This window comes from Euphorbia lathyris, chromosome 1 (genome assembly GCF_963576675.1).
Source record: "Euphorbia lathyris chromosome 1, ddEupLath1.1, whole genome shotgun sequence".
Taxonomy (NCBI): domain Eukaryota; kingdom Viridiplantae; phylum Streptophyta; class Magnoliopsida; order Malpighiales; family Euphorbiaceae; genus Euphorbia; species Euphorbia lathyris.
Window position 1 is genome coordinate 17,808,154 of NC_088910.1, and position 71,457 is coordinate 17,879,610.

General features: G+C 34.5%; 6 protein-coding genes across 15 annotated transcripts; 2 read left to right on the forward strand and 4 right to left on the reverse strand.

Moving 5' to 3' along the window:
- The first annotated feature begins 5,151 nt into the window (after positions 1-5,151).
- LOC136223374 (uncharacterized) lies at positions 5,152-16,981 on the forward strand. 3 transcript variants are annotated; one of them, XR_010685934.1, is made up of 12 exons: positions 5,156-7,737; positions 8,470-8,709; positions 9,545-9,674; positions 9,908-10,060; positions 10,179-10,417; positions 10,495-10,576; positions 11,277-11,480; positions 11,974-12,209; positions 13,260-13,338; positions 13,414-13,551; positions 16,310-16,592; positions 16,684-16,981. XR_010685934.1 is itself a non-coding variant. In XM_066011332.1 (11 exons), exons 1-11 carry the CDS (start codon positions 5,471-5,473, stop codon positions 16,472-16,474), a joined length of 3,933 nt encoding a protein of 1,310 aa, XP_065867404.1. In that variant the 5' UTR covers positions 5,156-5,470; the 3' UTR covers positions 16,475-16,980. The 3 variants fall into 3 exon arrangements, 2 of the variants coding, with proteins under 2 accessions (XP_065867411.1, XP_065867404.1); XM_066011332.1 differs by having other exon boundaries at positions 16,310-16,980; XM_066011339.1 differs by lacking the exons at positions 13,260-13,338; positions 13,414-13,551; positions 16,310-16,592; positions 16,684-16,981 and having other exon boundaries at positions 5,152-7,737; positions 11,918-12,054.
- Positions 16,982-22,632: 5,651 nt separating this feature from the next.
- LOC136218918 (uncharacterized) lies at positions 22,633-26,694 on the reverse strand. Its single transcript, XM_066006129.1, has 14 exons — positions 26,474-26,694; positions 26,297-26,394; positions 25,525-25,607; positions 25,281-25,407; positions 24,717-24,780; positions 24,434-24,531; positions 24,245-24,329; positions 23,876-23,999; positions 23,637-23,738; positions 23,480-23,544; positions 23,242-23,323; positions 23,082-23,161; positions 22,928-23,003; positions 22,633-22,848 (listed from the first exon to the last, which is right to left on the reverse strand). The coding sequence occupies exons 1-13, from the start codon at positions 26,665-26,667 to the stop codon at positions 22,946-22,948; spliced, it is 1,260 nt and encodes a 419-aa protein (XP_065862201.1). The 5' UTR covers positions 26,668-26,694; the 3' UTR covers positions 22,633-22,848; positions 22,928-22,945.
- Positions 26,695-27,077: 383 nt separating this feature from the next.
- Positions 27,078-28,022, forward strand: LOC136218997 (uncharacterized). Its single transcript, XM_066006212.1, has one exon. The coding sequence runs from the start codon at positions 27,126-27,128 to the stop codon at positions 27,915-27,917; it is 792 nt and encodes a 263-aa protein (XP_065862284.1). The 5' UTR covers positions 27,078-27,125; the 3' UTR covers positions 27,918-28,022.
- An 8,814-nt stretch (positions 28,023-36,836) lies between these two features.
- LOC136223387 (F-box protein At5g03100-like) lies at positions 36,837-50,147 on the reverse strand. Of its 7 annotated transcripts, XM_066011391.1 has the most exons (7): positions 49,730-50,147; positions 49,551-49,628; positions 46,377-46,499; positions 43,660-43,768; positions 37,732-43,579; positions 37,454-37,621; positions 36,837-37,274 (listed from the first exon to the last, which is right to left on the reverse strand). In XM_066011391.1, the coding sequence occupies exons 5-7, from the start codon at positions 38,827-38,829 to the stop codon at positions 37,014-37,016; spliced, it is 1,527 nt and encodes a 508-aa protein (XP_065867463.1). In that variant the 5' UTR covers positions 38,830-43,579; positions 43,660-43,768; positions 46,377-46,499; positions 49,551-49,628; positions 49,730-50,147; the 3' UTR covers positions 36,837-37,013. The 7 variants fall into 7 exon arrangements, with proteins under 7 accessions (XP_065867463.1, XP_065867436.1, XP_065867456.1 ...); XM_066011364.1 differs by having other exon boundaries at positions 37,732-43,768; XM_066011384.1 differs by having other exon boundaries at positions 43,660-46,499.
- Positions 39,187-47,642, reverse strand: LOC136223427 (uncharacterized). The gene has a single exon (XM_066011404.1). It carries the CDS (start codon positions 47,550-47,552, stop codon positions 46,728-46,730), a length of 825 nt encoding a protein of 274 aa, XP_065867476.1. The 5' UTR covers positions 47,553-47,642; the 3' UTR covers positions 39,187-46,727.
- A 334-nt stretch (positions 50,148-50,481) lies between the features above and the next one.
- On the reverse strand, positions 50,482-55,285 carry LOC136223429 (disease resistance-like protein DSC1). Of its 2 annotated transcripts, XM_066011427.1 has the most exons (6): positions 54,747-55,285; positions 53,534-54,623; positions 53,118-53,444; positions 51,501-53,030; positions 51,284-51,399; positions 50,482-51,163 (listed from the first exon to the last, which is right to left on the reverse strand). In XM_066011427.1, exons 1-6 carry the CDS (start codon positions 55,181-55,183, stop codon positions 50,707-50,709), a joined length of 3,957 nt encoding a protein of 1,318 aa, XP_065867499.1. In that variant the 5' UTR covers positions 55,184-55,285; the 3' UTR covers positions 50,482-50,706. The 2 variants fall into 2 exon arrangements, with proteins under 2 accessions (XP_065867499.1, XP_065867490.1); XM_066011418.1 differs by having other exon boundaries at positions 50,484-51,399.
- Between the last annotated feature and the right edge of the window lie 16,172 nt (positions 55,286-71,457).

Here is a 71,457-nt window from a genome sequence, read left to right on the forward strand (position 1 = left end):
AAACTAACAGATTTTATCATAATGATTATCAACCAAAATTATTAGGAACATGTGCATAATTTATTTTAATTAATAATTAATTAAAACTTATTTATCTTTTAGAATTAATTAATCAAAACAGTTTTGTTAATTAACCTAACTATAAATATTTATTCAACCTGATTGAAAAACTTCTAAATTTTCATATATGAAATAACGGATTTAACGCAGGCTCTGATACCACTGAAGGAAAATAGGCTAACGTATAGCAGCGGAAATATAAAAATTTTAACCTATTTCCATTAACCCTAAGATCCGTTAATCGTTATTTCATATAAAGAGGGATAAAAAAAATACCTTTCAGAAGTTCTATCTACCGTTGCAAACGAAGTGCCCACAACTCTTACTTCGAGTTCCCGAGCACAAAACAAAACAATGGAAGATCAAGTTAGAATCAACCGTTTAAAACAACCAAAGTAGATTGTCTCTAATTAATCAACACAAGATCAAGGATAAAGAGAAAGAGATGAAAATCAATTGAACGGAAGGAAGCGGTGGAAAATCTCGTCCTCGAGCTAGGGGTCGAAATTCTCTCTCTATTTTCTTAGGGTTGGATTTTGAAAATCCTATAGGGGGTATTTATAATCTTTCTTGTATCTAATCCTTAGTTAGATAGAATAAGGTTATTAAATAAGAATTCAATTCGGAATAGAATTCTTAATTATTATCTATTAATATATCTAAATATAAAAGATAATGATAATAATCTTATTGGATAATAATAGGAGTAATATAATCTAATTAAAACTCCTAATTTATTTATCCTTTAATTAATTTAATTCATAATCCTAATCTAATTAGGATTAATAAAATCAAACTAATTATTTATGCATCACCATGCATAAAATCGCCCCCCCTTGAGTAATTGGGCCTTATTGGGCTCAATTGGGCTTCCGTTAATTAATTAACATATGTCTCTCTTTTGGGTTCCAAGTCTTATGTGTGACCCATTAGGTTCTTATTGCTTCTAGCCGTATGCAACTATTAAATTAATTTTCAAAGAATTATATTTAATCTTTTGCATAACGGAATGATGTACAAAGTATGTGATTAGCAAGTCCGTAATCATTCCCCCAGAGCTATAAGAAGACAGGTTGATTCTATCGTTGACCTTTCCGTATTAGTTACGGTATAATTCGATCCTTTATCAACTACGTCCTTGAACTGAATCTTATGACTATGGGTAATGTCAAGTCACATATAGCGAGACGTTCGTTTTACTTGTTCTGGCCGAGTCAACTCCAATTAGATAGGTTAAGAGAAATCCGTATTTCAATCTTAAGCTATCACCTTGCAAGGATTTAGAGTCAAGTCTTCCACAAGCGATCCATGGACATATCTCCCATTTATCGGGAGTGATAAATGCTCAATCCAATGTATAACGATCCCGTAATCACTTCCTGTGATACTCAACGTCTGCTGTTCACACCCCAGAGTCATCTCTGTTAAGGATCGTGTTACAACAGGATCAAAGCGTCACATTCAGTAATCCAGAATGACCAATTAACATTCCTTTGAGTCTGATGATTATTTATACCTATTAATACCAATGAGATGAACATGTGACAAGGATGAATCTACCCATCCTGTTATCTTAAGTCGGGTCCCCAATCCTAATGAACTACTTTTCATCGGATCCATGTAACTGTCCAGATATCTATATATATGAAGCTTATGAGATCAGCTCTCTGTCGGACAGAAGACATTGTTACATGCAAGTCTCAAAAGTGATATGTCAATCCTGAACATATTACTTGACTTGGGGTGATTTTAAGTTTATTAGTTTATTACAAAGTTTCGTCTCACTTCATGCTTGTATGAACACTTTACAATCACTTTAAACAAACTTACGAATTTCCTTTTATTAGACTTTATTTAGTTCTTAAAAGGGAATTGCCTTTATATAGTTATAAAACATATATCTCATTAAAACAAATGATATAAAGAACACTTCATTTACATTAAGTTTGTATCCTAGAACAATTGTCTTATAGGACACTAAACCCCAACACTTTCATCATGATCACACACATATTAAGTACGATGTGATCATCTAAGTATGCGATATTTAATGAGAAGGAGCAAAATAATGCAGAAATCGAAAAGCTTTCTAGAAAAGCCTAAAAGGTGTTTTCTCCTCATTAACCAAAAAAGGGGCTTCTAATAACAACCTCATTTGATAAAGTTGTTCTCGGATTTGGACTTAAGGCCCATAAGGTGGCTACCAATAGAGCTTTCCAAATACAGTTCTAGAAAGGAAAAAACCCATCCCTCGATAAAATATGGGGAGCGTCTTCCTCGTTCAAAATATCAAAAGGCCTTCATGCATAAAGGTTTGTTTTGGAAATCACAAATGTTCCAATAACAGCTTGACAAGTGTAAATATACTAATAGATAACAATTACAAAAAGGCTATGCTGTCTATACATACGGAGAGCATAGAGATCACAAAGGTATGCCTCCAATCCTAGCATCTGCCTTTTACTTTACTCTCTATATTTGAGTATTGTCCTGACTTGAGCGTCAAAGTGCTTACACCGGTGATCCAATAACTCCTCTTTTTTTACAGATTACTTAGAGTTCAAATGAAGGGTTGAGGCTATTTCATTCAAACCCATTCTTAAAATTCTATTATACTTCAACTGATTCAGCCTAGAAGGAACAGACCAGATAAACGAGTGAGATTACGATGGAAGGAATATAGCAAGAGGGAAATATTTTCATGTGTTCACATATTCAAGTTTCTATGATTTATCACCCAGGTAACTATGCACATGTGCGTAATTGTGAAAATAGAAAAATGTAGAGGTCAAAGGGAATATAATGGATGCGAAATGAAATCTAGGATAAAATATACAACCTTTTACGATACATGTTTAATCAAAATCTTTGACGAGTGTATAGTACTAGATTCGATATCGAGAAGCTATATGTCTCCATCGCATGTATTTGAAGCTCTCGACAGTATGCCTACTGCACAAACTATTTGCAAGTATGAATGAGACGAGATAAGAAATATGTTCTGTTTCATGCGAGTGAAAGATGTTGTAAATAAATATTTGTGTCAAATATTATCCGTCCATAACTTGGATGGATCAGATTAGCGTTATATGGGTAATTAAAGTTTGACGTAATTACATGGTATATATAGTCACGCACACCCAATGTAACCCTAAATCTAACATAATTGAAAAAGGAGAAGCTAATTGTAGCCTCTCTTCCACCTCTTTGGACGTTGTTCCCCTCTATCTCTCTTAATAGAATTGCACTTAGTTCGCGATTATCATTTCTCATCCCAAATAAGTTCGGCGTAGCAGACTGGCAATTGTGTAAGTGGTAATACAAATCATGGTTCGATTTTTTTCCGCCGTAACAACTCAACGGTAATGTATATAGTTTTAATATAATTTTTTCAATATAATTTTATTCAAGGATCATTTTATAGTTATACTTTTCTGCGTACATTAATACTTATACTCCATAACTTTAGTTTAAACAACGAGTTAACCTTCAACCAACCTTAATTAGTAATTTTTTATTATAGTTTATTTTGAAGAATAAAGGGAAAATTATAAAATTGGATCAAATGGGAGATCCATTTATATATTTAACCCATTTACTCAACCTACTACATATGTAGATATTTTTTTGTGTGACTTTTCCAAAATACCCCAACATTTCATCTTCCCCCTTCCCCTTTCTCTTCCTTGGCGCACGACGGTTTCTCTTCCCTAAGAGATCCCCAGACCTTTGATCTTCATCTCTTCCTTTATATTGCGAAATCTGCACAATTTTCTTCATCATCTTGTCTTTCTCTTCTTCCTCTCTCCATCTCTTGATTCTTCATCTTCCTATTGCTAGAAGATTAAGCCATGGTTCTTTATCTTCGTGTTTCTGCTCGTCTCTTGGTTTCTTTCTTCTTATGCGGATCGAAGAAATCGTTATTCTATGTCATTATCATCGTTTTTTTTGCGTTTATCATATGGTTATTGACGATTTTAATGCTAAAATGCGGAAAAAATATAAGTAATATACTGTTTTCTCTTTATTTTTTCCAAAAAATCATTTCGCGTAATCTGGTTTCTCGAAGGTCTGCGAGGAGAAAGAGCTTGAAATGGACGATTTTACTTTGCGAAAACGGATTACACGAAGTTTGCGAAGAGAAAAGTTCATGATTTTTCCCTTCGCAGACTTCGCGTAATCTGTTTTCGCAAAGTAAAATCGTCACATTTCTCCTTGCAGACTTCCCGAAATCCTCTTTTCGCGAAGCCAAATCGTCATTTTTCTTTCTAACACGATTAAATTTTTCTAAAGGTGGTTGAATACATAACATCCATTTCAAGAAGGCGGTGTACTGAGATGCAAAGGAGAAATTTTTCTTGAATTCTCTTCTGATACATGGAGAAATTTCCATCAAGATTGGTCATATTGACTTTGAAATGATTTGAATGTTGTTATTGTGGCAATCTTGTTGTAAATTTTGATAATCATAACATGTTGTTATTGTGGCAATCTTGTTGTAAATTTTGATAATGTTATGATTTTAGTGTTGTTATTGTGACAATCTTATTGTAAATTTTGATAATGTTATGATTTTAATGTTAGAATCCCTTATTGTTATGCATTTTTTTGTTATATATCACTTCGCAGATTTCACAATATGCGAAGTCTATGAAGATAAAAATGCTTAAAAACACGTCTTTTATCTTTGCAGACTTCACATATTACGAAATCTGCTTATTAAAATCATCTACTGAACCAAACATTATCTTCGCAGACTTCACATATTGCGAATCTGCAAAGTCAGACGCGAGGGAGAAAGACGAAAAACTAAAAAATTTCTAAGTGTTATATATATGTTAAGGGTACTTTGAAAAAGTCACAAAAAAATCTAGATATTTAGTAGGTTAAATAAATGAGTTAAATATAAATGGGTCTTCCATTTTACCCAATTTTTGTAATTTTCTCAAAAATAAAAAATAACTATTTACAAAAATAAAAAATAACTATGATTAACAATAATGTAAATAATTTGCCATTTTTTTTTGTATGATATTTTTTTTTTAAAGAAAACAAAAATGAAAAGAGAGAAGAAGAAAACTTTATTGAAAAATGACTGTTAGAGGATGAAAGCAGAGAAACATGAAAATGGTGAAAAGGGAAGCCCGTGAAACAGAAACAGTGATCTCTCCCTTTCTCTACCTTCCTTTAAATCAAAGGAACACATACATCCATAGATTTACATATATTTACACTCCCTTATTTGTATAAATCTCTCTTTCTCTCTCTCTCTCTCTCCCAATAATTTGAACAAAACCTCACTCCTTTATTTATTGCACCCCCTTTGAATTCATTGATACGTTTACCACCGTTTTTTTTTCGCCTATCACAACTCCTTCAGGCCGTCTGATTTCATGACTCCCACATTGAAATGTCGCCGCCGGCGTTCCTAGGCACCGGAGCTTCGGTTCAGAGCCCTAATCTCAACGGTCAGATTTCTCATCCTATTTTGTCATCTTTTGTTGCGTCTTGTTCTAGTTCAGTTTCCCAATCGGGATCAAACGGGATGAACCCATCGACTTTTGGTGATCTAAGTTCTGGATTTTCAAATTCGAGTGGAAATGCTCAGAATTTGAACTTTAACGCGCCTTCTAATCAGCGATCATCAGGAAAGCCTCTCTCGAGGCCGAGAATGGTCAAAGTGAGAAGGCAATCGAACTCTCAGATTTCGAAACCTGCAGCTGAAGCCTGGGAAGGTCCCGGGTTTAATCCCTTCCGCACAGTTTCAGGGGCGGGTGAAGAGGATTTTTCGAGGTCCACTGAAATTGGGCTGGGTAGGGGTAGAAATGAGGCATCTCTTTTTGGAGAGAGTAGAAATCCTTTGTATGGGAATGTGGAGAATGAAGTCATTGATAGAATGAGGAATGTGAATATTGGGAGCCAAAATTTGTTCCTGAACGATAACTTGAAGCCAAACAAAAGAAATGATTTCGTGTTTGGGGATGATCACAGTAGAAGTTCTACCATTGATGATAAAATGAAGAAGTTGGGCATTGATGGTGATGGGATTGCCAAGGTTGGTGATGAAAGGCCTAATGTTTCTAAATGTGGTCTGAAGGTTGAAGACAATATTGACACTATTACTAGGGAAAGTGTGAAATCAAGGCTACCTGATGAGTTGAAGTTGAAATTGAATATAAAAGAGACTGGAGTCTTTGATAGGGATCGTGAAATTTCCCGTGCTCATGATGTGAAAAAGTCTGGGTTTAAAACCGGTACAAAAGCTACAGATGCATTTGCTGAAAGCTTGGAAAATGCATTGCCTGATCATATTAGGAATTTGAACATCAAAGATTTTGTGGATGCTAACGACACCAATAATAAGAAGCACACAAAGAATAGTTCTGCTGGTGAAAGCAGGGAACACACTAGGCGTAATGTGGGTGAACAAAGAGAAAGTAGACTGTTGAGTGAGATGGAGCAGAAGTTGAAGATTGGAAGCTCAAGTGGCAGTCAAGGTCCTATAGATCAATCAAAAGTCAATACACGAGCACATGGAGCAGCTGGATCATCGTCTGCCTTCTCATTTAGTGGCTTGTCTGGTGGGCGTTCTTCCGAATTACCGCCAATGGGTGGTGTGGAAAAAAGAGAGGGGTTTGTTTTTACAAGCAAGAAAGATGATGCTGGGTTACCATTTGTTGAATTTAAAACACCAACCTCTAAGGGAAACTTGTTCTCTGGCTTAAACCAGAAAGTAGAAATAAGTACTAAGTTGAAAGACTCAAAAGTAAAGAAGAAAAAGGGAAAGGTTAATCAACCAACCAAAGTCCATCTATGGCCTGGAAAAGATTTTTTTTCAAAGGAAAGTGGTTCTCAAGAAATTCCTGAGGCTTTTGATTCTTACTCTCCAATGGATATTTCACCGTATCAGGAAACATTATCTGATACTCAATATTCCCGGGAAACTTCTGTGGCATCAGAGGAGTCTTTCAGTCTTGATAACCGATATCCCTCTACAGATTCCCAGCCAACTGTATTAAATGATGCCATTGATGAAGATTTGATTGTGGCAACAGAACAAATGGACATAAATAAGGATGTTCCGAAATTTGGAGAAATAAAACAGGAAGGTTCTGGTATTTGTTCTGACAAATGCATCAGTGCTGAAAACCCCCTAGAGGAGTCTGTATCTGGGGCTGAGACAGAAAGTTTTAAATCTGCAAATGAGGAAATAGATTATATCAATGATGGTGTAGTTAATTCAGCAGAAACTGAAGCCAGCTCAAGTACAAGCATCAAGAGGCAAAATAATGATATCACGAGGACACAATCTGGTTCCCCTGCAAGTGCAAGTTCAGAGGATATGGGTTTCACATTTGGTGCTGCTTCTTCATCTCAATCGTCACCCAGACGCTATTATAGAAAGAAAAGCTTAGCAAAAGTTGGTAATGATTCCTGTAGTTCCAGCCCAACTGCAAATCAGAAGTCTGCATCAGCTTCTTCACAGTTTACTCCATTCTCTGGTGCTTCATTGCATGTATCCCCTCTGGACTGCAAGAAAGTAGGTTCACCTACTCCAACACATATGGCTCAAGATAATTCTGGGGGACATACAGGACAGGATATCAAACAAAAGTCTGAAATGATTTCTGCTAAATCAATTGCAGCTCAAGAAGCATGTGAAAAGTGGCGATTAAGGTATTGATTTTGCAATTTAATTTCTCCTTATATATTGTAGACACTGTCCTTAGAATCTTACGATACGATTCGATTCAGCTCTATTTCGAGCGAGCCGAATCTATAGGGTGAATCTAAATTGTAACAGAATCTTACGATTCGCGATTTGAATCGTATCGATTCAGCTCTATTTCGAGTCAGGATCTTCATCATTGTTCATCAAAAACTTCTACAACACTGACTACTAAATCCAGTATCCTCTAGTCCGAACTAGTTTCGTTCCATCATTATCATGTTGACAACAAGGCAAAAAAAGAGTCGGAAGCTCAAACTCTCCATCTCCACTAAGTTATTAAACAGAGTCCAATTTGTGAATTAGTTTTATTAGGATTGCATTTGCATTAGATTTGAATTGTTAGTACTTGGTTGATATGATTTCCTTTTTGACATTAAAATTGAATTTCTAGACTAATATTTGAAAATATTTTGAGTTCAACATAGTAAATATTTATTTTTTATAATATTATGAATCTGAACTGAACCTTAGGATTCGATTCACGAGTCACGATTCACAAATATGGATTTCGATTCACGAGTCGAATCTCAAATTGACAACTATGATTTTAGAATGTAAGATTCATAATATTTTTCTCATTATCTTGCCAATTTACATGTGGTCTTAGCGCTTCATATGATTATGTAGCTATTGTTTGTGTTCAGTATTCTGCGAGTTCATTATATTTTCTTTTTTAGGGGAAACCAATTATATACACAGGGGGATTTATCAAAAGCAGAAGATTGTTACACGCAAGGAATAAATTGTATTTCCAAAAATGAAACATCTAGAAGCACGCTCAGGGCTTTGATGTTGTGCTATAGCAATCGAGCGGCAACGCTTATGTCTCTTGGCAGAATGAGAGATGCACTAGTAGATTGTGAGATGGCTGCTGAAATTGATCCCTGTTTCCTCAGGGTCCAAGTTAGAGCTGCAAAGTAAGTTTCTGATTGTTCTTTCTTGTTCATTTCTGGATTGATCTAGGTCTACTTGTATATACTTTTGCGGCTTAATACATCTTTAGCCCCCTGTACTTGTCTAAAAAAGTCAACTGCCCCTGTAGTTTGAAAAATTTCTATTAATTAACCCCCTGAACTTGCTTAAAGTGACCAATTGCTTCTTGGAAAGTTACCTATGAGCCCCATGAACTTTCTTAAAGTGATCTATTGGCCCTCTGAACTTGCTTAAAGTGTACGCATTTCAACTTTTCCAAAATTTCTCCTTACTCCGCCATGTGGATTTTAAGGGGTTAGTAGGTCATTTTAAACAAGTTCAGGGGGAAATTGAACATTGTAAAAGTATAGGGGGCAATTGACTTTTTTGGACAAGTACATGGGGCTAGGGATGTATTAAGCCTACTTTTGCTCCACATAGGCATTAATTGTTCAAGTTATCCTTGGAAGGATTGGTCTAAGTTCTACTGCAAATTATCCCTGTGCATTGCTCCACATAAGCATTAATTGTGCTTCAGACAGCATCTGTTTTGCAATTTTAATGAGACTTGATTATCACAACATTTTCTTTCGTAAATGCCTTTTGTTGTCTTGTCTTGTTTAATTTGCTCAATTGAGTTACCTTAACTGCCTGTGATGTTAACTATTAAGTTAATGTACTGTTTATAAATGATTTAGGTTTTAAATCTATTGTTATCTCATTCTTATGCCTTAGCCAGTTATCTTTCTCAGGCTTTTTCATTGTGTAGGTTCAGTCTTGTTTATGTTTGATATTGACTAAGTATCTTTTGTCTTGTTCTTTTTTTTTTTTTTTGTTAAGTTGTTACCTGGCCCTAGGGGAAGTTGAAGAAGCATCACGTTTTTTTAAGAAGTGCTTGCAGTTAGGAAATGACATCTGTGTAGACCGAAAAATTGCAGTGGAAGCCTCGGAGGGACTGCAAAAGGCACTGGTATTTTTTCTTCCTTTCTTTCCTTCTTTGTTTTCTATCCATTTTCAGAAGTAACCTCAGTATTTTTTTTATGGTGAAGATGTATGGTCTATATTAATCTATGATCACATGAAGAAGGGAAAGCCTTTGGATCGACAGAACTACACACATTTCATGTTTAAACTTCATATGAATAAAATTTTCATGATATTCATCTGATTTTGTTGCTGATCAATGTTTTTCCCGACTGGCAGAAAGTGACTGAATGCTTGCAACACTATGATGAACTTCTGCACACAAAAACATTCAAGGACGCAGAGAGTGTTTTGGAAATAGTTTCAGTGGCTTTAATTATAAGTCCGTATGCAGACAAATTAATTGAAATGAAAGCGATGGCCCTTTTTCTGGTTTGTGTTTGTTCTACTAATGCTTGGAATTTTTGTATAATGAATTAAAGGATGACTATGGTCTGTCAGAGGCTAATAAAGTATAATAAAATAGTCTGAAAATTTGTGTTTTTTGCAGTTGCAGAAGTTTGAAGAGGTCATTCAACTTTGTGAGCAGACTTTCGATTCTGCCATTAAGAACTCCCTTCCACTCAATTCTGATTATGAGTCAGCAGATATGGATAGTGCTGAACTTACAGTAAACTGCTCATTTTGTCTTTGGCGATGCTGCCTGACTCTGAAATCATACTTCTACTTGGGAAGGTTGGAGGAGGCTATTGGTTCACTAGAAAAGAAAAGGAAACTGATTGCCAAGAGGTAACTTATACTCCTTTTCCACAGAGATCTGCCTTTTTGTTCTTACTTTCTGATATGTTAAGGTATTGTTCCTTCAGTTTTTTGTCAAGGAATGATAACAAGATGATGGATTCATTAGCATCCTTGGCTTCCAGTATACAAGAACTCTTACGCCACAAGGTAGGAGACTCTTATATCTTTCTGAATGGATCATATTGTCTTTAGGGTGCCTTTAATCTGTTGCCTCATGGCTTCAAGCATGGTCGTAATTGTTCAACCAGTGTTAAATGGATATTGGATGAGCATTTTATGTGAAGGAAGAGTAGAGCATAATCTTGTTTTGCCCTAGGTTTGTCCTTTGAACTGTTTATTAGTTCCTAAAAATGATGTAACTAGAGTGAATGCTGCATCATACAGACTCCTCATTTTTACCAGAGATGCCAACTGTGTCATGAAGATGTTTTGACTTATTAATATGATGTATAAACTAAGAAACGGAGACAACACATTTAACAATATATTAACCTTTTGATAGAGATTATCTGAACCTCATTGTATATCATGATGACTCACTCAAATTCCTGTCTGTTCTTATCCTTGCCTTCATCGTCACAATTGATCTATAAGTATTTTGCTTAACTTTAAACTATCGTGTGCCAAAGAATATGAATTTTGATCCTATTAACTCGATAGTTTTAGAGAATTAAAATCATTCTGTCATCTGAAAGATCTTTTTGTATATTCCAAGTTACCCATACTTGCTATATGCTGAATTTGTTTGTTGCTGTTGTGCATGTATCTGTGTGCGTATACATGGGGTATTTTAATGGTTTTTTGGTTGTTTTGTTGTGATCACATATGCAATTCTCTTCACTTTCAGGTTGCTGGAAATGAAGCATTTCAAGCTGGGAAGCATTCAGAAGCTATCGAACATTATACTGCTGCCTTGTCAAATGTAGAGTCACGGCCTTTTGCAGCTATTTGTTTTTGCAATCGAGCTGCAGCTTACAAAGCATTGAACCAAGTTACTGACGCTATTGCTGACTGCAGCCTGGCCATAGCTCTTGATGAAAGTTATCTGAAGGTTTTTCTCCTACTGATGCTTTCTTCTTTGGCTTTGAGTCTGCCATTCAATGTTTTTGTTGCTTAATGACATCCTTTATCAAGTTTAAACCTGATGTTTATGATGGAATCAACAACTATGGTTTGTTCTCTTGCTTTCCGAACCAGTCAATATTTTTATAATTAAGAAATTATAATTTCGAAAAGAAATTTAACACGAGAATAGTCAGGCCTGTTCACAATTAGAAGAACATATTTAGATTATGCGTGATATAGGTATTTTTAATCATTTTTTTTTTTTTGTGAAAGCACCTGCAGTTACCACTTGTTGATTGCTTTTAATAATTAATTCTCTTGGGCAAAACATTAAAACTGTTCCAATGGAATCTAATAATAATTCTATTAGGTGAAGTGTCTAAATGCTGGTATTAAAAGATCTGAACACATAAATTTTTATAGGCTGCCAACTACAAGATATACATTGAAGCTTATGTATATAGTTATTGATTCAATAGGCGACTTCTAGACGAGCCACATTGTATGAGATGATTAGGGATTATGGACAAGCAGCTAGTGATCTTCGGAGACTTGTAGGCATTCTCACTGAGCAAGTTGATGAGAAGATCAATCAAACTGGATCATCCGATAGATCAGGAAACTTGGCAAATGATCTAAGACAAGCTCGCATGCGTCTTTCCACAATCGAAGAAGAAGCTAGAAAGGACATTCCTCTGGATATGTACCTCATTTTGTAAGTAATTCTACTTTTCACCACCGTTTGGCAGTTTTGATGAAAAACTAATAGTTTCACATTTATTATCCTATAAAACATTGGCTTTGTGGGCTATCCATTTCTTTTGATATGGTTTTGTCAATTGCTGTCACTTGGAGAGAACATAGAAATCGTAGTGCCATTTTTTGTTTTGGGAATTGAAGAATATGGCTTTTTGTCATTTGTTTCATCTACCTCTTTTTTAGATATTATGGTTGAAAAGCATATACTCTATTCAATTAAAAGTTTAATGCATTGAAAAAGGAAATGTTTTGTTGGCTGCTTGCTCGTGTTAAGGAGAAATGTAATTGTTTTCTCGTTTCTCTTTTCTAGTTTGGAAGCTGGCATAGAAAAAAGCTTAACGAATTGCCTCCATCCAAGTCATATTCTAGAAAACCTTTTCACATCTCAAGTAATTCTATGGAAGAGTCTCATAACATTGTTGAAGAGAAATGGCCATATGGATAAATACAAAATTTACACAAAACGAATTCGGTTGCCAATTACTTTTTCTATTCAAGTTTTGGCAACAACATGATCTCCCTTTCTGTAAAAAGTTATGGTGGAAAAGTATATTGAGAAGTCACAGAGATACTTTCTTATGCTAGACTTATCTTCCATTGTTTTTTCGAACATTTTCTGGTCTTCTACTCTGAATTTGAAGTTAATTCATTTACTTTTGAAGTACTATTTGAAGGCCTTTGATGCTTTACCTTATTTCTAGGGGTGTCAAAACGAGCTGTCATGTCATAATCATGTTATTTTATATATATATATATATATATATATATATATATTCCACATGATTATATATAAATAAATAACACAGAAATGATAATTGTTTCAAAAGGGTTATCTTTGTAAATCGTGTTGTCGTGTCGGAAATTGACAATCTGACTTATTTCCAATGTTCCAGGAATATGAATCAACATTTTGGATGTGATTAAATATGTTTGCTTGAACCTGTTTTGATGGTAAAAATTGCTATTACCTGTTAAAATCAACTAATGCATTAAATGATGACCGCAGGGGAGTCGAACCTTCTGCTTCAGCATCAGAAATTAAGAAGGCATATCGGAAAGCTGCACTGAGGCACCATCCTGACAAGGTTTTTTTCATAATCTTCTTTTGCAATGTCTTACTATGGTTTCACCCCACATTAATGAATTTATTGCTGATTTAGGCTGGTCAGTCCTTGGCAAGAAGCGAGAATGGAGATGATAGGCTCTCAAAGGAGATAGGAGAAGAAATCCACAAGCATGCTGACAGACTTTTCAAAATGATTGGAGAGGCATATGCAGTTCTGTCAGACCCTACTAAGGTTTGTTGCATGTTACTATAACCTGTTACGCTTTCGTATTCTTTAACAGGTCAACTTTTCTTATGTTTATTTCTTAGACTTGTGCCGAGGCTATTACCTGCAAATATTTGGGCTTAGGCAAGGGGTCCGCTAGGGTTCAGCCCTGCATAAAGCTTGTCATTCTCTGACACGACAACATGATTTACAGAGACAACCCATCTGACACGATTGTCATTTTTTTATTGCATTTATTATATAGGATTAAAGCCCTATTTGGCCTCGTGTCCGAAATTGTGTCATTTGCCCCATGTGATATCATTTGACCCTGAAAGTACTCTCATAGGTGACATTTAAACCATTTTGAATGAAAAATTATTTGATTTGTTAATTTTTCCACATGGCACAATTTTTAACACACGAGATGTACATGGAGGGCGAGTCTTGGCGCAACGGTAAACGTTGTTGTCGTGTGACCAAGAGGTCACGGGTTCGAGTCTTAGGAGCGGCCTCTTGCCAAATAAATTGGCAGGGGAAGGCTTGCTCCCAGTACACCCTTGTGGTGGGGCCCCTCCCCGGACCCTCGCTCAGCGAGGACGCGTAGTGCGACCGGGCCGCCCTATAGACTTAATATGTGGATAAGTAAGAAAGAAAAATAATTCTTATGTATCCAAATATTAAGTCTATATGAAAAAAAGAAATTAAAACAATTGTCATGTGTATATGTCACCTCAAAAATTGTATCATGCGGTAAGAATTAACAAATCAGTTAACTTTCCATAAAATGGGTTAAATGGGGAAAATGTTACCAAATGATACCTAAGGGGTCAAATGACAATTTTGGATACCACAGTGGGACAAATAAACCTTTATGCCTATTATATATAATCACGTGGAATATATAGATCATATAACACGATTACACGATAACTCATTTTGACACCCCTTGCCCTGCACGATGCTGGTCTCAGCAAGTTGTTTTCCTTGAGGGTTTTTTCCATCCTAGGCCTGGCTCAACACTGAGTAGAACTCTGCCTTGTTCGCCTTTTAATCGTGTCAAGTTTTTTTCTCATCGAGTGAAGCACTAGCATGGGTTAGCCAGTTAACTAGTGCTTTCAAGCACAGATTGTTTTAATTTGTGTTAGCTTCAAATGGGATAACAATAAGGGAAATTTCTTATGAAATAGGAAAACAAAGGGCAGCATAGGCACAATTGTGAAGAAGGATTTATTTAGGATGAGTTTCTTTGGAAATTTAATACTGATCTCTCAGACTGAGAATGTTGATGAGGTGCTTTGTATGGTATCAATCACGATTGGCTTTTCACTTTTAGGAGTTTAGACGGTAGAACCTAGAGATAAACAAAACATGCTTTTTTTGATGAAGTTGTCGCTGTTGTTATATTCTGTGTAAACATATCATGCAGGGCTGTCAATTTCTTATATGACAACACAATCTACAGAGACAACCATAGTTATTAAAGGCGCATGGCGCACTAAGGCGCAAAGGGTCCTGGAGCCTTGGCGCATGGCGCACGGCGATGGCGCGCGCCATAGCGAGACAAGGCGCACCGACAAAAATAAAAATTATAAAACTATTAAACTAACATAAAAATGCAATGAATACTAAATCATGAAAATATCTTAAGCATAAATAAATTTAAAATGCAAAATAAACCCCATATTAGCAAACTTTAAAGTTGAATACTAATTCCTAAGTTCTACTCCTAATCAAAACTCTCCAAATCCATCACTCCTCATCATCACTATCACACTCCTCATCTAAAGCGTCATCATCAAACTGATCCTCTTCATCCTCATCAACAAACTCAGTTTCTTCTTCCTCCTCATCTCGAACAACTACATGGGCTTTTCCTCGATCCTTGGAAGATGATACTTTAGCCTTTTTTCCTACTCTTCTAGTGTTATATGCAATCTCTTCAACTCCAGCAGCCTTACCAACTAAACCCCATGTTAGAGTTTCATCTTCAACTCTTCATGACTCTGTCTCTTCGTCTTCTAATTAGTTTAAAACGTATAATCTCTCTCCTCTTTAATACTTTTTGTTAATAGAACATGTGCTTCATCCCAGATATATAAAAAAACTGCCCATAACTGCCTCTAACTGCCAAGGCGCGCCTTGGTGCGCCTTTGGCAATTGCATTTGGCGCAAAATGGCGCACCAGGCGCGCGCCATGGCGATTGCGCCTCGCCATGGGGCTGCCATGGCGCTAAGGCCTGCGCCTGGTGCGCCATGCGCCATAGGCGCGCCTTTAATAACTATGGAGACAACCCACCTTATATTGACCCGTTTGACACGATTATTTTTTCCTAGTATCTATATCATATATAATCATGTGGAACTGGAATTTATAGATCTCATAACCCAATTATGACATGAGAACTCATTTTGCCACTCCTTATCATGTTACGCTTGCCTATGTTTCTTCATAGCTTTAGAAACTTTTGCTACCTTAAAGCAGCTTCTCACTTCGGTATATTTAAATCAGCATGCTTGTTTCTCCTTCTGTGTTGGTTTCAGTTCATTTTTAGATAGAGAAAAGCCAAATCTTTTTCTTATCGTCTTACTTATCTGTAAGTAGTTTAAACTTGCTCATCTGCTTTCTTATAATCAGGATTTTACTTGCATTTTTCTTCCTTTCAACACTGTGCCTTTATTTTGTAGCATAACTTGTTGCATAGCTGTACAACCAAGCGAACCAGTTATTTCGTTGTGTTTGTGAGAAAGGTATTGATTTTGTCGAATGCCATCTTTTTTGCAGCGCAAACAGTACGATCTCGATGAAGAGATAATGAGGAACGTCCAAAAGAAACACACTGGAAACACATATAGATCTTACGCAGATGCTCAGAACTATCAATATGATCGGACTAGCCCAAGGGCAAGGAGACAATGGAGAGATGTATGGAGAGCATACGGCCGATAACTCCGCTGCTTGAACAGCCTGCCACTTGTACAGATCGTTGGCTGGCTGGCTGGCTGGCAATCAGGCATGCTTGTGATATAGGAATGTCCGAATTTCAGAATCATAATCAACACGTGTGGTAAGAACCCGAAGATTCTGATAAAAGTCAATCATGTTTGATGATTAACATCAAGTTTTGGTGAAAATTGTTTCAATGCCTATCCATACAGGATTTTGTTTGCCAAAAAGTGGGAGAAAAGTTGGTCCATGTTGATAATTTCACAGATTTGAAGTTTTTTTTGGATTTGAAGTTTTTTTTTTTTTTTTACTTGGATGGAAAAGAAAGGAATAGGGTTTGATTTTTTAATTTTTTTTTCAAAGTACAAATGAGAAAGAGAGTTTATTGCTAACTGTTTGAGTTGTGTATATGTTCCGGAAATTTGTACAGATGAAAAGAAGGAAGAACAATATTAATAAATGGCTGCCCTGCCCTAGTACTGAATAATTTTTTATTATTATTATTTGTTTAATTCTTATAATACCATTGAAATTTGAAAATTGAAATGATCCAACTTAACTATATACTCTAATCATAGTGATAATCCTATTAAATGAGCTATGTCAAGCAGATTTTTTTATATATATAAATTTTGTTGTTATAACCTGAGTTATTAAATGAGTTATTTCAAACGAATTTATATTGTTAAAGCGGTAGTGTTGTTGACCTATGTTTACTAGATTGATATGTGGTATTTTTCATTTTTGTCGTTAACATTTTTCTTCTGCATTTTAATTACATTTGCCTTTGCAAGTTGTAATTCTGCTAGCCATGTGTTTGGCTGAGCTCTGTTAGCCCACTCTTCACCAGGGCAAACTGCTATTTGTACCAGAGTTGGTTATGATTTCATTTTACTATCCCTCTAGATTCTTCTTTCCTTGTTCTTGTATAATTTCTTCTGGTATCATTTGGTATTGGAGCATCTTCTTGGTCACGTGATTTTACCTGCCATATCCAAAATTAGCCATGATGGAAATGCGAGCTCAAGAGCTGGAAAAATGGAGAACTTTAAATCATTGGTGAAGGGAATGTTATCTAAGATAACAAAAAGCAAGAGCAGCTCGTTATAAAACTTTTGGCTAGGCAATGAATCAAAACAGAGCTTAAGGCTTGTATTTCGACTTTCCACCCAAACAGAGACACCACCATATCCAAAACACCTTTCACTGTAAATATGAACTCTCACAACGCATATCAACCTACATACCAGCTATCTATTCGTTTTACCAAAGTGGAATTTCCACGGTTTGACGACACTGATTTAGATGGTTATTTCGCTGTGATCGATTTTTTTTCAGATTGATCTAACTCCGGTAGGATCTCGAGTCAAACTAGCTTCGCTGCATCGGGAAGGACGAGCATTGGGATGTCATTAATCATATTTGAAGGGGAGAAACCAGTTAGAAGATCCACCCTAGGCAGAGTATGTCAAGGCGGTGACGGGGAGATTTAGGGAATGAGTCGATTAACACAAACTGGTACTCTGCTCGAATACATGGAGGCTTTTGATATTTACTCTCATAAGGCTTCTTTATCTAAAAAGAAACTTGTTTAGCTGCTTCCTTATCTAAAAACAAACTGGTACTATCCATTGCAGATGCTTGGGCAAAAAAAATTGCAGTAGGCTTATGCCTTAGCTCACATACATGATGCTTACCTCAATGTCACTAAGAGTGGACGAACTCCACACATCATTCTCTGCACCTACAAATTCATACAACCCCAGAACATCACCACCCTTATTCCCCACTCCTCCACATACAACTAAATTACTGATTACAAACCCCCAATCTAGTACCAAAAACTTCATCTCAATCCTTCCAAAAGATAAGAATGCCTCCACAAACAAGAAGGCTCGTTGATGTAGAGCTGGCAAATAAGAGAGTTGAAAACTTATGCTTCTGGTGTGATGAAAAATTCATCCATGGCCACCAGTATAAAATGAAATATCTCCACATGATCATGGTGTAGAGTGTCTAGAGGGGGATGAAACTGAACTAGACTTAGTCTACTTGGATATTTCAGCATAGTCACCAACAATATCCTTATGTGCAATGGGAGGGGCGCTGGACTCAATACCTCATTAACTGGCATTCACAAGCGGAAATCTTGATAGATTCAGGTAGTACCTATAATTTTATTGATTTAACTTTGGCTAAAGGGCTAGGATGTCAGTTGAGGTCCATTAAGCCTATTAAGATTATAGTCGCTAATGGCCAGGAATTAGTATGCCAGTATTTGTGTGATTCATTTGAATGGAAAATGCGGGAGTAGAGTTTTGTTGCAACCTTTCTAATTATGAGTTTAGGGGGTTGTGAAGTAGTTTTGGGAGCTTAATGGCTTATGACCCTTGGAAATATTATTTGGAATTTTAACATCCTTACCATTACATTCTAATTGATCCACAGCAATACCAGTTACAGGGTACCAACAACTCCTCAATTAAAATGATTAGTGAAAACAACATGTTGAGAATGCTTCACCATGGAAACACTGCTTTTCTGGCCCAAATACAACCTATCTCAAACACTCAACTACAACTGCACACTTATCCTTTTAAGCTTGCCCCGTTACTTGATGAATTCAAGTTCCTATTCAATAAAATCACCACCCAACCACCACAAAGAACCCATGACCACCAAATACCTCTTAAGGAAGGAACATCCCTTGTCAATATTAGGCCCTATAAGCACTCCTTTTTCCAAAAAGATGTCACTGAGCAGATGGTGAGGGAATTGATGCAAAATGGTACTATACAACATAGTGTTAGTCAACATTCTTCTCTAGTGGTGTTAGTGAAGAAGAAGGACAACATATGGATGATGTGCATTGACTACAGAGAGTTAAATATCAAAACCATTAAGGATCGGTTTCCTATACCAGTAATAGAGGAACCATTTGATGAACTCCATAATGCATCTGTTTTTTCTAAGATTGATTTAACTTCTGGATATTACCAAAATCGAATGCATCCAACTGATATTTATAAGACTGTTTTTTGGACACATGAAGGCCACCATGAATTTATAGTCATGCCATTTGGGCTTACTAATGCTCCATCAACCTTCCAAAGCTTAATGGATGATGTTTGCAAACCATACGTGAGAAAGTTTGTTTTAGTCTTCTTTGATGACATTTTGGTTTACAGTAAAGATATGGACTCACATTTGTAACATCTCATGCTAGTCTTTATCAAACTACATGAACATCATTTACTGGAAAACAAGAGCAAATGCAGCTTTGGTACCACCTCTGTTGAGTACCTTGGTCATGTAATTCAGGCTAGTGGAGTTTCAACAGATCCAAAGAAAATTGAAGCTGTAACTCTATGGCCAACCCCTGGTACCCTTAAGCAGTTGAGAGTATTTTTGGGGCTTGCAAGATACTATAAGAGATTTATTAAACAATATGGCATTATAAGCAAACGCTTAACCGATTTGTTGAAAAAGGATAGTTTCAAATGGACTAATTAAGCAGATGAAGCTTTTAATGGTCTAAAAGCTGCTTTAACAACTGCACCAGTTCTTGCCTTGCCTTCTCCTGATAAACAATTCATCATTGAGACTAATGCTGATGCGGGAATCACATCCTATTGCTTATATAAGCAATGCTTTGGGTCCTCAACACCAATCGTTATCTATATATGAGAAGGAGCTTTTTGTTGTGGTCCATGCAATGAAGAAGTGGGATCACTATATAGCTCATCAGCCTTTCCTCATTCGAATAGACCACAAAATTTTAAAGTTCATACCGGAACAAAGGATTACAACTGCTCATCAGCAGAAATATATCGCCAAATTATTTGGCTATGACTTCAAAATTGCATATAAGAAGGCAAGGATAACAGTGCTGCTGATGCACTTTCCAGGGTACCAGTTGCTGAGCTTGCGACACTCAATGTTTCTACTCCAGTTTGTACTTTGTTACCTAAAATTGAAGCCAATTGGGCTCACGATCCTCACTTGCAGAATGTCATTCCGAAATTAGATTAGTTGAACACTCCTAACTTGGGACCATATTCAGTACAAGGGTCACTTTTAAGGAGGAAAGGAAGATTGGTGGTGGGCAATGATGGTAAATTGAAGGACAAACTCTTACAATTGATGCATAATGCAGCTCTTGGGGGCCATTCAGGGATGCAAACTACTTATAAAAGACTACAACTGCTTTTCTATTAGAAGGGGATGAAGAAGGACGTAAGGAATTATGTCAGGAACTGTATGGTTTGCCAAACTTGTAAACATCCTTACGCAGCTGCTAGTATGGCTCAAGAATTCTTTGATTCAGTTTTTAAACTCTATAGGATTTCATCTTCGAAACTAAGTAATAGGGATACTATATTTGTTAGTCATCTTTGGGAGGAGCTTTTCAAATTATAGGGAGTGAAATTGATGAAATCAATTGCTTACCATCCCCAAACTGATGGGCAGAGTGAGGTGGTAAACAGATGTCTGGAAACTTATCTGAGATGTATGGCTAATGGGAATCCAACTATTTGGGTTAAATGGGTTCCTCGAGCAGAGTGGTGGTATAACACCAACTACCATACCTCAACATAGTTGACACATTTTGAAGTTGTTTATGGTGTACATTCCTAATTCAACTTCCTTATTTTTTTTTGGGATTCAACAATTGAGTTAGTGGATCAATTCTTGCAAGACAGGGAAATGGTGCTTAGGGTGATGAATGAGCAACTTAAAAGAGCACAACACCGCATGCAGCAACAAGTAGATTTGCATAGAATTGATAGGGAATTTTCATTTGGAGATGAAGTTTTTGTTAAATTACAGCCTTATAGGCAGCATAGCACAATATCAAGGGTGAATCAGAAACTATCTCCCATGTATTATGGACCATATATGATTGAAGATAAAATAAGGCAGGTGGCTTATAAGCTCACATTAACCCAGGGTCTGCTATACATTTGGTCTTTCACGTCTCACAACTCAAGAGGAGGGTGTCGACTCAATCTTGTGTTTCTACCCAACTTCCCCATATTCAAGGAGTTAAGATTGTCCATGTAGCGTGCTGGATTGAAAAATGGTGAAGAGTGGGCATCAAGCTGCAACCAAAATTTTGGTGCAATGGTCAAACAAAGCCCCAGAAGATGCAACTTGGGAGTTTGCCTTCAACATCTAAAAGAGGTTTCTAGCTTTTTAGATTGACGAACCTTGAGGGCAAGGTTCTTAGGGGGAAAATTGATATGTGGTATTTTTCATTTTTATCGTTTAACGCTATTCTTCTGCATTTTAGTTATATTTACCTTTGCAAGCTGTAATTCTGTTAGCCACGTGTTTGGCTGAGATTAGCTATGCTAGCCCACTCTTCACTCTCTTCTACCCCTCTAGATTCTTCTTTCCTTGTTCTCGTATAACTTCTTATGGTATCATAGATTCATCAATAGAAATCCATCTGTTTTAGTTATGAATTTCATTTATGGAGGCGAATCTTTCGATTTTGTTTTTAATACTTGGTTACTCTGTCCATGATAGGATTTTATTATATTAGAATTTTAATTACATATCATTTTACATGATGAAGCAAAGTTTCAATGTCTTTTTGCATACCAAAATCGTGTATCTATATATAAACTTAATTTAAAAAGCATTTATAATTAATATATCTTCGTTACTTTTCTAACGTATGTGTCAAATTTAGTAAAACAACATTTTTAGTCCCTCAACTTGATCAATTTTGACTTTCAGTCCTTAAATTTTGATTTGGTAAAATTTAACTCTTTAACTTGAACCTGAACTTTGGGTTTAAAATGAAGAAAATTAAAATTTTACTAATTAAGAAATATATGTATATATGAATGCCAATCCATGATTCACTTCATTCTTGTTCCCATCGGCATTCTTTAGAACTGTTCATGCTCACGCCTTTCATCCCAGTGTCACCCTTTTGTCGTTACAAAGTTACATATATTACCATATGATTATTTGTAGTTATGAAACACCTTAATTTTTAATTCTGAAAATTTGATAATAAAAACAATGAAATTGATATAGTAACCCTACTTGTAAGATCCAAATTGTTCATCCTTGAAATGGACAAATTTTTTTTTTTTTTTTTGTGTAGTTTCAAGTTCTTATAATTCATAGTTTATGTCAACTCAAAATTGAATACAATAAAACAAATTTTTGTGTAGTTTCAAGTTCTTATAATTCATAATTTATGTCAACTGAAAATTGAATACAATGGAGAAATTTACACTTTAAATCTTGCAACTAAATCAGTTTATCCATATCTAATTATGCCTCCAGATGTTGTATTAATATATCTAAATGGGATCCTTCAGTCTCCAATCTCCATGAATTTGTCAACACTCCAATACCTAATTAAGTTTAGCCATGAAATTGAATATGTCAGCCATATTCATAACTGATGAAAACAATTGAGAACAATTTGCATACCTCTCTTAGCTACTTTCCTCAAACATATATTCCTAATCCGAACTCTTTCGGTGCTGTTTCGACCATCCAAGGCGCCCTATTCAGCAAGTAAACATCAGCATACAGTAGAAACAGTGAAAAGATAAGAAGGTTTTGGATCAAACAAAATCATTACTTATTCATCACAAAGTTGATTGTTCCTTCTGAAGCACGTCGGAGAAGAATTTCCCGTGCCTCGATTGCAATACCTTCAGGCTATATGGAAAAATTGGTGGAGCTTAAAATGTTTACTCATAGCACTTGATCAACAAACATCATTCTGCAGTTGTACGTACCTCTTCGGGAAACCAGACTCCAGGCTGTGTGCTTCCCTCAAGGACTGCAAGAACAAAAGCAGCTGTTGCATTTCCCACGGACCTAAGAGTCACGAATCATATAATTTAAACGCTCTTCGAAATAATAAATCCTTTCGACACAACAGAATGTATTATTTCGATATTGTACTAGTGATATAAAATTTCGAGAGGCGTAAAGGTTTTAAGTGAAGAAGAAAAAGAAAATTTGAGACTTTACACTGAGAGGCTCTTGTGGCTAAATATGCCAACAGTATTGCGTCCGTCTGTGCACTCCAAATCGACCTGATAAAAGAACGTAAAGGCGCGCAATGAATTAGAACATAAGGTAAAATAGTTTAATTAACATCAATAATGCAAGCTTCATATCGTCTAACCCTCATTGATACTCGCTCTCCAGCAATCCCGTCAAGTGCTCGGACTACAGGGTCGAACAATTCAACCAACTCATTAACTTTGCTTCTATCCTTTAGAACTTCCTGCAAGAGATAATCAAATGCACAGCTCATAATTCTTCTGGAATTCAAGCGGAACTTTGGTCCGTAGCTAAGGTAACTATAAGTCATTTAAACTAAGTTGCTTGATGTAACAGAGTCACAGATTAGAAAGAGCATACTTGAGGGAAAATGCTAGTCATGGCTACCATTCCCCAATTCCAGAAAAACGGTGAAGTTCCAAATCGAGCACTGACAGTTGGTACTCCTAGTATCTCATGAACACTTTGTACTTCTGGCAAATTCCTGAAAATGAGGTTACATTAAGGAAAAATAATTATCGCCAAAGGGCTACTTGTAGAAAATTTATTCAATGCCACTCGTTGAAATCGAGTCCGAGCTCCCTTTCGAGTCGTAAAAATTTTCTTTAGGAACTAGAAATTGTGCAATTCATTCCAGGTGGTAATTTTCACCAATATATTTCCATATCAGAATGTTGTAAAACAAGAAACCGTGCTTCCCTAGTGAGAATTCTTGCAAAGAGTACGTACAACAGATAAACATCTCGCTTTCCAATCCCCTTTCCGAAGTCAATGTTGAGCATTCCACTATATGGCTTCAATTTGATCTTTTCTCCTGATCATAGTAAATTGACACCATTGCTTGAGTTGCTTATATAAGAATACGCGATCCAGACAACAAACTTATAAGAGAACTTGTAAAATGCTGTTGAAACTGACCTTTGTTATATGCAACTACATCCTCACCGAGAAGCAAGAAACTCGTGGCTAATATGGTCGGACCAGCTCCACCCGTTCCTGCTGTGTAGTAATAGAACCTAAAAGCAGAAAATCCCAATGTTGTAATAATTCTTCATAGAAATAATAGTTTCATGTCCTTTGGGCACACAGCTGAAATAAAGAACCATTTACAGTGGAGTCATGAATTTTATATTACTTTTTGGGGTGAGTTTAGCGAGTAAAAACATTCTTAGACTTCAACCGGAAAACGAAAGATGCTTACCTCAGCCTCTCTGGATTTCCCTTGCTTTCAGTTGCAGCTGCACGAACTAGTTCCGCTGCCATAACTGCAACAACAATTACCAAAACTACTTTATTAGAAAGCAATTCGTTTCATAATCAGAAAATACAAACAGAATAGTAATTAATATCCGATTTTCGAAAATTAGCTATGGAATCGTGACAGATTAGTTACAGAATTCCATCCTGATAAAGAACTGAGTGATTTAACCCGAAACAGATTTTGGACTTCAAATACTTCTAATTTAGTTATAATTTTGAGACATTCTCAACATAGACCATGTAGGAATCAATGCTAGAATGATAAAAAAAACATATGGACAAGGGTTCTGCTGAAGTCACTGAGTCCAGTCCAGGCAACAAAACCCAGTTCGGTTTGGTTACTGAAACGCCTAAAAATCTATATAATCGCATAATGCATGTGTAAGATATGTCCTAAACATCAAGAAGTGATCAGTCCAACTGCAAGGAACCTCGAGTTTTTCACGATGTGTCTCGAATGATGCTGAAAGCACAACTACATATATAAACAACGCAGTGGGCTTACCATTGCTGACCCCTGGATAAATTCCGCCTGTTGTAATGGCAGGAATGTTAGCAGCTAAAGCTTTACTATTGAACGATTTGGCACGGAGAGCGTAGCTTGTATCATCACAAACATCAATATATGCTGTCTGTTGAAACAAAAATAGAGTCCTAAGATATATAATAGTTAATGCAAAGATCAAATGCATATCAAAACAAAATCCGAAACATAAGTTGAAATGCAGAAACATATTACCTTTGCTCACCTTGGTCTCTATAGCAGCTTCAAGAACACTGCACTTTTCTGCCTGTTGAAAAGGTCCTGCAGCATGAACCACAAGATCCACATCTGCAGCCAAAAATCATAGAAAGATATATTGCCCGTCAAGAACATATTTACCCCTAACACATGAATGATACATCGGCAATTTCAGATATCATTAACGTGACCATCTCCTCTTTCACTCCAGATGTGCAGCATGTTATACATGTGGCATTGTGTGGATTTCATATATTCCGGATTCTTGTCACACGTTCCACGTGTATTGCACAAAACTCAAATAAAATAGAGACACAAAGATCTTGTCGAGCTTAAAAGCAGTTTATCCCTAAACCTATTCTAAAATAGCAAAAAAAGGCAAAGCCCTCAATCTATGTTGAACCAGCTGATGTTGCAGAATAGAATATTTGGATTTTCTAATTATAATTGAAAGCTTCCCAATGTTAAGCCCTCCATCTATGTTGCACAGAAACTGAGACAGAGACTGAAACTAAAACGGACACTATGAAATGTTATTTCTAAGAAAATTTAGTTAGGAAATAGTAATGGAAACACAAAAGAAACGGAAATGGACAGGAAACAAGGAAACGCCAGTGAAAGAGGAGTTTCCATGCAACATAACCCTCAATCGTATGAATTATTATGATGTTAGAGTAAAATTGCTCTAATTTATCTCAAATTGTGTATTCTAACATTTTATTTCTACACTTTCAAAGACGATAATACAAGAAGTATAATCAATGGAAGAAGTATCGAACCAGTTAAAGCTGCTTCCAATGAGGCAACGCTATCAATGTCGACCTCAGCAAATTCAGAATTGTCCCCCAATTTAGCCACCATCGCTGCACCTTTCTCCCTGCAATTCCAATTTCCAACCAACATCTTCAAATTTATCCATTCCACAGAAAAACAAAATCAATTATGGCGCTAATTACCTGTTTCGACCACCAATTACAATTCGAAGTTCAGGGCAAAGCTTGGAAAGAGCAATGGCAGTAGACCCGCCAACCCGACCCGTTCCACCTAACACAAGAACCCTCGAGTTCGGGAGTTGAATTCTGGACTTATCATTAGCGCAAGAAATTAAGCTTCTTGTTGCGCACTTCAACTGAACCAAACTTCCCGCCATTGCTCTCTAAAGCTGCGGGTTTTTTTTCCTGCTAAAAAATGAAAGAAAAAGGAACTCCCTTATCATCATCCGTTTATCGTTGGTGCTGACGTGGCATCATATTAATTTTTGTCATTTTCTTACTACTATTATTTATTTGTGTACTAATTGTAATTTTTCACAAAATCAAGTCCTTAATTGCAAATTTCGAAGGAAGTTGTAGAGTTTCAATTAACTATGAATTGTAATTGAATTAAGTAATCCTACTCGCAAGAAAACCCTAATCCAAAAACAGATTGGATTAGTAATTCAAATCCAACAACGATTACACTATCCTCCTCCTATATATATATATACATTCAAATCCAAAAACCCTAACCCCGATACTTCAGCAAAAAGTTTCCTTTTTCTATATTTTCAGCAGCAAAAAACTCTTCCTTCTTCGATAGTGTCGGAAACTTGAAAGCTTTAAAGCAGCCATGGCCATGGTTGAGCAGCAGTATCTGGCATTAAGAGAGAAACTCAAAGAAGCCTACAGAAAGAAGCGCAGTTTGGAGAATAGCAACGGCGTAACTTCTGTCCGCAACGATGATTACGGCTCATTCTTCGGGCCATCTGTGACAATATTGGCGACGGGATTGAATAGAGAAAGCAACACTTTGTTTCAAAAGTTGTCTTCAAACTCCATGAACAAGAAGGAAAAAGTTGAAAGGATTAAGGAAGCAAGAGATTACTCTTTCCTATTTTCTGATGCACGGGTTTCGGTGGATCAATCCAAGTTAGATTCTCGGAAAAAGGTTTCAGTGGACCAATCCAAGGTTGCATCCAATGGTTCAGCAAAGCAACTGACTTTGAAGAATCAGACAAAGCCAAAAGGGTTTCCTTCAAAAACTACTCTTCCCAATGTGGAGAACAACGAAAAGATGCAGAAGAGGGAAAAATCGGAATCAGAAGCGAAATCGAAACAGTTTAATCTTAAAATAAGGTTGAAAAGGCCTTCATCATCTGAGGATTCGAAGAAAAGGCCTTTGGGAGAGATATATAGTGGTTCGGAGGGTGAAAAGGCACTTAGTATGGTGAGAAGAATGTTTAATACAAAAAGATTCCAAGGTCGTGATGATTCGGATAGAGTGATGGAGGCTACTTTCGGAGACATAGTCAAGGAAGAGAAAAGAAGTGAAAGAGTTGGGAGGAAGGAAGACCTGCAACAACTTCGCCTTATACAACTAGAGGAAAAGCGCACACAAATGGCGAAGAGGCATAGACATTGAAAACTCTGTCCATGAATCAATTTTTTCTAGTAACTTTAGGAACATGAACTTCATTTAGAAACTTTTATTTGTTTCAAATTTCTGAGCAATTTAATTTTGACCTGTAATAAGCACGATTTCAATGAATATATCAACTATTTCAATTTTTTATGCTGGTGGAAACATTTTCAATAGATATATTATAAAGATTAATGATTACAATTCTAATAGAAAGTATAAATTTATAGATGGAAATCTTTAATAAATTATATTTCTAGATAGAAGGTTATGCTGGTGGAGGAGTTAGTCTCCAAAACTGAGTATTCGTGAAGGAGGAAGTGCCGGCCTATATGAACTGAATAAATTAAAATCCAAGTTCTCCCTAAGTTTCATACTCATAAATACGTCCCGAATATGAATTTGAATTTTGTTTTTTGTTTTTTTAGGTTTGTTGATATAATTAGATAATAAGTTGTGAGATCCAGTGTGACAAGCGGTTAGGGTGTGATAAGGAGTTTATTGTGTTACATAACAAAACTACGTAGTTTTGATGATAATGGAAAAAAAGCAAGGTGACAAATTTGTAAATAAAAGCAAATTGTTTTATTTCTTTTTTTTTAAATACATTTTTTCGACATTTTTAACCTCGTTTTTCGAAAATTTTTATACTATTAGACTCGTCTAAATTAGACGGTCATTTTAAGATCCCTGAAGTTCAAGTAAAAAAATTCCGGTGAACGGAATCCGAGTGGACTTTTTTGGCGAAAAACAAAGTGCTCAAAAAATTTCAGAAAATGTAAAAACATTATTCTGAGAAACTTTAATTCTTGGGACGAAGCGAGAATTCTTACGGTTTAGTCCCAATAAAACTTGTTCTTTAATTTTATCCATTTTACATGTTTCAACAATTTGTTGGGTAAAAACCGTAAGGAATCTCGTTTTGAGCCAAGAATTAAAGTTTCTTAAAATGATGTTTTACATGTTTTGGAATTTTTTGATAATTTTCTAGGTACGTTTTTTTGTCCTACTTACATTGTTCCGACAATGTACGAAATTGTTCCAAATCAGTGCACCATTTGTTCCAATATAATACTTATATTGTTCCAATAGAATAAATAAGCGTACCAATTTTTCCAACAAAATAGTTCTATTATTCCAGCATAATACTTATATTGTTCCAACATAATAAATCAGTTTACCAATTGTTCGAAATCAATTTTATTATTTATGTCTTAAATTTCATTTTTGTTTCTTAGTATTTAATATAGTGTCTTCAAATTTATATTAGTTATATTATTTAGAAAATAATTCTAATTCTTATATTGTTCCAACAGAATACTTATATTGTTCCAACAGAATTATTATATTATTCCAACAAAATATTGCAATACATAGTGCTGAAAGGTAAGACCAAAAAGTGCATAGAAAATTATCAAAAAATTCTAAAATATATAAAACATCATTTTAAGAAACTTTAATTCTTGGCTCAAAGCGATATTTTTTACGGTTTTGACCCAATAAATTGTTGAAACATGTAAAATGGATAAAATTAAGGAAATTGTTTTATTGGGACTAAACCGTAAGAAATCCTGTTTCGACCCAAGAATTAAAGTTTCTCAAAATAATGTTTTACATTTTTTGAAATTGTTTGAGAATTTTCTGAGTACTTTTCATTTTCTCACCGGAAAACGCCCACTTAATCATTGGATTCCGTTGATTTGGGACTAAACCGTAAGGAATCTCACTTTGAGGCAAGAATTAAAGTTTCTCAGAATGATTTTTTTTTTATATATTTTTAGAAAATTTTCTGGGCATTTTGTTCTCACAGAAAAACAAATCGCCGGATTCTATTCACCGGAATTTTTTTTACCTGAGCTTCTGGGATCTTAAAATGACCGTCTAATTAAGACGAGTCCAACGGTATAAAAGTTTTTGAAAAACGAGGTTGAAAAAGTCGGGAAAATGCATTTTAAAGAAAAGAAATAAAACAATTTTCTCTTTCCTTTTATTTATAAATTTGCCACATTCTTCTGGTTAATTATAAAATTGGTCATTGTCACACAATAAGGCTTGTCACACCATAAAAAAATGTGTCACACCTGATCTCCCCTCTAAATAATAAAGAATTAATTTATAAAATAAATAAATATAAGAACCAAAATAACTTTTTGCCATTTGATTTTGACTGTTATTTGATTTTTTTAATATCGATGGAATCAACCACAAAATATTTGTTTGTTAAATTTTAAACCATAATTTTTATTTTTATACTTTTCCTTCAAAAAAAAAAAAGGAAATTAATTTCTATTAAGTTTAAACTATTATTTTTTGGATGATTTGTGTGGCCTATATTAACACATGTTAACATATTTATATTATATAATTATTGAGAGCATAGAAATAACAAAGAGTTGAAAAACATTTGAACACAAAAAATTTAGGAAACTCTTTGATATTGTTTGGTTTGTGGAATAGAATGGAATAGAATAGAATTGGTATTCTAAAGGAATAGATTAGCAAAGAATGTAATAGAAATTCATAGGTATCATTATTCCTATTTTTGGTTGGTAAAATAAAATAGAATGGAATAGATAGTTTTTTTATTCAAAAGAAAATATTACCCTAAAATGTAATGTCTTATTTCTTTTAAAATTTTAATGGGTAAATTACATCCACGGCCACTGAACTTTACCATTTTCACATTATGGTCACTCAACTTCATTTATTCCCGGTATGGTCATTGAACTTTACACTTTTTAATTATTACTATAAATTGTTCAAATATTTAATATATATTATTTTAAAAAATATATAAAAAATAGAAAAAAGGGAAACATGAAAGACGGAAAAAAACACGAAAAATTTTAAAAACGAAAAAACAATAAAAACAATAAAAACATGATTATAGAGACGTGGAAAGCAATGAAAACGCAAAATAGGAAAAACATGCAGAAAAAACTCATGAAAACAAGAAAATGCAAAAAAAAAACAAAAAAAAAACCATAAAAAGAGATGGAAAACATGAAAAAGTTAAAAACACGAAAATATGGAAAATATAAAAACGTGAAAAAAAATGCAAAAAAAAAAGTGAAAACACAAAAAGTGAAAAAATTCAAAAATCACGAAAATAAAAAATATTAAAAACAGAAAATCATGAAAAAATATGAAAACAGGAAAATGTGAAAAAAAAGCAAAAAACGTTAAAAACACGAAAATATGAAAAATGCGTTTATTACCTTTTTTTCCTATTTTCATATTTTTTTGCATTTTTTTACGCTTTTTCATGTTTTCCAAGTTTTCTTGTTTTTGGTGTTTGTTCACATTTTCATATTTTTTTGCATTTTGTCACGTTTCGTGTTATTCACCTTATTGTTTTTTTTTTCCTCATTTTCACGTTTTATTTTTTCGGTTTTTCGTTTTTTTCGTTTTTTGTATTTTTCGCATTTTGTTACTTTTTTCATGTTATTCACGTTTTTTCATGTTTTTCGTATTTTTTCACGTTTTCCTATTTGGTTTTTGTTTTTGGCATTTTCATGTTTATCGCGTTTTTCACGTATTGTCACATCTTTGTGTTTTAGCAATTTTTACGTTTTCGTAGTTTTTTACTTTTTTGTGTTTTTTTTTTTTGTATTTTTTCACATTTTCATGTTTTTCATAGTTTTTCACATTTTTAGTATATTTCGTGTTTTGTCACTTTTTCGCGTTATTCATGTGTTTGCTTTTTCTGCGTTTTCTTATTTTTCATGTTTTTTCACGTTTTCATGTTTTTCGCGTTTTTTTTTCTTTGCATATTCTCGTCTTTGTAAAATTTTTACATTATTCACGTTTTTGTATTTCAAATTTTTCGTATTTTTACATTTTTTAACCTTTTTTCCATTTTTTACGTTTTTTATGATATAAATTATGGATATATAGGATTTGAGAAATGGACTAGAGAAAAGATTAAGGATTTAATGAAGGGTAATTTTGTAAATTACAAAAATATAAAATTAGGAATAGACTATTCTTTTAATCAATTAAAGAATAGTTATTGCATGAAAATAAGGAATATGGATTCTATGAAATAGCTATTCCATAAAAAAACATTGAACCAAATGTTGGAATAACTATTTCTTAGAAATAACTATTCTATTCTCACTCTATTCCGTGAATCAAACGAACCCTTTCAGTTTGTGAATTTTATAAATTATTCTATTAATTAATCTTCTAACAAATTACTTTCAATTTTGGGGTTTAGTTTTACATAATTCACATATGGACTAGAGTTACCTTGGCCATAAAATAATCAGTTGACAATTAAATTGGCTTTTAAAGTTATCTATATATTAATTTATTGTTATTCTAATTGTATTAACCCACACTTGAATTCCAACAATTAAAATTACTTTTTATTTTTTTGGATTAATATAAAAACTATCATTTTGGTTTTGAATATCTAACAACTTTGGTGGCCGACGGATACTAGTTGGCACCACGGAATTGATGAATTTCGGGACTGGAAGGTATACCAACAAGGCTCAAAGACTAGGCCAAAAGCAGACTCGGCGGCACGATCTATTCACTATCGGGGGTAAATTTCATCAATAGTGTACAACATTTACCTTATTTCACACTTTGGTGTACAACCTTCAATTTGTCTCACTAATATGTACGAACTTATAGGTGACCTATCACTATGGTATACAACAGGCAAAAATGACCGGTCAACTCAAAGTCAACACGCCACATCATCATTTTATATTAAATTATTAAGTAAAAATGGGACCCACAAATTATAAAAAAATTTAATTTTATCTCTTTCTCTGGTTTACCCCTATCCCTTAATTTCCTTCATCTTCTTCCCTCTATTTCTTTCTCTTACTTCAAATTTCTTTCTCTCTCTTACTCATCTCTCTCTTCAAACTTCATTGGGATCCATTATCCTTAACAGCCTACAAATTAATTCCCACCTCTCCAACTAAATCTTAGTTCAACCTCTCCTGACCCTCTCTCTCTCAAAAATTTCCTCTGCAATTTAAGAAGTTTCAGCAATGAAAAAAAAAGCTCATCCATTTCTAACAAATATTGAGCAGCTCCAGCAATTTAAGAAGGATTTGACCAGAAAGGTGGAGTGAAATACGGAGTGAAATTCGTATTACCGTGCTCTTGAGCTGTGAGGACTGTTTTTTTTGCCGAGTGTATAGCCGTGAGTTTTGCAATATCGTCAACCAGGACTAAATCGGAGTCCAGAATCCAATGACCCGTCTGACACAGAAAGGGGGAATGTTGGCTAAAATTTGCTGGAACTTCTTTGAATTGTTGGAACTTCATATTCAATTTGCTGAAAATTTTTTGCTGGAACTTCTTTGAATTGCTGGAATATTCCCTTCCTTTTTTAAAATAAAAATTGATAAATGATGATTATATTCAATTAATTCCTTAGTTTTTAAAAATGGATAATCACCTCATCAACAAGTGAAAATTATCAAAACTATATATTAGTTTTGAGAGAAAGCAATGATTAAATGAAAAATAAATAAGGTAGAGAGAGGAGTTAGAGAGAGAAAGTGAGAGGGGAATGAGGGATAAGAGGGTATAAAAGTAATTGTAAATTAAATAGTCAAATTTTATCTTTTTGACCGGTCAAACCGCTGATGTGGCGCGTTGACCGGTTATTTTTACCTGTTGTATACCATAGTGATAGGTCACCTATAAGTTCGTACATATTAGTGAGACAAATTGAAGATTGTACACCAAAGTGTGAAATAGGGTAAAGGTTGTACACCATTGATGAAATTTACCCTCACTATCAGCGGCAGTTTCAGGAAATCGGAGCGACATTAGCAACACCACGAGGGGACGGGTCTGCCCCGTCGTCTAGCCACCAGCAAACAAGGCATGCCGACGACCTTGCCCAACAACCTGCAGCAGCAGCATGCTTGCAGCAACGATCAACAAACGGTGGAAATTCTGAGCCGACGCCAGCAGCACGCCCGCAGCAAAGATCAACGAACGGCGGAAACTCTGAGCCGACCGCAACAGGCCTGCTTGGTACCGATCAGGGACGTTCGAACAGCAACATCGCGCAATCAAGGGATAAACAAATATGGAAGCCACCAGCAAGGGGGTCAATGAAGTGTAATATCGACGACACCATCTTTAGGGAAGCAGGAAGCTGCGAGATGGGTGTGGTGGTCAGAAATGATATAGGTACATTCCTATTCTGTAATAGCAGTTTTGTTACAAGTATTAGAGAACCTAAGGTGGTCGAAGCATTAGCACTACGAATGAGTATGATATGGCTTGTTTCTATGCACTACACGAACATTGAATTTGAATTGGATGCTAAGCTTGTTATTAATGCAATTCACTCCAACAAAAAGGATATCTCGGAGTTTGGAACGCTTATTCATGATTGTCGAGTTATCCTAAGTTCTAATCTTACTTTTTTAGTATCTTTTGTTAGTCGTTTAGCGAATAGGGCTGCACATTTGGTAGCTAGGCAGGCTTATTCAAATGCTAGCGATTTTTTTTATCTTTTGTTGTGCTGAATTGGCTGTCAAACGCTATTATTGAGGATGCAAATCCCGTTCTTATATGAAATGTTTATTTTGGGTTCAAAAAAAATATATCTAACAACTTGATTAACTAGGTGAAATTTCAACACATGGTAACCAAATGGGCATTCAGGCACCAGTTGTTTAAGAGATTATAATAAAATTTAGGCTTAAGAGATCATTTGCCTTCTGAACTTGTTTAAAAAGTGTGATTGGCCCATATATTTTTAAAGTGTCTAGATAGTCCCATCAACCTATATAGTTATAAATTTAAGTGAATTATGAATTTATAGAGTGTAAGGCTAGAATTTTTGTCCATCGGCTGGATCTGCGGTGCTATCCTTCCGCGCTTAACATATGTAATCTGGTGCGTTGGAGCTCTCTGAATCTGCATCTGTGAATTTTTCATGAACCAAGCGATCTTTTTCAGGTGTCGAGGGCGAAACCTTTCCTATAGCGCTTACTAACACAGATGTAGGGGGGTGATCAAGCCCGGTATCGCAGCCTTGATCACCCACGTAAACTTAGCTAACCTCTTTTTTCCCAGCTTAGCTTCTAAAGGTCGTGGCATTAGTCATTTCATATGGTTAGAGGAGGTTGTCTGGTTGGACCACTCCGGTGGGGCTTTCTCAAGAAAAAACCTCTAGTAAGTTGATAGGTTGTATACCCTAATAGAAATTCGAGAACACCTATAAAACGCCAGTAAAGAATATCTTCTGATGGACCTGATATTTGACACTTAAAGCTATCATCACATACATGAATATAAATATTAAAGTTCAGTGGTCATGGATGTAGTTTATCTCAAATTTCTTTTCTACGAAAAGAAAGTACACCATTTTTAAAGGATGAAAGTTAATTTTACCCCTAATTAAAAGGTTATTGGAAAAGTTTGAATTTGTCCTCAATGTTTCCCCCATTCCTCTATGGTAGAAAACCTAATTTAATTTTACTATTTTTTAATGAATTTTATTACAATATATGAGGGGATACACATATAGCTATGTATCTTTTTTTTTCTATTGACATTTATAACTTCTCTTCTTTTTATTATTTTTCTTATTCCTTATTTGTTTTTCTTTTTCTTTTTATATTTCAATTTCATTTTTATTTTATAAATAAAACTATATGATAAAAATTAATTACCATATATACTTTTTTAATGTATATAAATTAAAAATTTAGATTCAGCTGAAATTTCTACTATGGATATTAGTTGGACTATTTTGTAGGATAAGTAAGACTGATTAGATATTTATTCAACTATGACATTGGATTTTCAAACAAACTTATCGATAAGTTGAAACAATATCGTATATTTTTATAAGTTATTTATAACTATTTTAATAATATTAAAGAGACCCCCTTGCCAATTCTACCCAGAATAAAGAGGTTCAACTCGTTGGGTGGTGTAGGCCGAAGGATGGGGTGGTTAAGTTGAATATGGATGACTCCTGTCTCAACAATGGAAAGATCGCGGCTGGAGGCGTGCTCAGGGACGCGGGAGGTGCCTGGTTGTCTGGATTCACCCATAACCTAGGTTTGGGCTCATCCTTTTCAGCGGAACTTTGGGGTATTCTTTCTGGAGTCAAGCTTGCCAGAAATCTGGGTATTAAAAAGCTTGCTGTGGAGTCTGATAATATGGAGGCTATTAGTATGATTTCTAATAATCATGTTTTTTGTCTTAGTAGCCAGAACCTTATCAAAGCAATAAGAAGTTTTGGCTCCTCCTTTGAGTCCTTAGAGTTCAGCCACATCTACAGAGAACAAAATCGAATTGCGGATCGCTTGGCGGCGGCTGGGCACGAGGGGATGTTAGGTGTTTCCACCCTTTCTGATCCTCCTATCTATCTTTCTTCTCTCCTCTTAGAGGACAGAGTTGGAGTTAGCTTTCCTAGGCTGATCCCAGGTTAGCTTTTGTCTCGGTGTTGGTTTGTTTTCTTTCCTGTTTCTACCAAAAAAAAAATTTAATAATATTAAAAAAAATTGTATTATTTTCATGTTAAAGATAATATGCACTTAACCTACTTCAATTTTTAGAAATATATACTTACCTAGATATTTAGGGGTAAGGTAAAAGTTGTAGAATTGTAAATAAATTAAGTAATACTCGCAAGAAACCTTAATCTAAGAAGAAGAGTTGGTTATCTTATTTTCTTTATAACACTAGCATAAATAATTTAATAAAATATTAATTTCTTTTTTCAGAAAATGTAGTCCTTAATTGCAAATTTCGAAACACAAGTTGTAGAGTTGTAATTGAAGTAAGCCATGGAAAACCTAATCAGAGAAGAGGTTGGATTAGATAAAAAAATTCACAGAATAGATAAAAAAAAAATGGATCAACCAATAAAAAAGGATATTTACAGCTAACTAATTTTAGAAGCAAGACTAAATGTAAAACTGAAAGATGAGATGCATTAAGAGGTGGTTTTAAGAGTTCAAACATGGATCAGATGGACAATCTCAACAAATACAAAAACAAAAAGCTAATATATCCAGTAGCATGAATAGTAAGATGCCGTTGGTGACTTGGAACATAACAACTCCACAACGGAGTGCTGAGAAATTCTTGAAAAACTTAACAACTTTTGAGAAACTCAAACATAAAATCAGGTCTACGATTTTCCATAACCACGACCATCTTTTCCAACACTCTTGCATTTTTAAAAAGAAACTCAACAAAGTTGAACACAAGATTAAGTTGATCAACATGCTTAGAGACGCCGAAAATTTTAACAATCTTCAAATGTGACACCAAACAATTGAAGTCAGCTCCCTTTGAATTCCAGTAGTTCTCTCCAGAAATATTCAAGTTCAGAAAATGATGAGGCGTTTTACACTGGAAATAGAGTTTATTAGCAACAAGAAATTGAATATCTATTAGCTCATTAAACCATATGCTTTGCCATTTACAACAATGCATTTTAACATTATCATTCCTTTGAGAAAATTCATTAAATATAAATTACATAAGGCTTCAATTAAATTTGATGTTAAGATTGTTCCAACAAAACTTACCTCATATTGCCGCAAAGTTATAACTAATTTCTTAAGTTCGGGAGAACTGCGAAGAGCATATGCAATTCCAGGAAGGTTCTCAACAAAATTAGGACCACCATCAAAAGTCAAACGCTTTATGTTGATTGATGTAGAACATATACCTCTTATCTCCAAAGATGGTAGCATCTTTAAGGATAATGAAACGAAAACTATGAATATCAGAAGACCAGCTTTTTCCAACAGCAAATAATAACAATAGTTAAAATCAAATGGAAAAGTTACAATAATGCAGTTACCTTGATAACGCAGGGTCCGAAATTTAGGTCCTTCACATGGCCAAGCTCCTCAAGTATCATCGCCAAATTTTCATTATAAATCACATAATCACAATTAAAGTTGACAGTAACACAAATTGAAGACTGCATATTCATCAATTTAATTCTTTCAATAAACAAAGAATACAAATGCAATTCCTTAAGATTGGAACACGAAATTACAATTGCATCAGTTTGAATCTCCACTAAAACCAATTTCTTCAACGAGTTTGAATCAATAACAAGCTGTTCAAGCACATCACATTCTATTAATTCCATCAATTCAAGTGATAGGCTGCTAGATAAAACATTTTCAATCACTCCAGCTGACAGCCTAAAAAAGCCGTCAAAATCACGGGCCTTAACACAGAATTCTACAAGGTTTGGACACGAAATTTTGAGAACAAAATCTTCAACAGGATTCGCCAAAACCAATCTTTTCAACGTTTTGGAAGCAATAGCAAGACGATCAAACCCTAGACAGTAGTTAATTTCCAATGATTCAAGCAACGGACTGCCCGCTACAACACTTGCAATTGCTGGAGTAGGACATAAACAATATTCTATATACAAATCCTTGAGATGCTCCCAATTTACCCTCCCATTAGGCATCAAAGTACAATTAGTGAGCCGTAATTTAACCAATGAAGCATAGTTGAAAAAGAAATTCGGAAACGTAAACTTGTCTACGCCATAAAATTCGAAGAATAGCTCCTCCACCTGTTTTGTTATTGCGAACTGGAGTTTCACATTACAGGTAGGATCCTTTGCGAAGTTATAGCCACCTGATTTAATATGAAATTTCTGGATCTTCAAGCAGTTATGAAGAATTAGAGTGTTGTCAATGGATCTAGATATATAAGAGATGTCTTTACCAGAAAAACCATGGAATTTGAAAATGAGGATAGGAACACCAGTCCATTGTTTCTGCCATCGTTTCGATAAAACACTAGTTTGAATAGCCTTTTTGGTCGATGACAAAAGGGAGAGGATATGTTGAATGATGGAATCTTGCAAAGCACTAATTCGATCTTCTTTCTCCTTCCACTTCTTCCACTTCTTCGCCCTTTTGCTTCCCATTTCACTCCAACCTTGTAACTAAGGCTGATACGGAATTGTGGAAGAATACTATAATGATATGGAATTGTGGTTTGGCTTCATTAATTACATACTTTCAACTAATTGGGAAGAGTGAGATTTAATCAATGTATCTATCTCTTCGACTACCCTTCATTTGATTTTACACTTTTGTCTCTTCCAGTTCTCTGTTGTTTAATTAATGTCGAATTAAGCATGGGTAAATTACATCCATAGCCACTAAACATTAATCATTTTCACTGTATAACTACTCAACCTCAAAACCTAAGTCACTCAATTTACACTTTGTTTTCACTAAACTTTAACTAACGCATTAAAATGATTTTAACGACCTCAAAATGAGAATATTTGAGAATTAAAGATTACCTAGAAACCACATTTTTTATTTTGAGGTCGTCACTGGTCATTTCACTAAAAATTCACTTCCGCTTTTAACCAAACAACACATAAATGACCTGAAAAATAAAATTTTGAAGAATTAAAATTGTTTATAATATCATCAATTATTTAAAAAAATTATTTTGAGATCGTCACTAGTTATTTTGAGACGTTAATTGAAGTTTAATGATTATAATATTAGTGTAAAGTTGAGTAATTTTTATGTTATGTTATTAAATTTAGTGGTCATACATGAGAATGAGTAAAATTTACCTATTAAGCAATGGGTAAAAGACCTTCTTTTTCTTAGGAAAGATAAGTAAAAGACACTTTTAAAAAATTATTTAATTTAGGAGGAGAGATAGGGATAAGAAAAATGAGAATTTTCTTTTTGCTTGGGGAGATAGGATGGTGAGACAAGAGACTGATAAGACTTATCTTTCTGAAATTATACTTATAGGGGGTGGTATAAGACATAGGGATAACTTATATAGATGGTTAGACTTGGGCATGGGCCGGGCTGGCTCGGACCGGGCCTTTCAGGCTTTTAATAAAGCCTAATCAGCTCAAGTCCAGCCCAGTCCGCAAGAAATTTAGTCGGGTTCGGGCCTAAGATCTGAATCCCAAACCTGCCCGTCCAAACTCATATGTATATTAAAAAAAAATTAAAGTCATAAATTTACTAATTAAATCCAAAAAGCAATTAAATAAAAAAAAACATACAATAATGATCACATTGTTTTCTTTTTTTTGGAAGTATGAATTCTTTTACTGGAAGTATGAATTTTTTTCTCTGGAGTATTTATATTTATATTTATCACAATATAATTTATGTTTATAAAAAATAAATTATATTTTATATTTATATAATATAATATTATTTTTATATATATATATATATATCGGGTCGGGCTAATATAAAATTAATAAAACCCAAGCCCGTCTAGTTTTTAGCAGGCTTATACGGGCTTGGGCTGGGCCGGGCCTAACAGCATTTTTATGTGTCCAAGCCGGCTAAATAGGCTTGGACGGGCCGAACGGGCTCGCCGGCCCCATACCATACCCAGGTTTAGATGGTAAAATCTAATTTGTCCCTCAAATTTTATTATTTATTCTATTTGTTGTGTTTTGAAAATTTAGTAGAATGTTCCAAATGTATTATACCAAATACATTTTCTATTCCGTCCCCAATAATTTTGGGGACGGATTCAAGGAATCCCAAAAAGAGATTCAGGGTTTTTTTTTTTTTTTTTTTGCTTGTATTGGTCTCCATAGATGATTGGGGATCCCCATCATCAAAAAAAAATTATAAAATTATAAAAATCACTAATATGTAATGGTATAAAATAGTAAAATTATATGTAAAACTAGAATAAATTATCCAAAAATATATACATTCTAAAAATCTAGAGTCAATAGATAAACTTTTGTATTATATTTTTTTAGCATAGGCAGAATCCTTTCTAACAATGATTTTAGAACGTGTAAATGCATGCAATGGTAAAGCTGAATGATGAATGGTCAGAAAATATGGATATGTATGCATATATATTAAAGGATATGTCCAAATTTCCCCTTAACGTTGTTTAAGAAACGTAAATTTACCCTTAATGTATGAAATTGTGCAATTTTTCCCTTAACCTTGCCAAGCAAGTTCAATTTTACCCTTACACAACAGAAAATTTAGCTTATTTAAGAGTTATTCGACTATCACATCAGATCTCCAAACAAATTTGTCGATAAAGATCTCCAAACAAATTTATCGATAAAATAAAGCAACTATATATATTTTGACGAGTTGTTATACCTGTTTTAATAACATAGTAAGCATTTTATACAGTTTTTTGTGATTAACTTATATCTGAAAGACTTAAATATTGTCATTTCGACAAGTTATTTGTAACTGTGTTAGTAACAAAATAAATATTTTAGACATGATTGATGTTTGAAATGTCTGATGTGTGATAAATAAATGACGAGTTGAATAACAATAAAATAGTTCGTTTAAATTTTCTGTTAGGCAGAGGTAAAATTGATCTTGTTTGGTAATGTTAGGGGTAAAATTGATCTTGTTTGATAATGCTAGAGTAAAATTGCACAATTTCATACGTTAAAGGTAAATATGCACTTCTCTAAAAACGTTAAGGGAAAATTTGCACTTTATCCCTAAATTAAATGTCTTAATACATCATTTGCTTCTCGAACTTGTCTAAAAAGTTTGATTGTCCTCTTAACTTTTAAAATATCCTGATAGTCCCCTCAACTTGTATAAAATGTCCAGTTAGCTTCCTGAACTTGCGTAAAATATAATCAATTAATCACTTTGTTTCAAAAAAGTAAGATACATACGGAAGATGTGTTACAGACACCTTAAAATGTTATTATATACCAATTCATATAACATATTAAAAATGAAGTCATTACTTACTCAACTGTAAAACTTGTCTAATATTAGAATCGTATACCCCAACATTGGTTATTTTACTTTTTTAAGACACATACAATACATCTTTCATATTTAACTTGTTCTCTTTTTCTTTTTTTTTTTGCAACCAAGTGATTAATTAATTACATTTTATATAAATTCAGGGGGCCAACTAGATACTTTATATAAGTTTAGAAAACTATCCGAACACTTTAAAAGTTCAAGAGGCAATCTAGCTTTTTGCACAAATTCGGAGTGAAATGATGTATTTAACCATATTAAAAAACTTATAGAATGCAAGATAGTGTGTAATAGTATATTCAAAAGAAATATTCGTATTTCAGGCCCTACTCAGGCAAAAAGAAATAAATTGCAACACTCAGCTTAGCTTATGTTGAGTAAACTAACAGGTTTTGTAATATTTATACAAAATACGTATAATTTCTAATATATACAGCTTCGGCTATTTATCGAGGATTCAGATCCCCAAGGTTTGGAGGTAGTAACACCTTGCTTAAATTTAGTTTTCGAGGTTAAAAATTCCTCCGCGTCCAATTCTGTACTAAAAAAATTCAGTTTTTTCCTGATACTGTCGGTTCGGATCCCACGATTTTTGGATTTTTACCGCTCCATGGCCACCCCTACCTTTCTGTCCCTTTGCATGTACCATTATAATTTTTGACATGTGTAAAGTTAATCCTAGTCAACAATTAACTCCTTAAATCCTATTAACGTGTTTGTTAACTATTTAAATTAAAACCCTCATTATTTATTAGCTTCTCTCTCTTGCTCTGGTTAAACTATCGACTTGCTTTCAACAAAGATCTTAAACTATCAACTTGGTTTCATAATTCAACCTCTCTAACTAATTACTTGGTTATGTTTCTTAGATAGAGGTAAGCAAATACGTTTTAACTAATTCTCTCGTTATTCTTCCTACAACACAACTTAGACACTTATTAACGATCCATACTTGTCAAACATGGTTCACTGTCATCCTAACCTAAAGTGATTTAGCTCATGTTTGAGCTAAAACACATAGGCATGATGAGATGGATTGATGTTGAACTCAGTCGGGTTGTTAATTCGAGATTGTAAGACGAAATAGAATGGAGATGAAGAGAAACTCAAATTGAACAACTTAAATTAATAAATGGAAATGAAAGACAAACCAATGTTTAGCTCATTGATAAGTAGAACAAAATTCATTGAACAAACTAAGCTAAAATGAAATATAAATCTGAAGCGTAACGAAAACTAAACTGAATGTAAGCTAAAACTAAAACTATGGTAACTAATGATGTAAATTACATTGGAAAAACTACTATTTATAGGAATTGGATCGTCCTCTGATCTCTAGTAGGTCTTCTATCCTCCTTTTGTTCAGAATAGAGTAGTCTAAGTGGGATAAAACCAAACCTCCTTGAGTAGAGTTTCGATAGAATTGAATTCTTTCTTATGTCGTAGCTCGTCAAGCAGTTATGTCCAGCTCACTAAGCTACTTGAATTTCATGGGTTCTTCGCGTTTTGACTTTGTATCTTTGGTTGACTCTGTCGGTCTTTGTCGCGAGCTATTTAGGTTCGAGTTGATTTTTCTTACTTTAGTTACGATTGTGAAGCATGATAGAAAAAGGTCATTCAGGAGGTCAAACGAGTCGATGAAATCCAAGTGAGCAAAGGGGCGAGATGTTCTGACTAGGCTTAATGAAGTTTCCTCCCACCCAGGGCAAGACGCCCCACTAGGTGCAACCAATATTTCTTTAACATGTATGGGTTAATGATTCTTCATAATTTGCTATCGAATGGATTTTGTAAACGGCAGGAAATGAGATTGCTTACTACTCCATACTCACCATACCAAATAATGGAGACGTGGGATTTCCGGGGTCACTTTATTGTTGATGACTCCTCCTATACCAGGAACGGTCCCTAGGAACACTATGACGCTCAAGTTAGATATGTAAATGGGAGAGAATATAATTAGAGAGAAAGTAAGAGAGAAGCCAGACCTCTTACTAATGAGATTGATTATCTTTATGTAAGGCTTCTGACGTGGACCGGGTCTGAACCGACTCTTCACTTTAGTGACTACTTTGGCTGATGGGCCTTGTTCCCTGTCTGGTGGGTTCAGCCTATATCATCCCCTAATGCATTTTATTTGATGCTATATTAAATAGGCTTAATACATACTCAGCCCCCTAAAGTTGTCCATTTTATTCATTTAACCCCTTCAACTTAAGGGACATCCTTTTAACCCCCTAAACTCCAAAAAAAACGCTACTTTTAACCCCCTATCATCCGACGTGGCATTGACCTAGTCAACGTTTGTGTCTCAAACACAGGAGGCGCGTGGGAGGATTTTGTTCTTGCCTCCAACGGTAAAAAAAATGCATACAGCCCCCTAAAGTTGTCCATTTTGTTCATTTAACCCCCTCACCTCACGGGACAACCCTTTAACCCCCTAAACTCCAAAAAAATCCTAGTTTCAACTCAAGTACGGGCATTGGAGATAAAGAAGATTTAATTGGTGTCTTTCTAATTTTTAATTGGTGCTTTTTTTGGTCTCAATCCACGTTGGAATTGTAAAAAATGCTTTAACTTTGTATGAATTATGACCACAGTGTATATAGATACAGTGGAAGGCAATACAAAGGAAGAGTTAAAATCTGATTTGATATGAAGTATAGAATACAGTGGAAGAGAAGTGATGACTAAATGATATTTATAGCAATTTTTCAATATTAAGGACTTTCAAAAGAAGAAAGTAGGAAAGAAAAGAGCAAATTATACACACGGACAACATTATATTTCGGCAGTCTAAAATATGGGGTTAAAAGTAGCATTTTTTTGGAGTTTAGGGGGTTAAAGGGGCGGCCCGTGAGGTGAGGGAGTTAAATGAACAAAATGGACAACTTTAGGGGGCTGGGTAATTCAGAATACACACGTGTCACGCGCGTGATACACACGGACAATATTATATCTCGACATTCTAAAATAGGGGGTTAAAAGTAGCGTTTTTTTGGAGTTTAGGAGGTTAAAAGGATGTCCCTTAAGTTGAAGGGTTAAATGAATAAAATGGACAACTTTAGGGGGCTGGGTATGTATTAAGCCTATTAAATACTAATAAATTCTATATGTGAAAGACATTTTTTTTATCTGTTTTTTTTAGTTTCTTCGACTTTGCTCAATTTCTCACAAATCTTTAATTGCATAAAAAGATATTTGATTTTGTGGTTATTTCAATTTCATTCGATTGAGTTAATGTGCATATTGAGCCTTTCCTTCCCTCATATTTTAATTATATTATTGACTCTCTAAAAAAAGTTACATTGTTGACCCAAAGTTTAAGACTTTGTCCTTTTTCATTTTTATGGTTGAAAAATATGGACTTCATGTTAGTATAGAGTAAGGGTCTCATTATATATACAAAAATAGAATTAAAAACTAAGCATATTGACACTTATCGATTTTTAACCGCCAAAATTTTAATATTTTATTTTATGTTTTAAGGAAAAATGCAAATAGTCAATGTTGTGAGACCCATATTTGACCCCATTTTTTTTTTTAAGGTTAAAAAAAAAGAAAAAGGTGAAAACATAAAAATAAAAACCATTATTTTTGGAAAATTTTGACTTTTTAAAATCTTAATAGTCAAAATTTCAAAAGAATTATGGAAAATAGTAAATATTTCAAAGGAGCAATTAACTCTAAAGATTCAAATGAGTAATTCAAATAAAATCAAATCAAATGAGTAGTCCTAAAGAGAGTCACTATATAAATAGCAATACTATTAACATTATTCCTTTACATCGATTAATTGAAAAGGAAAAAATTCTTATTATTTCAATTTTCAAGAAAAACATCTTCTTTTTCAAGAAAAGCAGCCATGGCATATGATATGGCATTAAGAGAGAGATTGAAGGAAGCTTATAGAAAGAAGCTTCGTTCGGAAAATGGAGGAAATAACAAGTCTATGGGTAATTTGAACCCAATTCCACCTATTCCTATGAACCCAGTTTCACATATTCCTGCTAAATTTCCACAGCCAATCCCACTGGCTAGTTTCAAAAAACTAGATTTCCAGAAAAGGGTAAAACCATTACCTTGTGGAAAAGGTAGATCCAGAGGTTCAACAAAGCTAAATTTTTCTTCCATGACCATGGAGGAAAAAATCCAAAGGATTAAGGAAGCAAGAGACTACTCTTTCCTAGATTTTGAGGAAAGAGTTTCAGCTGATGTGAAGAAGGAATTAGAAAAGCAACCAAATTCAAAGAAAAGACCTTTGACACAGATTTCTCGTGAAGAGAAAGGAAGAGAAAGAGTTGGAAAGAAGGAAGATAAGCAAGAACAAGAGGAGAAGATGGCAAAGAGGAGAAGATGGTTTGGAGAAGTCGTAGATAAATAGGATAGACACATACATACTAGTCTAATTTTGATTCTAATAATTTAGGAATTGACAGCATACACTTGTAATATAACTTTAGGGCATAGACACTCTTAATATAAGAAGAAGAGTTTTATTTGCACATCTTGAGCAACTTTCATATTTATTCTTTTATTTACTGATTTTTAAAATGTTGGAGAAATTTGAAGACTCAAACAGGGATATTTATTCATATAATGTATGTTTTTGTGCAATAATCATAAATTTTTCATTAAAACATGGAAGGACAGACAAAAAAAACTCTGTTTCTGCAATAATTAGTGGTTTAATTGAAGGGATTACCTTATTACTTGTCAATACATGATGATCTGCTACATCCGCCAGACTTACCATTTGACTGTCCTGATCCATTTCTCGCAACAAATCATGTTGTCTGTGATTTTGAGGAGACTCTTATCAATTCCACTGCTAGGAAAAAAACACAATCCGATTACAGAACCAGAAATTCTACATCACTAACACTATAAAGAACTACGAAGAATTTTCTTCCTCCTAAGTCTATTCATCACTAATACACCATACATTCCTAAATTCAAACGATTCGACTCGCAAACCATTACAACAACAACAAAGCCTTAGTCCCGAAATGATTCGGGGTCGGCTAACATGAACCATCATATAAAACCGTGAAAGTCAAGTCGTGTCAGCGACACAGATTCGCTCCCTCCAATCCGTCCTATCCACTACCATATTTTCCTCAATTCCCAGTAAACTCATATCACTCTCGATCACCCTCCTCCAAGTTTGCTTAGGTCTTCCCCTACCCCTCACCACTACATCCCTTTGCCACTCTTCGGTTCTCCTAACCGGCGCATCAAGCGCTCTACGTCTCACATGGCCAAACCACCTTAGTCGGTTTTCTCTCATTTTATTCTCAATAGATGTGACCCCTACTTTTGTCCTAATTATTTCATTACGCACCCGGTCCTTTCTCGTATGACCACACATCCATCTCAACATACGCATCTCCGCCACCGACATCTTATGGATGTGGCAGTGTTTCACTGCCCAACACTCCGTACCATATAACAATGCTGGTCTAATTGCCGTCCGGTAGAATTTTCCCTTCAATCTATTAGGCATGCCGGGATCACAAAGGAAACCCGTAGCACTCTTCCACTTCGACCAACCAGCTTTAATCCTATGAGCAACATCTCCATCTACTTCTCCATCCGTTTGGATAATAGATCCTAAATACCGGAAGCAATCCGAGGCCTGAACAACTCTCCCATCTAGGGTGATTGTCCCTGTCTCCCTACTCCTACGGCCGCTAAACTTACACTCCAAATATTCTGTCTTACTTCGACTCAACTTAAAGCCTCTAGATTCTAGAGTTTGTCTCCATAGTTCCAACTTCCTCTCCACTCCTTCTTTCGTCTCATCAACCAACACGATATCATCTGCAAACAGCATGCACCATGGTATACCATCTTGAAGTGAACTTGTTAGTTCATCCATAACGATGGCAAAAAGAAATGGGCTTAGTGCGGAACCTTGATGCACTCCAATCGTAATAAGAAACTCTTCAGTCTTCCCAACACTAGTACGTACACTCGTGCATACTCCCTCATACATGTCCTTTATGATGTCAATATATTTCCGCGAAATGCCTTTCCTTATCAAGGCCCACCAAAGTACTTCCCTTGGTACCTTATCATATGCTTTCTCCAAGTCAATGAAAACCATATGCAAGTCTTTCTTCTTATTTCGATAGTGCTCCATTAATTGTCTCATTAGATGGATGGCTTCCATAGTTGATCTTCCCGGCATAAAGCCAAACTGGTTTTCCGAGATCTTCACCGTCCTCCTTAACCTTTGTTCGATCACTCGCTCCCAAAGTTTCATAGTGTGACTCATTAATTTGATTCCCCGATAGTTGGCACAATCTTGGACATCGCCTTTGTTCTTATACAAAGGGATTAAGGTACTTTTCCTCCATTCTGATGGCATCTTATTGTTTCTCCAAATTTTGTTGAAGAACGTCGTCAACCATTCGATTCCTCTTTCTCCCAAACATCTCCAAATCTCAATAGGGATGCCATCAGGTCCTACTGCTTTCTTCAACTTCATCTTACTTAATGCCATTTTGACTTCACCCTTTTGAATTCTCCGCAGGCATTCGTGATTTATCATATCGTGATGGATACTTATATCTCCAACATCTTGTTGGCGATCTCCATTAAATAAGTCATCAAAATAGGACCTCCATCGTTCCTTGATATCCTTATCTCCAACTAGGACTTTCTGGTCCACATCCTTCACACATTTAACTTTTCCGAGATCTCGCGTCTTCCTATCTCTCATCCGAGCAATTCTATATATGTCTCTTTCCCCTTCTTTCGTATCCAATCTTGTATACAGATCCCGATTCACCTTTGCTCTAGCATCTCGTATGACCTTCTTTACTTCCCTTTTAGCCTCTTTGTATTTTTCGTAGTTCTCGTCACTCCTACATTTCCCCAATAGTTTATAGGATTCTCTCTTACTCTTTACTGCTTGTCGTACTTCTTCTGTCCACCAAGATGTGTTCTTACCCAGTGGCATGCTACCTTTAGATTCCCCTAGAACTTCCTTCGCTACTTCCCTTATACTCTGCTCCATCTTATTCCATATCGAATCTATATCTGAATCCATATTGCAAGTCCAAATATCTTTTTTGGTCATCTCATCCACAAATTTTTGTTGATTCTCCCCTTGCAATTTCCACCACTTAATCTTAGTCTCTACTTGAGGTGTTTGTTTTCTTATACATTTCCTACTTCGAAAATCTATCACCACTACTCTATGTTGGGTTGTCGTACTCTCACCAGGGATCACCTTACAATCAATATAACTCTTTCTCTAAGCACTCCTTACTAAGAAGAAGTCAATTTGGCTCGCATTACCGCCACTCCGATAAGTCACTAAGTGGGATGTTCTCTTCATAAACCATGTGTTCATGATACTCAAGTCATAGGCTGATGCGAATTCCAAAATATCATTCCCTGCTTCATTCTTATCTCCAAAACCATACCCTCCATGAACACTCTCAAACCCATCTCGCCTAGAACCCACGTGTCCATTGAGATCACCCCCTAGTACCATTTTTTCATCCCTAGGAACCTGTTGCACCACTTCCTCTAAGTCATCCCAAAAAGCTTGTCTTATAGACACATCTAATCCTATTTGTGGCGCATATGCACTAATGACATTCACAACCTCATCCCCTATCACTAGCTTAACACTCATAATTCTATCGCTCTTCCTAGACACCGCTACTACATTAATTGTAAGTTTTTCTAACTCTTCACTGACATTAACAAAAGAAGCAGCTTCAACATCAGAGGAAATTTGATTAAACACTGTTTTGGCAATGGTTGTTTTACCAATATCACAAATTCTTAGGAAAAGAACATCTGATAATTCCACCATGTCCAATAATGAGAGAATCAATTCCAATTAAGTCATTAAACTCACCTCAAGGCATATATACGACTCCATTCTCTCTCTCTCTCTCTCTCAACTTTCTCAATTAACTTCTGCTCGTCATCAGGCCTAGCAGCAAAATACAATGAAATTAAATTCTAACCTAAACAATTTGATTGCAGAAATTTCAACCGATTAAAATGAAAATTCACATTAATTAAACTGATTACCAGTCTCCAACCATCAATTAAGGAGATTTCCCCCAATTTCTGAACCTAATTGCTCTTTCATTTTATACGAATCCACGACGATATAGAAAATTGGGAGAACAGACTGACCATTTGTTTCTCTACATTGAATCATCTCCACGAGCTAATCCAAGCACCAATTTGAAGAAATATAGTGTAGTGTAGGTTTGAAGCAGAGAAATCCTCTGTGTAGTGTAGTGTTGCAGCTCTCTCCGACGAATCTTTTGGCGGCATCTTCAACATAGAAACTGAAGAAGACATGATAAAAATTGGAAGAAGAAGAAAGGAATGGATCTCCCTCCTATAGCTGCAAGCCATGTTCGGGCACAGGACAAAAAAATTGGGGATGGGTTAAGCATGACTTTGGTGATCAGAGTTGAAAAATGAAGGGTGTACATAAATGTAAATTCTTACGGCCAAGTTAGCTAACTAAATGGAATGAAAGGGGCTGTTTGATAAATTAGAGGTAAATTACAACCATGGCTCCTGAACTTTGAACTTGTTTTCATTTTGAGCTTTCATTTTCAAAATCGAACATCAAAATAAGCCTTCAACAATGGCAGCGGAAATCGAATCCAGATGGGAATGAAATAATGAAAAATAAGAATTATTGTCCAAAATATGGTTCCTTGTTATAGTATAGTATTTTCCTATTTATGTTATTCCTAGTGTGTGCACAGATTCTACATACAGTATCAATAATTAGTTATATAAGTAAAAAACTTATCTTTTTAGTTTTTAATTTTAATCAACATATTCGAAATTTATGTAGTATATACCTACAAGCATTTCTAATTAAATTTATACATATTAGAAGAATGTGTACACAAAGATTTGCAGCGTGATTAGTCTGATATAGTGAAAGAAGAGAAAACAAGTGAAAGACTTGAAAAGTGTCCACAACAAGAGGCATAGAAATTGAAATCTAGTCTTAATTTGATTGTATAAAGATATATTAACTATTTCAGTTTTTTATGTTGTGGTTTTTCCTTTTCCTCTTCTGCTTCATCTCTATCAGACTTATATTTGTTGCTTCTTTTCTTATTACTATTGATTTCCATCACCTGCTCACCAAAACTTCTTGCTGCATCCTTTAAGCAAACCACCATTGAATCATAAGAACTACTCGGTTGATCAATCCAACTATTCGTTTCCTTCTCGTCTTTTGTATAAACTGGATTGAACCCACAACTTTTCACCTTGAACTTGCTTGAACCAGCAGGCAACATTACCTTAAATTCATCCTCGAGATACACTTCGTACTCAAACGTGGCTCTGCAAGAATTCTCCTTGAGCCGCTCGTACCTTTGCTCGGTAAGAACATCAACACAGCTAGTATTCCAGAAGAAGACATGATCTGACTCGAATGCAAACTGGTTCCCCCATTCTCCACTCTCCCTGGAGCAGAACTCGAGGCTGTCGCCATACTCATTTTCGAGACAAAAATTGCATTCGAAAGTGAAACCATCACAGTAATAAAGATTCTCCAATTCAATAACAGCACAGAAAGTGAAACCAACTAACTTAGTATCATACCAATGGGGAGGCAGCAGAGTACCTATTGAAGATCCATTACTTTGATACCTGAAGCACTCAGGAACTTCACTTCCTGGGAAACAAACCACTGGAGAAACTAGTATATCTTCATCCCTCTGTAAGATTTTTGAAAAAAAAACACACAGGGAAAGCTAAGTGAGCAAAATAGAGAGACGATTCGAATGAAATTGACAGGAGAAATGAGAGAAAAGTTTACTGTGGGAAGTTCCTGCAAAGCAGTTGCTAAACACTGAAATTTGAGGAAAGTGCTTTCCAGAATATATCCACAAGCATCCTTCTCCAAGCTCACGCAATTTGCAAATGTGAATCCGGATTTTTCAAGTGGTGGTTGTTCTGTTGATTCTTGGAGTTGAATGAACGGACTTGATACTGTCCTTAGGGATGTACAATTATATGCAAGAACAACTCTTATTCGAGGAGGCAGCTCTGGCAGAGATTTGAGCCTCTTGCAGTAGGATATATCGAGGACTTCTAGCGAAAAAAGTTGGTTGATGCATGCAGGTATCCTCATAAAATTGTTCGATTTTAGAAGTAGAACCTGCAATGATGATAAGTGACCCAGGGTGCTTGGTATTTTTATTATTCCTGTGTAGCTTAAAACAAGGTCTCTTAAGGAACCAAAACCGGATAGAGGAGGCAATTTGCTTAAGTTTTTGCAATGGTTTAGATAAAGATCTTTAAGTCGTTTGAGCTGATGAATGCTTCTGGGAAGAGACTTAAGTCTTCTAAGGCCACAGAGATAAAGCTTTTCCAGGCATTTGAGCTCACCAATGCTGCTTGGAAGACTCGCAAGTCTCGGACATTGGCTCAAATTTAACTCAACAAGTGAAGAGAGATTTCCAATTGATGGAGGCAATTCTTTTACTTCAGTCACTGCCAGATTCAACTTGACGAGTGAAGTAAGATACCCTATCGATGAAGGTAATGCTGTTAATGAACTCTTCTCAAGATTGAATTCAACAAGTGAGGACAGTTGTCCGATGGATGAGGGCAGCTCTTCGATACCAGACACTGACAGATTCAATTTAACAAGTGAAGTGAGACTCCCAATTGATGATGGTAGCTCTGTTATCGAACTCTCCTTAAGATTCAATTCAACAAGAGAAGTAAGATTCCCTATCGACAAGGGCAACTCTTCTATAGCTGTGCCTTTCAGGTTTAATTTAACAAGTGAAGAAAGAGATCCAATTGATGAGGGTAACTTTTCTATTCCGGTGTACTTTAAATTTAAGTGCTTGATATTCCCCTTAACCTCTGGAAACTTTTCGAGACTAGAGCACCAGGAGAGATCAAGAGTATCGAGAGAATTGAGATGAATGCTGCTCGGAAGAGTTTTGAGGCATTCGCAGTGATCCAGGGATAAGATCCTTAGACTGTCCAGAAAACGAATGGAGGAGGGCCATTCTTCCAATCTAGTACCATCCAAATGCAGTTCTTCTATATGTCCTGATACCTCCGGAAACTCCTTCAGATTTGCACAGCTAGAAAGTTTGAGGGTCTGAAGGGATTCCAAACAAACGAGACTCGGAAGACTCTGCAGCTCCTTGCAATTAGATAGACTAAGATAAGAAAGCCGGTGAAGGCACTGAACGGATGAATGAATTTCAAGCAAACTTGTACAGTTATCAAGAACTATCCTTTCTAAGTTCAAAGCTGAAGACAGATCTGGAAGTCTAATGAGGTTCTCGGAATCATGCAGGTCAATCTGTTTTAACTTTCGGAGATGCTGATAAATAGAAAAATTTGAAACGCCCAATCAATATATAATAGTTGTTAGGACTAAAAAATAAAAGAATACTGGAGAAAAGCATACCTTGATTCCATGCCAGAGCTCTTTAACTTGGCTGAATGGCATGTTAAGTTCAACAAGATTCTCCATAAAAAAATCTGATGGCAAACATTCCCATGGATATCCATGCCAATGGAAATAACACAACTTAGTAGGAAGAGACTGAAGACCATCCCTCGATTCTGTCATAGATTCTGATATAAATCCAGAAGGATTCTTCCATGACAGAGTGCTGTTCTGGTAGAATTTGAGTAATCTCAGATTGCACATGGGCGAAAAGGCAGCAGGACTAAAGTTCACTTTCTCAGATTTGGAAATGTCCAGGAATATCCCTTCAGTAGCGATACTTCCCTGACCAATCACGACGAACATGTTACAAAAAGTTTGCTACTGACATCTAAACATAGAAGATTTTTTAGTGGTTGAATTGAAGGGATTACCTTATTACTTGTCAATACATGATAGACATCTTCAGGATCCCACAATCTGCTACATCCGCCAGGCTTACCATTTGATTCTCCTCGAACAATGTCCTGACCCATTTCTCGCAACAAATCATGCATGTCCAACTTATTGTCTGTGATTTCGAGGAGACTCTTATCAACGAGACGACTTATTCCACTGCTAGGAAAAAAATCACAACCATCGAGAATACCAATTACAGAATCTACATCGCCTCCTCTAAAGAAACAGGCAATATCAAGAAATATATCCTTGTCTAGCTGTTCCAATCCATCATAACTTACTTTCAGTACCTTCTGAACCTCCAAATTGGGAGATTCTTCGAGTTTCTCTAATGTACTTTCCCATTCCTGTTCTTGCTTGTTGCACAGAAAGGAACCCAAAACATTAAGTGCTAAAGGGACACCTTTGGTGTAATTTACAACTCTCTGTGACAGCTTAACGTAATCTCCAATGGGATGATTTTGCTTGAAAGCTTTTAAGCTGAGTAGTTGAAGAGATTCATGGTAATTTAAGCCTTTAACCTCGTATATTTCACCAGCATTATGCATAAGTACTTGCTTATCTCTGCAAGTTATGATTATTCGACTTCCCGGACCAAACCAACTAGGATCTCCAGTTAAAGTTGCAGACTGTTCTACATCACTAACAGTATCAAGAACTACAAGAATTTTCTTCCTCCTGAGTCTATTCATGATATGCCGGGGCAATACACTATGCATTCCTAAATTCAAACGCTTCTCTTCTAAGATTTTCGACAGAATTTGTTCTCGTAAACGAGTAATTGAAAGTTTTTCTAACTCTTCACTGACATTAACAAAACAAGCAGCTTCAAAATTAGAGGAAATATGATTAAACAAGGCTTTGGCAATGGTTGTTTTACCAATACCACCCATGCCCCAAATTCCTAGGAAAAGAACACCTGATGATTCCATGTCTAATAATGAGAGAATTTGCTCAATCCGTGAATCAATTCCAATTAAGCCATTAAACTCACCTAAAGGCATATGACTCCATTCTCTCGTAATGACATTGGCAACTTCCTCGATTAACTTCTGCTCATCAGGCCTACCAAAATACAATGAAGTTGAAATGATAATTTAAATTCTAACCTAAACAATTTGATTACGGAAATTTCTAAACAAATATAAAACCATTAAAATGAAAATTCACAGCAATCAAACCGATTACCAGTCTCGAAAATTCCAGCCATCAATTAAGGAGACTTCGGTGAGAGCTTCCCCCCATTTCTGCACCATCTCCGAACCTAATTGCTCTTTAATTTGATACGAATCCACGTTATAGAAAATTGGGAGAACAGACTGACCATTTGATTCTCTACAATGAATGATCTCCACAAGCTCATCCAAGCACCGATTTGAAGAAATATAGTCTTGTGAGATGATAACAACCGAAAATCTTGAACATTGAATGGCTTCCAATGGAATCGGTTTCTCAGTGTCGAGTTTTTCGTTAGATTTGAAGCAGAGAAATCCTCTGCGTTGCAGGTCTCTAAAGAGAGAACCGACGAATCTTTTGGCGGCATCTTCAACAAAGAAGCTGAAGAAGACATGATAAAAATTGGAAGAAGGAGAAGAAGGAATGTATCTTCCGTAGCTAGAAGCCATTGTTCAGGCACAGTGGAAAAAATTGGGGATGGAATCAATGAAGATCATAGCATTAAGCATTGACTTTGGTGAGAGTTGAAAACTGAAGCGTACAAAAATATAGTAAATTCTTACGCCAATTTTGTACTAAATGGAGGGAATCAGCGATGGGCTGTTTGATATATTAGGGGTAAATGACAAATTTAACCTCATATTTACGAGGGACACAGCGGATTAGGCTTCTAAATTGACAAATTTAACCTCATATTTTACGAGGGACACAGCGGATTAGGCTTCTGATCTAAAATGGTGCATAGATGCATTCCTCTAATAATGATATAGCTAATTTATATTATAGGCTTAATACATCATTTTGCCCGTGAACTTATCCAAAAAGCTTGATTGGCCCCTGAACTTTGAAAGTGTTTCGATAGCCCCCTGAACTTGCATAAAATGTTCAGTTAGCCTCCTGAACTTGCATAAAATGTAATCAATTGATCACTCGGTCGTAAAAAAGTAAGTTAAATGTGGAAGATGTATTTCACGCATCTTAGAATGTTATTACATAATTAAAAAATAGATTAAAAAAGAAGTTATTGTTTGCTTAACTATACAACTTGTCTTCTCTAATATTAGAATCGTATACTCCGATTTTGTTCGTTTTACTTTTTTTAAGACTCGTGGAATACATCTCCCGCATTTAACTTACTTTTTTACGGCCGAGTGATCAATTGATTACATTTTACGCAAGTTCAGGAGGCTAATTGAACATTTTATGCAAGTTCAGAGGGCTATCGGAACACTTTCAAAGTTCAGAGGGTCAATCAATCTTTTTGGATAAGTTCAGAGGCAAATGATGTATTAAGCCTATATTATATCCTGTTAAATTATATTATAATCCTGAACTATAGGGTTATTAGTAATTCTCAAACTTCAAATTTTAACGTATAAAACTTGAACTGTTAATAAAATTAAGAAATAAGGTGTAAAAATATTTTTAATATTTACATCCAAAACCAATTTTACATCTAATATCTAAAATGGTACATTTTACCATTAATATTGGTAATCACAAATATTTTTATCTCTAAAGTTGATAAATTTGGTCATTTTGAAAAATAATTCATCAAACCATTTTCTTGATCATGAATTTTATCATTTACACTTCACATGTATGTCGTTTTATCATCAATTAGTAACAAAACGTGGAAAAAAATTTAAAAAAAAAAATTATTGTTTTTTTTATACAAATTGGATAAAAAAAATTATCCAATTTGGATAAAAAAATTAAAAATATTTCTGTAAATTCATTTGGATAAAATACAAATTAGATAAAACTAAAGTTAATGATGTAATTAAATTTGTTTATGTTATTATTTTATTATTATTGTTACAAAAAATTGTAGTAGACTTAACCATTACACTAATATAAAATTCAGATATTTTTAGATGTTCGCTATGGTTACTTTGTTTTTTACAAAGTACCGTTATTTGGTGTGGTTTTCACCATTGGATGATATACCATTGGATTAATTGTATGCTATATCATCCAATGGTGAAAACCACACCAAGTAACGGTACTTTGTAAAAAACAAAGTAACCATACCGGGCACCGATATTTTTATATTAAAAAATAAAATTTATAGAACAAATGCTAGTAAAATTATTATTTAAGAACTATAAATATATTCTACTTTATTGACTTTTACCTTTTACCTTGAATTTAGGAACTGGTTATTGAAAAAAATTAATTTAAATCTCTGAAAATTTCATTTCTTGTTGAATTTGGGTAGATCTAAAGGCTTAATCATTTGGGCTGGGCCTCAAAGACCTTCCTTATTGTGTTAGGGTATTAATTAAGTACAAAATTACAATTAAGTTATATCACTAAATTTAATTCTAAATATGTCATTATTTTTTATATATTATGATTTTATATCATAATTTAAAATTTTAGACCCTAATTCATAAACCATAAATCCTGAAAAATATATTCTACATTTATAATTTATAAATTCTAATCCTTAAAATATATTAAAAGTACTGATTTTACTAGTTTAACATAATTCAAAATCATTATTTGACACAATTGTAGATAGTTTTTTAAGAGTCATATGTAAATTTCCCATTATTATATGATTATGGGTGCTACTATAATGTCGGGTTTTTTAGAGATAAGGTACCAAAATATGCCTAACGTTTTTTGGGAAGTATCAAATTTAGGCTCCATATATAAAATAGCACTAATATAAGTTTAACGTTTAAAAAAAAGTATCAATTTAGGTCTTGATAACAAAACGTGAAACGTCATTCATAATACTCTATTAAGATCTTTCAATTGTACGTGGAGAGACGATTAATATGAATGACGTGACACATTCTGTTATCGAGTCTAAATTGGTACTAAGAAATTGTTTAGTTGACTTATTTTTCAGGTAGGAATGGGAATGGGAATAATTGATTCTCATTTTTATTGTTTGGTTTAATAAAAAAAATAGCATTGAATGGGAATTACATTCTCATACTTTTGGGAATCACTATTCCCACCTCTTCCTCCGTTAATCAATATTGATTTCTCCTCCAATCCCATGGAACTGTTATTTTTATAATAATTTACTAACTCCATATTTACATCACGATTTATCTTAAAGATAATTCCTACTTAAACAAAATTCTTATTACATACAAATTTTGAATGAGTTAATTACTAGGCAATGGGTTGGATTATTTAATCATGCTTAATTTGCAATGATATCACGTTTTATTTATTGTATGTATACAATTTAAATTGAAAATTACTAATTTATATGAATCCAAATTTTATACCATTTCAATTATAAATATACTACTAAAATCAGATATCGGTAATAATAGTTAGTTTTGTTAAATTTTATTAATATTATTAAAGAAATATTTAATAAATTTGATATTGATTTCGATTCCAGTTATTATAGACCCAAACGATATTAATGGAATCTGATTCGGTTTCCAGATTGAACCAAACAAAATAAATAAATAGTCATTCCTATTCTGATTCCATCACATTCCGATTCCGATTCCGTTTCCGATTCCAAAGTTTAAACCAAACACCTCCTAAATGTTAAACCTACATTAATATTATTTTGTACGTGGAACCTAAATTGATATTTTTTTAAAAACGTTATACTTATTTTGGTACTTTGTCTTTTTTATAAAAGTAACTGAACAAAATATCTATCTAAATTTAAATTTATTATATATATATATATATATTTCAATCTGATATTTATTTTTTTTTTTTAAGAAGAAAAAGATGTTTATTAAACAAAAATTTAAGTACAAAGAATGTAAAGAAATATTCGAGAGTTTTTAAGGATCAATCCATACATCTTTCCTGATATAGAATAAAAAGTAGAGACAGATCTATCCCATGGTCTAGGGAGGCTCCGGCTCCCGGCCACCAACTCTGCCTTTGACTAGTATTGTTTTGGTATTTAATAGCTCTCTTAAATTTAGTTTATATTGACGTTTTTGTAGTATAATTTTTATGTGTTCGAATCTTGAACGGAACAAGAATTTGTAATCATCAAGAATGAGGCCATACGAAGAGATAATAGAGTCATGACTCAAATGCTCAACTACAATTGTAACGACCCGATTCGGAGTGGGTGGCGTCGGGACAGAAGGCCTGAGCAAGGAGCGGCCCTAAGAGATGGCGATGGAGGCAGGAATGAACTGAATCTCACATCGGAAATGGAGAGTGAGTGATTGGGGCTTATTAGTAAGATGGGAATCTAATACATGCAAACGCGTTTTAAAACCGTGAGACCCAATGTGTTGGATTTGGACCAGAACGGATAATATCTATATGGTAAGTCTTAAATTCTTCAACCAACTAAGATCTTCGAGAATGTTCATAGCCTTGTCATCATAGGAAATCCAAGATAGTATGATCATAATGCTTTTTGTACGAGTTGCATAAAAAAATTTAAATACTTCCTAACTCCGATCTTAAAAATCTTCAAAAATTGTATTTAATTAGAGTAAACGGTATAATTTGATTCTGTTTAGAAAAAATCAACAATTTGATTAAATTCAATCTTCATTTGTTAACTTCTCTATAAGAAAAATAAGGGCCTAAACCATACGCAGCCCCCTGAACTTGTCACTTTTAGTCATTTTGCCCCCTGAACTTACGGGACGACTCATTTACCCCTTCAACTATTTAAAAGTGGTATTAAGAACCCCCTGTTTTCATTATAACGGAAACAATTATGATATTTCTCATTGCAAACACCAATATCATAATAAAAATGGTCGCGCACTACTAAAATAAGCTGCAAATGAGGTTAGTATAGACAGTACACAAGTTCTCTTGTAAAAATGATATATATGGTTATACACTACTAAAATAAGCTGCAAATAAGGTTACATATATGCAGGTTGGTTCTAATACTTCCATGAACACTTGTACTAATGTTGGGATTTCATTTTGTTTCCGTTATAATGAAAATAGAGGGTTGCTAATACCATTTTTACACAGTTGATGGGGCAAATAGGTCGTCCCGTAAGTTCAGGGGGCAAAATGACCAAAATTGACAAGTTCAAGGGGCTGTGTATGGTTTAAGCCAAAAATAAGAGATAAGACCCTTTAATAAATAAAAAATGTATATAAAAGCTTAAAACAAATATCAATAAAAGATTAACAGAGTATTTCATTAAAGACTGTGCAATTATGTATTATTATATTCACCGATTTACCTAGTCTTTTGTTTATATTGTTGGATTATTAAACTTCTTTTTTTCTTTTTAAATTTATATTTACCGATTTTTGTAGACAATTGGACTTCCTTTCATGTATGGGCTCTATACTGTCGCACTCCACGCATAGGCTTGGGTTCGGCCTTGATTCAATTCGGTTCTAAATCTTTTTTTCAAGTATTCAGTCTGGTTAAAGAATATCCAACATAATTATTCAGTAACAGTGGAAATCTAAAAGTTTCCAGAATTGTATCTAATATAAATAAACGGTACAATTTGATTTGATTCGAATCAAAAAAAAAAATCAACAGGTCAATCGAATATTGAATCTTAAATAATCTCCGAGATTTGTGATCAACCTAGTATTCTCTTTATCTCCCTCCACATCCTAATTTCAAAGATAAAAAAAAAACTATATTCCATCGTATGAAAATAGAAAATCCATAATAATGATGGATCGGGGTAATTAATCTAGGTGTCTGTCTAGAGTCTTCCATTTAAGGGATAGCTAATAAAAAAAATCTAGATATGAAATTCAAAACTTATTTCAGTTATAATAATTATTGAGATTTCAATTGTTATCCTATCGTCATAAATAATTATTATCCCTTATCTAAGTTTATTCATTATATATATAAGATAAGAATACAATCTTGTATATTGTATCAAAATTCGATAATAATAACACATGTTGTCTCATTTTTTTAATCAACACCTAACAATCGACAATAATAACACAAAGTGTGCATAACACAACATGAGCCTCCAAAATTTATTTCACAGTTTATCTCTTAACAATAATATAGATAAGTTACAAAATTAGACATATGGTTGTTTGGAATGAACGGATTTAGCTCATGCATATAAAACAATATAATTTTACTTAAAATTTACCATAATTTCTAATTTCAAACTCCATTAACAAAATAGGTGTAATTTCAAGTCATATTAGACGAGACTTCAAAATTTATTTCACAATTTATCTCTTAACAATCATATGGATAAGTTACAAATTTAGCTATATGATTATTGGAGGATAGTAAATAGGTCTAATACACAAATAACCTCCTGAACTTGTCCAAATATTGCAACTGCCCCTTCCAACTTTCAATTGTAACAACTTATCCCTTAAACTTGTCCAATTGTAAAACATAACCCCAAATTGAAAAAAAAATTACGCCGTACTTGAATCAACCGTAAAAATGTTTCTCCGGATTCGTATCACGCTAAAGATCTGATTATCACACTCCACGAGCGTTGCAACTTTTGTATTTCACGTGTTTCTTCAATTGCAGTCCATGTCAGCAATTTGGGGTTATGTTTTACAGTTGGACAAGTTTGAGAGGTAAGTTGTTACAATTGAAAGTTCGGGAGGTAGTTGCAACATTTGGACAAGTTCAGATGGTTATTTGTGTATTAGGCCTAGTAAATATATCCCGTATAAAAATAATACAGTTCTAAACTGTACAATTTTAAACTTCATTAAAAGATTATTTGCAATTTCAATTCTTATTGGATGGTCATGAAATTGCACATGAAAAAATATCATCTTTCATTATTGAGATTTGAAATTGCACAGTATAATAAATGTTAGAATTAAGATCGCATTATTTTATACGTGGGGTTAAATTTATTCTTTCTCAATAACTATACGATTGAATTTGTATCTTATCTCACAATAATATATTCCGTAGTTATTATTTTTCTATAAATTGCTCTAAAATTTTAATTTTTATTTGATTCTTTGTATAGTTAAAAATTAATTAAGTTTTTTTTAATTTAAATTTATAAAAATAAAATAAAATATAAGAGTGGTTTAAAACTTCTAGGTGAGCCTCCAATGAAGATGAAAAATTTCTGCAGTATTAACAATCCTAATTATATTTTGATAAACTAAAGAGGAAAATATATATTTCCTTCAAGATGAATGGCGAGGCAGATGACGTGGAAACTCACGTGACCACATGATGTCCAATTCAATGGGGGGAATGCGAAAACACGAGAGGTTTTCACGAAATCCAATGAGGGTCAAAATGGGAAAGAAAAATCGAAGAAAAAGGAATTCATAAAATGGACCCAATCAGAGAGATGGTGAGCTGTCAAAATGGGGATACATACACGTGTCACTCCCACAACTAAACGTGGTCCCTTCTAGCTGGATACCATGTACCGACACACGTTTGTTTGACAACGACTTTGGTTCTACCTGGCAAATATACACATTGCTGCATACTATAAAAACAATCATCTCTAACCAAAACAAAGGCAAATAACTTACTTTTAGTTTTAGAAAATTAATTTTAATCATATTATTGCATTTTAAAAATTACTATTATTTTTAAAGGTCAGACACCACCTAACAAAACTATAATCTATACTTTAATTATAAATATAGATATTTATGGATTTTTTTTTCAAACAAAGATTGAGATTTTCTTTTTTTTTTTTAAACGGTGTGCTTTTAATTTGATACTATAAAAATGATAATTAACGATCTCAAACTGAAAAGTTTCAAGAAATAAAGTTATCTAGTACATATTTACTGTGAAATTTTTCGAGTTTTTTCTCTCTTCGCTGAACACCTAAATAACCTTAAAACTGAAAAGTTTAAGAATTAAAGTTGTTTAGAATATCATTAAGTCCATAAATTTTTCAATTATGAGATTGTCAATGGTCAATTTAATTTTGAAGCTCTTAGTCTAGTGGTTGAGAGCATACCTATGACTAGGGAGGTCATGGGTTCGAATCACATCCGGATGGGGTGGAGATTTTTCTTTTTCTTTAACAACGTAAGCGCATTATGCGCAAATTAAAAAAAACTACATAAATATTTATTTGACAAAATGTGAAAGCACGTGACTTTTTTTTAACTTTACCTCTATCTGAGCTGGGCATGAGGGGAGCCTGCCCAGGGTCCAGGGATAAAATGGGCCAATTATAGTAATGTATGGTACCATTATAGACTTTTAAACTATATTTTATTACTTAAGAAAGAAAATATACTTTAATTAAAAATATTGTGATAAGATTCTTTCTAAATTAAAAATGTTGGCATTAGATTAAATACAAAAAAAAAATATACTTGATTAAAAACATGGACATCATTTACTAAGTAGTGTTTCAAAATTCTCTAATTCACCTCACATTTTTTTCAAATTTCTTAATAATAATGTTGGACATTAATTCTCTAATTTAGCTTAGAGTCTTTCCATAATTATCTCCCCTACCCTCAATCCTAACAAAATTTCTAATTTATCTCTCCCGTCTTTAATCACACTCTAATCCCAGAGAATATTAAACGGTAATATTATCCTTCATGTTCAGTTCATCTTCAATTCATCAGCTATATAATCAATTTTGTTCTCTAATCATCTTATTGTGAAACTTCCAATTGTTAATATCATTTTTTTTGTCTTTGCAAAACTCTATAAGATCCTGATTTATTTGGTCTTCAGAGGCAATTTGGAAGAAATGCATCAAAATCTTTCAATTTCAAGAACTTGGCCGCTAAAACCCGTTAAGTGAGATGATTTTTAAATTTGATTTTTTATTTTTCTGTTATCATGCTTTGTGTCCTGAAGCACATAAAATCTATTAGAACTATTTCATAATTTATTAAATTTAAAAATTTTACATCTAGAAGTGCTCGTAGACATCATTTTGTATAAAAAAATCGGGTACTTAAAGGAATATAAAATGTTTTTTTCACATGAAATGTTTTTAAATGTAACAAAAAAAATTCATTTTTAAATAATATTTTTTTAATCGGGTACTTATTTATTAGGACCTCAATTGTTAACTTGCCCATGGACTCTAAACCTCAGGATCGGCCCTGACATCTATCTAGATTGTTCGGAAAAAAAAGTGGATTAAATTAAATATATTTATTTAAAATATTAAATATTAATTATATACCAAAATAATTAATCAAGGGTTAGTTTACTATTACAAGATTATAAATTTAATCAGTAAAATTTCAAATCATCAAACATTTAAAATTCGTTTAAAAAAACATTTAACATATGCGTGGTATTTATTTTTTTAATAAATTATATATATGTAAATGTGAAGTGATCAATAATTAAATAGAAAATCGATCTGTTAGTAAAAAAATGGGATGAAAAGGTGGGGTAAATTACATCCATGGCCACTGAACTTTATCCCTTTTAATATTGTGGTAATTGAATTTTGATTTTTAATAGTACGATCATTTGAACTTTACATTTTTTAACATCAGTAGCCACTTAATTTTAACTAACTTTTCAAAATGACTATTAACGACCTCAAAATAAAAATATTCCAGAATTAAAATTGTTCAGAACGACATTTATCATGAAATCACATTTTTTATTCTCTAAAATCACATTTTTTTTTGGAGTTTTCTCCATCAAAAAATTCAACATATCTTCTAACCAAACATCACCTAAATGTCCTCAAAACAAAAAAATTCAAGAATTAAAGTTTCTTAGGATATCATTAACTCTTCGAATTTTTATTTCGAGGCCATCAAATTTCGTTTTGAGACATTGAGTGGCTATGGATGTTAAAAAATATGTAAAAGTTCAGTAGTTATATTTTTAAAAATTGAAGTTCAGTAGACAGAATGTTAAAAATATATAAAGTTATGTGTCCATGGGTGTAATTTAGCCATGAAAGGTGATGAGTGCAATGACATTTGAGGCTAACGTCAGAGCTTAGTTATGCAGATTGGACATTTATATTTTCATTTATTTGTGGTAGCCCCCAATTCATTAATTATTGCTCTACTTGCATCTCTCTCTCTCTCTCTCGAATCTATTTACTTTCTATTTCCATTTCTTCACCTAATTAGTGGACAATTCCGCACTAAAAGTTTGAAAACTCACTAGCCACCAATTTACATATATAATATAAGGACGGGATAGGTTGGACTCGGCTTTTGAAACAAATCTCATACTTAACTCATTTTATGTGCTGGTTGAACGGGTTAACTTACATCGAATTTTACTTTTTGGCGTTTAAAAGCGACAAATGAATACTTAAACATCTTATTTGTTATATCATTGAATGACAACTCATAACATTCCGTTCAAAATGAAATATAGCATCCTGATGGTATCCTTGAGAAACCACGATGACTAGAAGTGCATAAATACAATGCTAGAGGCTCGTTTGGTTATTCATAACCTGTTATTACATTTGGTTGGGTTTTTTCAATGGAATAGTTATTCCATAAGTGGGGGAATACATATTCCTTAAGTTATTCTTCGTTTTACAATGGATGTCGTTTTAGAGAATTTTTTTATTCCATAATACATGATGTTTTGATTCAATTCATGCAATTTAATTGACTTTTACCAAATATACTCCTATTTGATTTGCATTTTTACTTTGGGAATAGATAAAAATTAATTAGTGGATTCAATTAATATAAAGGTAACAAAAAAAATTAAATTAATTACATTTTTTAATTGTTGTATTTTAACTTTAAAAGATATCTATTATGAAACAGATGGAGTATTTTGTCCATCGATAAAAAAAACCCAAGAGAGAGAATGGAGCAAAATGCAAAAAAAAAAAAAAAAACAAGAAAACGTAAAAAGAGAGAAAACACCAAAAACAAAGGATATGGCAAAAACATATATATGATAGAAAGAAAACGCGAAAAACGAAAAAAATATGGAAAATAAAAAAAACATAGAAAAATACGAAAAACGAAAAAAAACCCGAAAAAACGCAGAGCGGGAAAACATAGAGAAATGCAAAAAACACAGAAAATGGGAAAAATACGAAAACGGGAAAAACGAACAATAGCAGAAAACGTGAAAAATGAAAAACAACAGAAAATGTGAGAGACGTAGAAAAATGCAGAATACAATAAAAAATACAGAAAATAAGAAAACACGAAAAACGGGAAAAAGCAGAGAACACAAAAAAACACTCAATACGGAAAAAATGCATAATACGAGAAAAATACATAATAAAGAAAAATGATGAAAACACAAAATATAAGAAACATGCAAAATGTAAGAAAACCGGAAAAATAAGAATACAAGAAAAATGCAGAATGTAAGAGAAATACATTATACAGGGAGATTGCAGAATATGAAAAAAACACATAATACTGGAAAACAAAGAAAATCATGGAAAACGAAGAATAGAGGAAAAGCGGAGAAAATTGAACAATGCAAAAAAAGGATGGATCGAAGAAAATGTGAAAAATGCACAAATACTGAAAACCACATACTACATGAAAAACAAAGAAAATATAGAAAAAAATCAAAATATAAGAAAACACAAAATGAAGAATACGAGAAAATACAAAAAAACAAACAAAGAATACGTAAAAAAAACACAGAATACATTAAAAAAACGTGAAAAATGAGAAAAAGGGGGAATGCACAATATTATGGTTTGATGCTTTTTTCTCGTATTCTCTATTTTTTCTTATTTTACTATTTTTCATTTTTCATATTTTTCTTGTTTTCTGCATTTTTTCCATTTTTATGCGTTTTTTTTTTTTTTTATGTTTTGTGTTTTTTTACATTTTTCCTTTTTTTGTGTATGTTTTTATCGTTTCCCAGTACAAGGGTAAACTAGTTTCTCATTTTATGCATTTTTTCCGTTTTTGAATGTTTTCTCATTTTCCTATATTCTTCGTTTTTCTTATTTGCTATATGTTTCCATATTCAATGTTGTTCCTTTATTATGTTTTTTCCCATTTTTCCCATTTTCTGTATTTTTTACGTTTTTCTTGTATTCGGTGTTTTTTGTGTTTTTTTATTTCTTGTGTTTTTCTCATTTTTTGTGGTTTTTGTATTTTTTGCGTTTTTGGCTTTTTTTGCATCTCTCTTGTTTTCATGTTTGCCCATTTTTAGTTCTTTATCATTTTCCGATTTTAATATATATTAAATATTTGAATAATTGACGGTAATAATGAAATTTTCTAAAATAAACAAGAAATTATACTTGAAGGTAATGTTATTATTTGAGCTACAAACATAGTTATTCATTTTTATCACATTCTATCAACCAAACATAAGAATGGAATAGATATTCCTAAGGAATACATATTCTATTCTCATATTCTATTCCTATGGAATAACTATTCTATTCCACAAACCAAATGACACCTACAATTCTTCTTGTCAATTATTATTATTCACAATCTCAATACTTGCTTTGGTATCAGAGTGTCCCCATTGATCCCAACGTGTGCATGACTCCGGCTAGAGCTACATTTCACAAATATCAACCGGTGCAGTGAGCGTGGAACTCTCAATCTTTTAGAGTTTCATCACGAACAAAGATGACGACTGTTTCTGTACTACACTATTAATGCTCAAAGGTTACAAAAATCTATATAAATACCTCTATCTCAATGTATTCAATGTATGCTTTCTGATTTACTAAAAGAGCTCTTGCCAATTAAAATTATTCACAATCTCAATACAGACTTTGTCATCAGAGTGTCCCTATCGATCCCAACAACGCCTCATAAAGCAGGACTCTAGCTAGAGCTACATTTCACAAATATAAACTGGTGCGGTGAGCATGGAACTCTCAATCTTTTAGAGTTTCATCATGAACAAAGATGACGACTGATGGACTATCAAACCCTTCCTCAACAGGGATTGCTGATACTATTGCCACATGGATTTATACTCTACGTACTTCAGGGATCTCAACTCTCCCTGTTGAAACACCTTTCCAAATAATTTTGATTTGACAAAATTGTTTAAGTATAATTTAAAATACATATTCTAAACACACAAAGTTTAAATGCTTTGATTTATTCTACTAATGTGTTTGTTCAATGTTGAGTTAAAACTGTTATAAGACATAAGGATTAAAAGGCCCAAGCCCAATATAGAAGCCAAGGCCCAAGTCAAACAACTCAGTACAACTCGGCCCGCGTATGTCAAGACGTTGCCGTTTTGAACAAAACGCAACTCAGCAAACGGAAGGATCTAGAAGACCTTCGGGAACAACTTCAAGATGAAGCTGCTGAGTAGTCTCGACAAAGCGTACAAGACAGCAGCTGGCGAAGGAAAACTTCCAGACAAAGTATTTCCCCTTTGGGCAAAGTTCAGACGACACAGTATGCTGTCCAGTTGACTTTACCATAAAAGGAGAGACCGTCTGCTGAGCTGACCGAGGACAGAAGATACACAATTCTGATTGGCCGAGAGCTCTGAGCAAGTCATGATGACAACGACATGTAGCCATTTCTCTCCAACGGTTATTTCGAAATTCAAAATGACCGATGCCCAGACGTCTCTATAAATAGTGCCATCAGAAGCTTCACTCTACACAGAACTTGATCAAGCCATTACGCTGATCAAATTTCTACAAGTTCTGCAAGCAAAGAAGCAAAGCAAATTTCTTACACTACAATTCTTATATCTGTGTAAAAGTCTAGAGTGATTGTTTCAATCGTCTAAAGTGTCTTAGCAAATCTTTGTATAGGACAAAACACTTATCATTTCTAGAGATAGAAAGGAGAGGCTGAGTACTCGGTTTTAGTACTCAGCGAGAGATTAGGATTGAGTAGAGGTATAGAGGAAGATACTCTTGTCATACTCAGTTGCTGATATTGTAAAAGGTTTGAGGCTCTACCTTTAAAGAGCTCAGTAGAGGATTCGAAATCTCGGAACGTGTTCCGGGGACAGGACGTAGGCTTAGAAGAAGCCGAACCTGGATAAATCTGCTGAGTGAAGTATTTCTTACCTTTAACTCCTTATTTATATTGCTTGCTTAAAATAACCAAAAACTGACCAAGTAAAGAGGTCAAGTTGAGTTGTGTGCGTTGAACGTCTGAGCTCAGGAATAGACTCTAAGTGCTATCTCCTGACTCAAGCTAAGAAACTGACCTAGTCACCAGTTGACTAAGCTAGTATCTTGCTGTTTACTCAGCGCCGCTGTTAAAACCTTTTTCCTTAGAAAAAGAAGTCTGCCCTAATTGCAAAAAAGTTTAAATAGTTTCTAACCCCCCCCCCTTGGAACTATACTTGCAACCATACAAGGGACCAACAAGTGGTATCAGAGCTTAAAAGCTCACTCTAAAAGGTCTAACAAAATTGAGCTGATCCCTACCATGGGCGAAAACAGCACTCGGTTTCTCCCTGGAAACCAAACAACTCAAATACCGCCTGAGGGGCTGTCCATTACTAGGCCTCCCCTATTCTTCAGGTCAAACTATACCTTCTGGAAGAATAGGATGAAAAACTTCATTCAGGCTACAAACATGAGTGCCTGGCTATCTATAGTCCAAGGCCCATTTGTACATGTCGAGGTTGTGGCTGGCCAAACAGTTGTAAAAGCTGAGGCCAAATGGACAGAGGATGATCTTAAGAAGCTCCAAAACCATGCTTCGGCTATCAATATGCTTCACTGTGCGCTCGATGCTGCAGAATATAATAAAATCTCAGGTTGTGAGTCAGCACAAGAGATCTAGAGAAAGCTGGAAGTCACCTACGAGGGAACTAATAAAGTAAAGGAGTCCAAGGTGAATCAGCAGATGAGACTGTGCGAGCTGTTCGAGATGAACAATGATGAGGGCATTTCAGACATGAATGCAAGGTTTACCAACATCATTAATGAGCTCAAGAGACTTGGGAAAATCTTCACTGAGGAAGAACAAGTCAAAAAGATACTCAGGAGTCTTCTTAAAGACTGGCAAGCAAAGAAGACCGCTGTTGAGGAAGCTCAGGATTTAACCACCTACAAATATGACGAACTCATCGGCTCGTCGCTGACCCATGAGATATCTATGAAAAACTTCGAGGTGAAGGAAAAATCTGAAGACAAGAAGCAGAAGTCTCTTGTCATGAAAGCTGACTCCACTGACGGGAGCTCAACTGATGACGAGGAGATGGCTATGTTCACAAGGAAGATGAAAAGGCTATTCAGGAAGAGTGACAAATACTCTAAAAAGCCTTACAGAAAGTTTGATAAGTATAAGGCTGACTCAAGTGACAGCAAATACAGAAAGGACAGATCAAAGCCCATTACATGCTTTGAGTGCCATCAAACTGGCCATATTAAGTCAAACTGCCCCACGCTGAGGAAAGACAAGAAAAGTGGGAAGAAAGCAATGTTGGCTACTTGGAGCGACAACGATGAGTCTTCATCTACATAAACTGAGGCCACCGAGTCAGCGAAGATATGCTTCATGGCTGATGAACTTGCTGTGCCATGCGTCTCTGAGCATGCTGACCTATCAGATGACGAGGAGCAATCAAATGAGGTAATTTCTCTTCCCCAGCTCAGAAACGATATGGTTAATGCCCTGAGTGATCTCTATACACTTGTCAAGAAGTGTAATAAGAAAGTTAGAGCACTCAGCAGGCGTTGTGATGAAGTGGAAGAGGTCAAACTGAGTGACCTCAGATACCTTCTTCAGGACAATACAACTCTGCATGATAACATGAAGATCATACATAAGTCTGTCTCTGAAGTCCAGTCAGTTTCAAAGAAACTGAGTAAGGACGTCACAACTATCCAGAACCAACTAAAGGTTCCAAATAAAAGAAACAGTCCTCTGAGAACTCAGTACCAAGGTACTAAGCAGAGATGGAATCCCCAGCGAAAAGTCTAGTGTGACTTTTGTGGGAAGTTAGGACACACCACTAAGGTGTGCTGGCACGCTCAGCACTGGGGTGCTGACAAGTCAGTGAAACATCCTAAACAGAAGGTCAGTTGTGACTTCTGTGGAAAGAATGGCCATACTTTCCATGTATGTCGCCATAAAATAAAATATGATGCTTTACCTGTTGCACCTAACAAGCAAGGACCCAAAAAGAATTGGGTACCTAAAAGTAACTAGTTACAATGCAGGTAAGCCTGAGATGTGCCGAGAAGTCAAAGATGTGGTATATTGACAGCACATGCTCAAGTCATATGACGGGTGATGAAACTCAGTTCATCACGTTTGAGCGTAAACGAGGAGGGAGCGTAAGTTTTGGAGACAACAAGAAGGGTAAGATAGTAGGGTCAGGAACCATCGGAGGTAATCCTACTATTGAATCTGTCTTCCTAGTCAGCGGACTCAAATATAACTTACTCAGCGTAGCTCAGCTATGTGACAATGGGGGAAAAGTTATATTTGATGCTACTGGATGTAAAATATACGAGGGTAAAACAAATGAGTTAATTTTAACTGCCCCTCGGATAGATAATGTCTTTATGCTAGACTTAGAGAAAAAGTTTTCAAAAACTGTGTGCTTAGTATCAAAGGAAGAAAATTCCTGGCTATGGCACAGGAGACTTGGTCATGTAAGCATGGACCTCCTGGCCAAACTAGCAAGAAAGCAATTGGTTGAAGGACTGCCTGAACTTAAATTTCAAAAAGATCAATTATGCCACGCTTGCCAAGCTGGAAAACAAACCAAACAATCTTTTCATAGCAAAAATATCGTCTCAACTAAACGTCCGTTAGAGTTACTACACTTGGATCTCTTCGGTCCAGTCCAGCCGCTGAGTCTGGGTGGAAGAAGATTTTCCTTGGTCATTGTAGATGACTTCTCTCGGTATACGTGGGTTATCTTGCTGACCAGCAAGGATGAGACCTTTGA

What these genes read in the sequence shown, in the direction of transcription:
- LOC136223374 (XM_066011332.1), top strand. Translation starts at nt 5,471, where the DNA reads ATGTCGCCGCCGGCGTTCCTAGGCACCGGAGCTTCGGTTCAGAGCCCT. An exon ending in TGTGAAAAGTGGCGATTAAG is followed by an intron (nt 7,738 to 8,469) that starts GTATTGATTTTG and finishes TTTCTTTTTTAG; the next exon opens with GGGAAACCAATTATATACAC. An exon ending in AGGAAACTGATTGCCAAGAG is followed by an intron (nt 10,418 to 10,494) that starts GTAACTTATACT and finishes TTGTTCCTTCAG; the next exon opens with TTTTTTGTCAAGGAATGATA.
- LOC136218918 (XM_066006129.1), bottom strand. Translation starts at nt 26,667, where the DNA reads ATGGCGGGAAGTTTGGTTCAGTTGAAGTGCGCAACAAGAAGCTTAATT. An exon ending in AGCCACAAGAGCCTCTCAGT is followed by an intron (nt 23,324 to 23,479) that starts GTAAAGTCTCAA and finishes CGTGACTCTTAG; the next exon opens with GTCCGTGGGAAATGCAACAG. An exon ending in ATCAACTTTGTGATGAATAA is followed by an intron (nt 23,004 to 23,081) that starts GTAATGATTTTG and finishes CTTGCTGAATAG; the next exon opens with GGCGCCTTGGATGGTCGAAA.
- LOC136218997 (XM_066006212.1), top strand. Translation starts at nt 27,126, where the DNA reads ATGGCCATGGTTGAGCAGCAGTATCTGGCATTAAGAGAGAAACTCAAA.
- LOC136223387 (XM_066011372.1), bottom strand. Translation starts at nt 38,829, where the DNA reads ATGGGAAGCAAAAGGGCGAAGAAGTGGAAGAAGTGGAAGGAGAAAGAA. An exon ending in TCGGACCCTGCGTTATCAAG is followed by an intron (nt 37,622 to 37,731) that starts GTAACTGCATTA and finishes TTATCCTTAAAG; the next exon opens with ATGCTACCATCTTTGGAGAT. An exon ending in TAACTTTGCGGCAATATGAG is followed by an intron (nt 37,275 to 37,453) that starts GTAAGTTTTGTT and finishes CTCTATTTCCAG; the next exon opens with TGTAAAACGCCTCATCATTT.
- LOC136223427 (XM_066011404.1), bottom strand. Translation starts at nt 47,552, where the DNA reads ATGGATGAACTAACAAGTTCACTTCAAGATGGTATACCATGGTGCATG.
- LOC136223429 (XM_066011418.1), bottom strand. Translation starts at nt 55,183, where the DNA reads ATGGCTTCTAGCTACGGAAGATACATTCCTTCTTCTCCTTCTTCCAAT. An exon ending in GGCTGGAATTTTCGAGACTG is followed by an intron (nt 54,624 to 54,746) that starts GTAATCGGTTTG and finishes GTATTTTGGTAG; the next exon opens with GCCTGATGAGCAGAAGTTAA. An exon ending in ATGTATTGACAAGTAATAAG is followed by an intron (nt 53,445 to 53,533) that starts GTAATCCCTTCA and finishes GTGATTGGTCAG; the next exon opens with GGAAGTATCGCTACTGAAGG.